At 42.2% G+C, this 70,108-nt stretch overlaps 5 protein-coding genes and 2 long non-coding RNA genes across 18 annotated transcripts in view; 5 read left to right on the top strand and 2 right to left on the bottom strand.

Moving 5' to 3' along the window:
- med24 (mediator complex subunit 24) overlaps nucleotides 1-2,078 on the top strand; it is a 12,027-nt gene extending 9,949 nt beyond the window's left edge. For all 4 annotated transcript variants that reach the window (XM_018664741.2, XM_018664769.2, XM_018664731.2 and 1 more), the window contains exons 25-26: nucleotides 219-367; nucleotides 991-2,078. In XM_018664741.2, the coding sequence (XP_018520257.1) occupies nucleotides 219-367; nucleotides 991-1,107 (266 nt within the window). In that variant the 3' untranslated portion in view covers nucleotides 1,108-2,078. The remainder of the gene's footprint in view (nucleotides 1-218; nucleotides 368-990) is intronic.
- Nucleotides 1,819-4,400, bottom strand: csf3a (colony stimulating factor 3 (granulocyte) a). Of its 4 annotated transcripts, none has more exons than XM_018664793.2 (5): nucleotides 4,290-4,400; nucleotides 3,717-3,889; nucleotides 2,888-2,995; nucleotides 2,650-2,790; nucleotides 1,819-2,561 (listed from the first exon to the last, which is right to left on the bottom strand). In XM_018664793.2, exons 1-5 carry the CDS (start codon nucleotides 4,393-4,395, stop codon nucleotides 2,376-2,378), a joined length of 714 nt encoding a protein of 237 aa, XP_018520309.1. In that variant the 5' UTR covers nucleotides 4,396-4,400; the 3' UTR covers nucleotides 1,819-2,375. The 4 variants fall into 4 exon arrangements, with proteins under 4 accessions (XP_018520309.1, XP_018520325.1, XP_018520318.1 ...); XM_018664809.2 differs by lacking the exon at nucleotides 4,290-4,400 and adding an exon at nucleotides 4,147-4,284; XM_018664802.2 differs by lacking the exon at nucleotides 4,290-4,400 and adding an exon at nucleotides 4,200-4,282.
- Nucleotides 4,401-11,508: 7,108 nt separating this feature from the next.
- lrrc3ca (leucine rich repeat containing 3Ca) lies at nucleotides 11,509-13,316 on the bottom strand. The gene has a single exon (XM_018664480.2). It carries the CDS (start codon nucleotides 12,901-12,903, stop codon nucleotides 12,016-12,018), a length of 888 nt encoding a protein of 295 aa, XP_018519996.1. The 5' UTR covers nucleotides 12,904-13,316; the 3' UTR covers nucleotides 11,509-12,015.
- Nucleotides 13,317-24,154: 10,838 nt separating this feature from the next.
- On the top strand, nucleotides 24,155-36,389 carry top2a (DNA topoisomerase II alpha). Of its 3 annotated transcripts, none has more exons than XM_018664833.2 (35): nucleotides 24,155-24,323; nucleotides 25,055-25,195; nucleotides 25,447-25,537; nucleotides 25,649-25,712; nucleotides 25,841-25,986; nucleotides 26,244-26,341; nucleotides 26,422-26,634; nucleotides 27,005-27,178; nucleotides 27,557-27,658; nucleotides 27,763-27,900; nucleotides 27,999-28,137; nucleotides 28,224-28,381; nucleotides 28,612-28,737; nucleotides 28,940-29,050; nucleotides 29,424-29,529; nucleotides 29,663-29,772; nucleotides 29,998-30,090; nucleotides 30,177-30,291; nucleotides 30,390-30,511; nucleotides 30,775-30,923; nucleotides 31,045-31,276; nucleotides 31,386-31,520; nucleotides 31,666-31,866; nucleotides 32,008-32,203; nucleotides 32,504-32,595; nucleotides 32,688-32,834; nucleotides 32,923-33,006; nucleotides 33,249-33,455; nucleotides 33,549-33,666; nucleotides 34,190-34,345; nucleotides 34,776-34,950; nucleotides 35,039-35,094; nucleotides 35,183-35,302; nucleotides 35,482-35,714; nucleotides 35,830-36,389. In XM_018664833.2, exons 1-35 carry the CDS (start codon nucleotides 24,306-24,308, stop codon nucleotides 35,971-35,973), a joined length of 4,710 nt encoding a protein of 1,569 aa, XP_018520349.1. In that variant the 5' UTR covers nucleotides 24,155-24,305; the 3' UTR covers nucleotides 35,974-36,389. The 3 variants fall into 3 exon arrangements, with proteins under 3 accessions (XP_018520349.1, XP_018520340.1, XP_050922281.1); XM_018664824.2 differs by having other exon boundaries at nucleotides 34,187-34,345; XM_051066324.1 differs by having other exon boundaries at nucleotides 34,166-34,345.
- A 265-nt stretch (nucleotides 36,390-36,654) lies between these two features.
- LOC108875729 (gap junction delta-3 protein) lies at nucleotides 36,655-42,769 on the top strand. Of its 4 annotated transcripts, none has more exons than XR_007809229.1 (2): nucleotides 36,655-39,119; nucleotides 41,833-42,769. XR_007809229.1 is itself a non-coding variant. In XM_018664846.2 (2 exons), the coding sequence occupies exon 2, from the start codon at nucleotides 37,770-37,772 to the stop codon at nucleotides 38,652-38,654; it is 885 nt and encodes a 294-aa protein (XP_018520362.1). In that variant the 5' UTR covers nucleotides 36,655-37,269; nucleotides 37,564-37,769; the 3' UTR covers nucleotides 38,655-40,671. The 4 variants fall into 4 exon arrangements, 3 of the variants coding, with proteins under 3 accessions (XP_018520362.1, XP_050922369.1, XP_050922370.1); XM_018664846.2 differs by lacking the exon at nucleotides 41,833-42,769 and having other exon boundaries at nucleotides 36,655-37,269; nucleotides 37,564-40,671; XM_051066412.1 differs by lacking the exon at nucleotides 41,833-42,769 and having other exon boundaries at nucleotides 36,655-37,477; nucleotides 37,564-40,671.
- A 3,058-nt stretch (nucleotides 42,770-45,827) lies between these two features.
- Nucleotides 45,828-47,188, top strand: LOC127139203 (uncharacterized). Its single transcript, XR_007809207.1, has 2 exons — nucleotides 45,828-46,047; nucleotides 46,832-47,188. It is a non-coding gene; the product is annotated as an uncharacterized LOC127139203 (long non-coding RNA).
- A 20,347-nt stretch (nucleotides 47,189-67,535) lies between these two features.
- Nucleotides 67,536-70,108, top strand: part of LOC108875779 (uncharacterized) — a 5,107-nt gene continuing 2,534 nt past the window's right edge. Inside the window, exon 1 of the long non-coding RNA XR_001959919.2 lies at nucleotides 67,536-68,679. This is a non-coding gene — a long non-coding RNA (uncharacterized LOC108875779). The remainder of the gene's footprint in view (nucleotides 68,680-70,108) is intronic.

The raw sequence follows: 70,108 nt of genomic DNA, 5'->3' as shown, positions 1-70,108 counted from the left end.
TGAAGGTGCTTCTGTTCGAGGTTATCACCTGGTGGAGAGGGTGAGCATTGTTGTCCAGGATACTATGCAGTTTACACAGCATCCTCCTCTCAGACACACCTCTGTACAAACCTCTGTAAGGCCTGCTCATCACATCAGGAAAACAATATGAACACAAATAACACCTACAACTGCCTCAACCATGACAAAGCATTACCACCTGTTCTCTTCTCCCCCAGCCAACCTTTTCCTACTCATTTCCTCCATCCTCGGCTCCAAGATGGCTGGCCCTCACACCCAGTTTGTACAGAGTTTTATGGAGGAGTGCGTCGAGTGCCTGGAACAGGGAAGCCGTGGGAGCATATTACAGTTCATGCCTTTCACAATGGTGAGTTATGAGGAGGTCATATGGGTGGAGATGGGAGGGAGAGATGTGGCGATTCCATTATTGGGAAGGGTTTGGACCTCCTCCTTAAATTTAGTGTTTGTTCTGCTGGTGCAAACATATTTTTCAGGATTGAGCAGTTTGGGGAAGAGTGATAAAGGTTCGTTATCGATGGGTGCTCTGTTTATTCAGGTGTAAAACAAATTGAACATACATAAAGTGAATTGTCAGCATATTTGTATGGTTATTGGATTTGAGGGAGCCTGTAACCATGAAACCCTTTACAGTGCCTTCTGGAAGTAGTCCCCAAGCATAGTCTGAAGCAAATGAAAATACAAACGGCAAATAACAAAAAATAAAACACTGATGATCGAGAACTGGAAAATGGATTGGTTAAGGGTTAATGTCCACTTACCTTCATTATGGTGAAAGATGAATGTTCGAATGTCTTTTTTTCCTCACAAAGGACCACAATGACCAAAAACGAGATCAAGGGTCAAAACATGCCCTCAAATGATGCATGACTTGATTTCCTCATCCCTTGAGCAACATGATCCCTCTCAGACTGTTTCCTCAGACACGCGAAAGCTTAAAAATAATGTGCATCATTTTTTTTGTGCACACAGGTTTCTGAGCTGGTTAAGCTTCCGGCTATGGCCAAACCTAAAGTTGTCCTGGCCATCACTGACCTGACTCTGCCGCTGGGGAGGAGAGTAGCTGCCAAAGCCATATCTGCCTTGTAAACTGTGGTTTTTAATTTACATCAGAACTGAATTAACATCCTGTCAGCCCAGTACCGCGTTACTCTCTGGGTAAAAACACAACTTCGTATGTTGTTGTTCTCTTTCATCCATTTAAAGGGATTCTCTTTGATGGAAAAAAACATGTCTATAGTCATGTATCTTTAAACACTGTTTTGCTACTGTTTTTTTAATAGTCCTTCTCACGCTTGAAAAATGTGTAAATAAGATTCAGACAAAAAAAAAGCCACTGCTGAAAACCCCTCTGTTTCTACTTGCCAGTATTTACTTACTCAAAGTGAGTTTTGGTTATTGTGTGGTTATTTATCGTATCGTACCATAATTACATCACATTTGTGGATTACCGTAACATGACATCCAACCGCTGCGATCACAAACTCAGTCAGTTGATTGGTCACATGCTCTCCAGGCAACCACATGACACTACGCAGGGGGATGTTCCTCTGATCAACAGAAGATCTTAGTCATCACCACTTGCATCACTTCCTCAAGGAAATGTGTCTGGGCATGTGGCAGAAATAATGACCAAAAAAGCAGTTATTTCACTTTTAGTTGCACTTCTCCGTTACAATATTAACTGGAATTTTAGATTTCATTTCATTGATGAGACAGCATAGGTCAGCGTGACCCTGTACCTAATGTGTCAGTATGGAGAGTCATCGACAATAAGGAACAAATCTCTTTTCAGGAAAATGTTTTCTTGTTTGTTTTTTTTATTAAAAGATCACAAAATACAAACAGTTTTTAAATTCAATCCAAAAATAGTTTTAATTTAAAAAAAATTGAACAGGAAATAATATAATAAGATACATAATATCCACAAAACTTTTTTAAATGAGTGTGGCACTTGATATTAATCTTGCTGTTTTCACATGCTATTATTGTCATTAAATTCTTCAACGGAAAGTAATTGTAAGTATAGCTTCTGGGCAATAGAATAACAAAGACATTTACGTTTGTTTTTGAGAGTTGAGAATGATTGCATTTTCAGTTATGTCATGTAAACAGTGAAGCACAAGTCAGCAGACCTGTGTTAAAACAGAGGTTGCTTGGAAACTATGGAAAACTTTATCAAAAACTAAAATTAATTACTAAAATATTTCATATGCCATATTAATAAATAAATACATAAATAGAAACAGATAAATTAATTAAAATAAATAACATAAATATAAATAATGGCCATGAAAAAATGGCCCAATAAGGTACATTTTGGGTATATGCCAAAAGCAGTTAAGAGTATTCATTCATTAGTTTTCTGTCTCCTCACTCTGGTCCAGACTCCTGAGGAGGCGGACTGCATCTTGTCCAAAGGACTGGAGCTGCACCAGAGTCAGGTGTGCTGCCACCTGAACCTCATATTCCCCCGGTAGATTTAAAGCAACAGGTGTTGGACTGGGCTGCACCACAGCTTCTTTTTGGACCATTTTCAGCATCTGCAGATACAGGAAAAGGCATAACTAAGGTGCTAAAAATGCCAAAGTATTTATCAGGACAAGCAGTGGTTTAGAGGCGTGCTCTTACCTTATTGACCTGGATGGTAAGGTCTCTGATGTCAGCCATTAGCTCTGTCACTTTGTCTTTGCTTTGCAGCTTCTGAGAGACAGAGTTCAGTAAGTCCTGGTGCAGATGAAGACCCTCAGACATCTGTGTCAAACTGGTTTTCTAATAGAAAAAAAATACCAGCAAACCGGTCATGTTGTCCTTTTCTTTAAATCCTTGTTACATTCAAAGGATTTCTCGCCCCCTAGAAGATGCTTACCAAAGTGACGCTTTCTGACACAGCTCTGAGTGCAGGAGCAGGGGGGATGTTAATGATTGTTGCCATTGTTGCCAGCTTTGCATTTTCGGAGGAATTCAGTTGTAGACCCTGAAGTGGAGACATAACATAAAGATGTTACAGACTGATTACAGCTTGGCTTGCAACAGCAAACACACATTATGGGCTTATTATTTGAAAAATGCTAAATCCCTCATGAAAAAAAAAAACTGACAGCAGACATAGGTAAATGTACTCTGATTCTTTAGTAACACAAGAAAACAAACTCAATTATGAAAAAAGGTCATGCATTCAAAATTCTGTTTAAGTATTCTATGATTATTCATCATATTTAATCACTGACGTACAGTAACTAGGCTGATGTTAAGGGTAAAGAGTGCACATAGGCAACTGAGTACCTCTAAGCATCAAAGCATGTTAAGATTAGCAGGCTTAATTCTGAAAATAAATCCACAGACTTGAGAGTTTAAAGTTTCATTACATTTTAAACTCGGCGAGTACTGGTCCAACAACGGCTTCAAGTGGCACTGAGACAGTTGCTGACTGATCTTAATCACATTTATTATTACTATTAACCTTTTAAATATCCTTCGTAAAGTAATTGCTGCATGGCTAATGATTTGGTAATAAATGAACAAATGTACTCATTGAACAGCATTTGAGACCAACGACAGAGAGGTAGGTGCTGATGAACAGGCTCGGTCATGCAGAGACATTTAGCGCAGACCGGCAGTTAAATCACGCAGCAGCTTGAAGCGCATTTAATCGACAAGTGACGACGCGCCACCGGGGCACATGTACTGTATCTCACCTCTGTATAAATGCAGGATTTGTGCGTGTCGGGAATGGAGAGGAGGATCTTTTGTACCAAGCTGCGGCTCCTCAGTAATATCTCCTGAAACTGCGGATCCTCAACAAGTGTGCTCCCTTCCGGCAGAGGAGCGCAGCGGACGAGGCTGGCCATGTAGCAGGGAATGGCGAAAACTGCGAAAGGAGAAAAATTAAAAACACGTCAGCGCCCTGGCATTAAGACATGCGGTGGGCATGAGTGAGCGCGTGGACGGGAAGGACAGAACAAATCCTGGCTCTCTCCACTCTGCAGCACTGAGCATGCCCCCCTCCCCGCCCACCTCCCTCAGGCTAATAACTGCACGGGGACAAAAGTAGCTGCAGTACTTAAAAATAGCAAGTGTGACAGAACAGATGTAAACAGCAGCACATTTAACTTGCCGTAAATGTACCATCTATTCCTGCTCCTAATGATTTAAAATAAATTTCACATCCTCAAAGACACCTCAGTGTTTTCTTGTTGCTTCTCCCTCTGAGTCTCTGGGAAGTCTGGGGATGGTAAACAGAGGGAAGAGAGCATGACCTCACTACTCACCAATCACGATGTTCATGGCCTGTGTTGGGGATTGTCTTAAGTATTTGCCCTCAACTGAATACTCTCCATGATTTAACGTACACTTATATATACACAGCAGATCCATTAGGGATTTCCCCATTCTCGTCAGAAGACTTCCTGGAAGATAAATAAAGTTCGACTAACTTTGATCCAAAGTGATAGAGATGAAATCCTGTATTTACCCCAGGCACGAAATTGGATTTTCTGTTCATTAATTTGACAGTTTGTCTCAATATAGTAATTAATAGTAAAGCATATATTACTTAATAAAATTTATTTTGTTAACAAATAGAGCGAAACATCCAACTGAAACAAAAACTATATCAGAGTAACAAAATGACAAATAATTAAAGGGTAAGAGTAGTTTTTGACTTTACATAACTTTATGTTTATTTTCTATTTGGCCAAACAATTTCCTGAGAAAACCTCCAAAGTAACACAACTCAAGAGTTTCATTACTGTTTTTTTTGTTAATATATTGATGTAATGCAGCTAGAAGTTTAAGTATGAGTCTATCCAGTTGCTTAAAACTGCCTCAAAGTCATACATAAAAAGATCTAGAGGAAACAGGCATTTCCTCTGACAGCAGTTATAAAACTGAAATTGAAAGTGTTTAAACACTTTAATGACAATGCTTTTTTGAAATCCAGGTTTTTTAGGGGAGGATTATTTTCATATGATCTCTGTGGACATTCTTAGTGGTTTTGGGCCATCAGGTGATTCTGTGAAGAATGACTTATGTTTTTTGTCTTCGATCCCTTACATACACAATGTAGTCACCCATTTCAGAAATACAAACAGCTCTATTGCCCTGACTGTAAAGTAATTAAAAGATTAAGCCATTTACAGCAATTCTTAAATTGTGGCTCTTTGTGTGGCCACAGTTGTGTGGCTTTTGTTCTTGATCTACAGAGGTGCCCACTGATTGAATGATAGTGAGCTCATTGGATTCCATGTGGACATTCACCCACCTTGCTAGTACTGGGCTGGACACCCTTTGCCTCCAGAACTGCCTTAATTCACCAGAGATTCACCAAGGTGCTGGAGACATTCCTCAAGAGACTTTGGTCCATATTGACAGGATAGCACCTGGAATGGTACAGGAATGGTACCCAGTGCAGTCTTCTGCTACTGAAGCCCATCTGCTTCAACATTCGACATGGTGCTCTTCTGCATACCTTGGTTGTGATGTGGTTATTTGAGTTACTATCAGCTTTGAAGCAGTCTGGCCTTTCTCCTGTGACCTCTGGTTCCAACAAGGCATTTTTTTTTTTCCAGAGAACTGCTGCTCACTGGATATTTTCTCTCTTTCGGACCAGTCTCTGTAAACACTAGAGATGGTTGTCACACTCACATGCCACATTCAAAGTCACTTAAATCACCTTTCTTCCCCATTCTGATGGTGGGTTTGAACTTCAGCAGGTCATCTTGACCATGTCTACATACCCAAATGCATTGAGTTGCTGCCATGTGATTGGCTGATAAGATGTTTGCGTTAACCAGCAGTTAGAACAAGTGTACCTAATGAAGTGTATATTGGGCAGTGTAAAGAGAAGACAACAAGAGTGCCATCTAGTGGAAGTACGTGTTTTACAAAATAAATCTCAGCTGTGCAATCTCACTTGCACAGCTGAGATAGACTCAGAACTTGCTGGAGGGACTATTATCTCCTCTGGCCTGAGAGTGCCTCAGGATCCCTCAGGAGGAGCTGGAAAACGCTGTTAGGGACAGGGATGTCTGGAATACTCTGCGTAGCCTGTTGCAGCCGCAACCCGAGCCCAGATAAGCTTAAGGAAGCGGATGGATGGATGGAAATACATCATCATAGTGAGTTACATAATCACCTCCTTGGTCATTCATGCACTTCCATTGTATTTGATTGGTTTGTTTCATGCTCTGACACGAGGCCCCCTGATCAGCCAGTGTAGCTATGTTACATCTGGCTATGCTTGATTGGCTTGCTTGATAGTGAAGCTGTCAAATCTGATCCCTGAAATCCACACTGGCCTGATCTGCAATCAATCGTGCACATGAAAGGAGGGCATTATTCACTGCTGAGGCCTCGCTCTACAGCCCCGTCAGTGACCCAGTTGGAATTCAACCACGTGGTTTATTTGATGTACTGCATAACACAGGGTCACCTTTGTATCTGCTTGCTACAATGCTGCCATTGCAGTAAGCAAAAAGAAATGTGACGCATGAATACAATTAGATTTAGCATGATATGCTTGTAGCCTGTGAAAGCCTTATAAACAGGAATTTAAGATGATTGGCTCTTCAACACACATTTAAAAGACAGACCCATAGGTCAATCTGAAGAGATTTAAGAGGTCAAGATTAAGTTTAAGATGGCAGCCAAGGAGAGTATACACAATGAAAACTGATAGGGATTTTTATATCTATCCCTCACCTCTTAATGCTCTCATTTTTGTGACATACAGTTCCTTTTTAACGTTAGATTACCCAGGAAGCCATTAAAGGACCTGGATTTAGAGAGCCAAAAGATGGATATAAAATGACCCACAATTGACGCAGTATACTTGTGAAATAGAACACTGCAAAGCAACAATTTCCAGCAAGGGATTAATAAAGAATTCTGATTATGATTCAACATGTTAACTAAGTGAAAGAGGTTTCAAGGTTAATCCTGGGTCTTGGGAACACTTCTAATAGTTGTATAATTTTCACAAAACGTCATGTCGTTATCGATTGCCTTCTGCTTTTAGCATATAAATATTGTGATGAAATATCATGATCCTAACAGATAAGTAAATACCTTCTTATACCACTTACCAAAAAGATTTAACTTAAACTAACTAGTATTAATTCAGCTTAGCATTAGTGTTCATGAGGAGCATCAATCCTGTGACCAGAAACATTTGCCCTCTGAAACACCATGTTCCCAAACACTGAACTCTACTGATTGATTTCCACCAAACTGTTCATCAGAAACTTTCTGTTAGATAGTAATCCCCATTTTTGCAAAATCAGGAAAGTTTGAGATAACATGGATTTGTGTTCTGGGGTCAGATCCAAAAACAAGATGTTACGTTTACATTGTAAGACTAATACCACTTGTTCCTCAGGATGACCACGTTAGATGTCTTTTGAAACCAGCTTTTAATGACCAATGCGTGTCATGCGATTTCCCTTGCAGTGAGGGTGTAATGCTGAGTTGTTCCTTTCTCTCAGGAAAATGATAATACCAAAGAATTGCAAAACATGTTTTAGCCGGAATGTACTGGACCCTGTCAGGGTGAAATAAATTCCTGAGCTTCTGAGACTCTGTTCTTCCTCAGAGGAAGGAGATTTAGACAGGAATGCCCGTTACTTAGGAAATGATTTCTCAACAGATATGATGATGTCTTGACTTTTTATTCACCCCAAATCTGACTCAAATAAAAATATCTTTATCAGCATAATTTCACTTATTGGTACAGCTCCTGTATTTCATCTCCTGAAGGTGATTTATGCCTGTTTAGACATTTATTGTGAAACCATGTATTCCCTATGCTGCCAGTTTACCCTAAGAGTATACACAGAAGGAGTATTCACACATATTAAATTTATGTCATACTACCTGGTAGGTTACATCTCCTTACATTATATCCTTAAGGGTCACAGGTGACACTGGGCAGTAGACAGAGTACACCCTGGACAGATCATTGTCTGTCGTAGGGCTTAGGTTACATCTCTGAACGCAGAAAAATTGTAGTTTAAAAAAAAAAAAAAAACAAAATCTACCCAGCCACAGAATGATTGTATCCACATGGCAATTTTGATCAGACATATACAATTACTGAGTAACAGTAAAAACATATGCCTTCTTGTATATGTTCACTAAGTCTATCACATTTTAGATGTTCAAATAGACTCTTCACCTCCTTTACATTTGTATAATTCTAATAACCTTTTACAGTGAAATAGCTGTGGAAGCAACCACTCATATCGGCATATGTTGTCATTATATACGACACATACTGTAAAGTAATATCAATATAAGGGGATATGTAATCTCATAACAGTATTGTTTGCTGCCACCAGTGTTTACTGTGTGTCGTTGCTGATGTACATTTCTCACATGTGCAAACGTATATCATATACGTATAAACATAAACGTATATCTGGCTAGGAAATGTTAATTATAATGTGAAAACATAAGCACATTTATTTTCCTCACACTTACATGCTTACCACAGCAGGGGGAGCTGTGTATTGACTCTGGGACCTCCAGAGTTTCCTCTTCAGACAGCACTAATCATCTGTCTTTCGTCTCTGGATCACCCCCTGGAGGACACCTAAGAAAAAAAAAGGAGACCGCCTCAGAATACTGATACGCCCAAAGAATGTCCTCGTCACAGCATCTTAGGTGTCACTTAGCTTTTCAACTTAAAAGATGAAATTGACAGGTGCCCACACAGGTCCCTCGCCAGGAGACCCCATGTGATCTCGAAGCTTGGAAACATTTTCACCTGCAACCCAATCCCAAACAGGCCCGCGCTCTGCGGGATTGGATGCGTCACCTTATCCCCCACTTTGTGTCCCATTACCCAGCAGTTGTAATGCTCACACCAGTGTAACGTGTCTAAGGTAGCAGGCGGGGCAAACTGAGCTGGCCTGAAATTTAAATTAACCTGAGCGACATTTATGTGTGCTGGGGAACAGAGGTGTTACATTACCAGTACCCTCACTCCCGGCATGCACACACACCTGTCGAACATACAGGTGAACAAAAGAATGTGCGCACTCACATACATTAGCTGAAACAAAGACACACACACCTCTGCTGCTAGGTTTATGTTTATCTGGTGAGGCTTCCTTAACAGTGGTTGGTTTCAAAGCCACCGTGAGACTCTGTTATCGGGGAGCTGTGTGTGTGTGTGTGTGTGTGTGTGTGTGTGTGTGTGTGTCTGTTGCAGGAAATGTCAGAGAGAGAGGCTTACCATCTATTTTTCAGTACTGTTGAACCTCCTGCTCGTCACAGGAGGCTGTACCAGGGCTTCCTTAAGATTAACTCTGTCAAGATCAATATCATTGTTTTCTGTAAAACAAATTCAGCCTGTTAATAGAAACTATGGAGCATGTAAGACAAAAAGAGCATGGCCAGCACAAACACCCACCTCTGAATTTGCGTTTTTCGTAAGAGGAAGTAAAAAATGTTGTAAAAAAATTTGGTGAGAGTGAAAACTCTTTTCCTCTGATTTTCTTAAATTGTTAAATATTTTAGGAAAAATGTTTATTTCCAGGCAGCACGGTGGTGCAGTGGTTAGCACTGTTGCCTCACAGCAAGAAGGTTCTGGGGTCAAACCTCAGTTCACCTGGGGCTTTCCTGTGTGGAGTTTGCATGTTCTCCCTGTGCCTGTGTGGGTTCTCTCCAGGTACTCCGGCCTCCTCCCACAGTCCAGAGACATGCTGGTCAATTGGTGACTCTAAATTGCCTGTAGGTGTGGGTGTGAATGCTTATTTGTCTATATATGTTGGCCCTGTAATCGGCTGGCTATCTGTCCAGCTCAGTGTCAGATGGGATACGCTCCAGCCCACCCCCAACCCTGAAGGATAAGCGGTATAGATAATGGATGGATGGATGCTTATTTGCAAAATGAGAATCTTGATACCACTCTCATGTCTGTACGCTAAATATGAAGCTACAGCCAGCTATTGGTCCTTTAGCTTTAGAGGTGCTTTAAAAACAGTGTTGCCCTTGGGAGAGAGACTGTGTGAGGATGAGGTGGAACTGACTTTGGCTGCCACTGTGAGTCCTCTGGAACCTCACTGAGCATCCGAAGGACATTCAGAAAGTGCTTTACCCAAGCAAGGGTAGGCCAGGCAGCAGAGAGGAGGGCAGCTGATCCCCTGTGGCATTCTCCCTTATTTTTTTCCTCAAGAAGTGGGTCGCACAAGATGATGGGTGCATTCCCAGACTTTCTACTCAAGTGTTTTTTATGGCCATCATAAATCATTTATTGGTCTTGCTCTGCTCTAGAGTCATTTGTGTGTCTGACAGAGGGGAAACCCTTGTTGACAAACCATTTCCCACATCTTAAACATCGAATTTCATTATTCAAGACTGCACTGGGTTGTTTTTACCTTGTTCTGTGGAGAAGACAATTGCACATCTTAGAGCACAGTCTGGTGTGGATTAAATTACGTCTCCACTCAAATGTATTTCCCTTTTTGTAGTCTCAGTTTGTATTGATGATTTCATCAGAGGAGACACAAATTCATCTACCTCTTTGCCATGAAATAGGAGATTCGCATCTCTGGCAGCTCTTTTAAATGGACCAGCAGGTTACGGCCCCATAAATGTTATTTGGAAAACCCATGGGAGTGACTGCATCAGACAATATGTCTCCCAGAGGCATCCTGGGTGCTTATTAAAGACATAAGAGAGAAAGAAAAACAGCACAGAGGCCGAGGCTCTGTCTAGATAACCAGGTATGACCATGAAGGATTCCTCTGCTTTCACTTAATCACTCCAGGTGAAGAGGTGAGAGTAATGAGTGTTTGCTGAAGGGCTTTTCCTACCAGAATATGAAAACTTGCCCCTGTTTTGATTAGAGGTCTCTTTCTCTCTGTCTTTTTATTCCATGACAGTTGAACTGCAGTAACTGCTAATTCTCTGCTTTTCAAATCACCCTTTTCTGACATTTAGATGATATTGTGTACAGGGTTACTGGCTTGCAACTAAAGAGTGTCATGCCAACGTTAGCAAGTTACGCTAAGAACTAATTCCACCTCTATCAAGTATGTAACAGGACACCTCAAATCTTTTATCACCCTTGGGTGACAATGAGTTTTGCTCTGTTTCCTCTTCACAAACCTCCAGGACTCTGTGCCCTTGCATTTGATATATAGATTTTAACTTTTAATGGGATTACATGAACACATCAGGCAACTGGCAAATTAAATTAATTAATTATGTGCAGCGTAGACTACTGCTGTGGTGTATAAATCATTTAAGGGTGGTTTTGAGGGTGAACTAGTAGGGGTTTCCTGTCAAATACTCTTAACATACAGAGGCAACTTGGAGGTCTGTTGCTCTCATCAGTATGGAGCTCTGGTATAGTAGCCACTATCAAAAACATCACAGAATAAGTGATAACTCCTTCACCCAGTGCTCTGATACATGAACATGGAGCGATTCAAAACTGTGAAACAGTTGAGTGAGTTCAAGTGAGAAAAAATCCCAAAACAACAATTTAAATGGAAAACCTCATTTTACTTGTTATATACTGGTGAATACTGTAATACTGATTTTAATGGAAAACAGTACACAAAGGTCCAACTCGTTCTAGTGTTGCCTTTACCCCACTGTTCATATTGCTGTTTGACGTTGTCTCCTGAATTGTCTGTTTGTGAAAGAGGTTCATCGAGGTGCACGCACCACTGGATAAATCCCATTTGTATCCCATATTTGGAGTTCGCCAAAAACACGCAGCTGCTTTTACTCCGCACAGACTAGACTATCAGCTCAGCCAACAAAAACTCCTAATGGGCCTGCTGAAAGATGAATTATTCATCTGGGCTAGGTTGCATCAGCCTGGTTTTCTTGCGCAGGCATATGTCTTGTAGCCCACCTTGACTCTGTGACATCAGATGGTCAAAACTGTCTGAGACTTAATATGACTGTGTACTTGCAGCTTGCAGCTCCATCCTGTTTTGGTGTAGGTTACAACTTCAGGCCCCATGTCTAGCTCCATTAGTCCTATACCACAGTACTGATGGTGGAAGACTCCTCAGACTTGCCCTGTCTGCTGGGCAATGACTTGAGGTACTCCAGATGTCTGCGGGCGTCCTCCTGGTTAGCCCTGACATAGTAGACCAGGTAGGAGATGACCATAGTGAACCAGCCAAACATGACGACCAGCATGGCCACATCTGTAGTCCTCTTCATCACCACACATAGGTCTATGTCTGGTGCCAACAGGAAGGCAAGTCCTTGAACTCCTATTTCCTCTGGATCTGAAGTCTGGCACACAATGCCTGTTAGTGATGCAGGTTCCAGGTCCACACGAGGCATGGCCATCTGTAAGTTGCAGTCACAGTGCCATGGATTGTTTGTTAGATTGGCGCGAGCCCGAAGGCCCTCAAAGGCCTCAGGGTTAAAGTTTACTAACTTGTTGGAAGAAAGGTCCAAAAACTGTAGTGAGGAGCCCAGGCCTCGGAACGCCCCTGGTTCTAGCTGGCTTAATTCATTGTGTGATAGATCCAGTTCAACCAGATGGGGTAAACCTGCAAAAGCATTTGTTGGGACTGTAGTGAAGAGATTGAAGTCCAGGTAGATGCGTCGTGTGTCATTGGGGATGTCCTGTGGGATCTCTGTGAGCTGCAGGTTGCTGCAGCGCACCGTCTTGCCGTTGCTCTCGCTCTCAGAGCAATAGCAGCTCTTGGAGCAACTGGTGGCAGCATGGTGGAAGCAGAAGGTCATTAGCACCAGGCTGTGCAGCAGCAGACACATGACCACTGAGTGGCGCAGCAGCCAGTCTGTGAGTAGGGACATTGCAGGACACAAGCATGCTCCAGGAAGGACCACCTGGGTGTGCAGGGTGAAGTCCACATCAACCTCCCCAGTAGGTGTTGAGTCCTGTGACATAAAAACAACAAGTAAGTCACATCAGCAATGGTGGGAAGACTCTCTGTAAAAAGAGAATTGCAGGTTGTACTGTGTAACACTTTTGCTATAGAACACATGGGTAATTAACAATGTTCTTCTGAGGCCATATTGTTATTTAAAGTAGAAATGGAGGGGGGTGCAGTAGCTTGTCTAATTGCAGCGAGGAGGCAGCGGGAATGCTGCATGCTCATTTCAGCATGTCAGTGGCCAGAAACAACGGCTCTTCTGTAGTATTTCCGAAGTCTACGGATCAAACATTCCCTTCATACCAGCACAATAAACAAGCTAAGAAAATCCTTTGGTGTCACTGTGCCTCCTTTATAAATGACATCCCTGCAGTGCAGGGCTATTTCAGTACACAGAGACTGGCATTAACATAGTGACGTGACACCATGAACAAAATGTTCCAAAAAAAAAAAAAAAATCAACAACATTTTTAATGGAGGTTTATATATCATATTTCCAGATCTTGTATCTGCCATCAGATGAATTAAACTTTCCTTACCTTGGTGTCAAGCTATTAAGTCGCTAGTCCATAACATCTTTTACTCAAAAGTTTGAGTGACACATGGGTAAAAGCTTGTTTATGTGTCCTGTAAATTACACTTTATATTTTGTATGTAAGCCTTTGAAAATGGCAGGTCTACCCACCCTAACACACTTCATTAATAGCTGATCAGGGCTACATCCTATCCTGTTACTAATCCTCTTAAGGAAAAACTCCTTAAGTCAGTGTAGCATCAGTGTTGGCCACCCAATCCTTTTGTTGGGGTAAATGCTAATGCCATAAACGGCGCCAAAGCCAACAAAACAGACAATGTGATGACCTGTCTTCTTTGAGACAAAAAGGAACACAGGAGTTCAACCAGACTTCTTAATTTCTTCAAAATGGCTGGAGACTGGGCAAGATCCGCTTACCAAGATTAAAAAATGAAATCGATCTCTAAGTACCTCTAAGTATCACATGACGTTCGGGGGTAGAGGACAGGAGTGTGGTGGCAACAGTGGTGTGTATGTGTGTGTGAGGGGGACAGATGATTTGTCTGTGGAGACACGGCTAATAACACTCCTTGTGTTACACCGTTTTAAGAGATGCCTGCCAGACAACCCCAATAATGAGCCAATGGGGGAGATGGAGGCTGATGCACAAGAGCATAGCACAGATGAAGCCTGTGTTATTAAGCACTGACTGCTGCTGTTTGCCTCCTTCAGACACGAGGTGTTTATCCACACATCCTCATCAAGGCCAGCCAAAGCAACTTCCAAAGGATTTCCCTGTGCACACAGTGTCAGCAGGGTGTATGAGAAAGTAAAATAGCATGACAGATGCAGCTTAACACCCTAGGAAATAAATGGCCTTGCTTCAACTGAATGGGTAACGTTATGCTCCTGTAAAGGCTGTACTTTTCCTGTCACATAGCATACAGGCCTGGTATTTTGGTGAGAGATAATGGGGGAGCAGAAGTAGAAGGCTTTTGACGGAGGAGGAGGAGGAGAAAGCATGTGGGCAAGGAAGGAAATTGGACACATGGGCACAGGGCTGTGAGAGAAAGAATGATATCAAGAGGATTTAAGGAGAGGGGTAACATTACAATTACAATACGGGGAACAGTGCGTGACACTAATGAGATATCGAGGAAAGGGGCAAATGTTAGTGAGTCACAGGGACAGCCGATGAAGACAGCTGGCAGTGGAAGAATGAAGGGGAGAGGGAGGAAACAAGTGTTGCCTGTGGATGAGATAAAACACACAAGAGAGGGTGTAAACCTAATGAGTGGCAGGGTGGGGCACCAGTATACTATAAATCCTGATCAGATTTTCCGAGACTGTTTTCCATTCAAAATATGCTTCTCAAAGACGTCACTGGCAAAAAAAAAGTAATTTTACTAATGGCCTACACTCTTATGACAAACATAACTCCAATATAGCAATATAGCAATACAGTGTAAATGCAATAAATCAATGGCTTCTAAATCAGGTGAGGTCTTTGTCAGTGTTCCTAAAGTCATTGCCTAACTCAGTGATAAATAACTCCTGTTTTTAAACCACACAATAAATACAGCCAAAGGTCAGTCTCTCACTTTATAAATTCACTTCTGTCACTGCTACACTGACAAGTCTCTGGCACCACTTATATGAAGAGCAGTAATTTGGCCTCAAACCCAAACCTAATCAGCATTAAAATTCAATGCTGCTATATTATGTTAATTTGTTTTGTGATATAGTGTTTTTCATGTATGAATCTGACCTTTTCATGGCATCACATCACAGCTGAAAGCGATGCGTGAATGGTAAATGAGCTGCTGGTTTCTAATTATCAATGGGAGGTGTGGATGACAGAGAGGGAAACAGGGAAATAAAACATCCTGGACATCTTTAACTTGAAACGCAGACTTTTAATGCAACTGTAATCACATTTTAGTGCTTTTAGCTCCATCCTCCTTTACCCTGAATCCCTGACTCAATGTCAATGTCAATTACTGGAGATGCTCTTTTTGTTCCTTAGAGCAAAACACTGAGCTTGGCAGATTTCCACCCTGAGACCCCCACCACCACCACCACCACCACCAGAATAATCTTTACCTAAAGAGCAATATGCATAAACATACTGTTACAGAGGAGATGTGAGCTCTTCTGGCAGTGTAATTGTTGGTGCAATTCATTCAAACTTTCAAACTCAAAATTATATTAATCGCAGCACAAGTTAACATGCAAAATTACAGCCTGTAACAGTGGGTTAAGTATCAGTTCCTGCTGCAATTTAAATTCCACTCATAAGCAACAAGCATCTGGTGGAAAATGAACTCAAAAGACAGGAGATAAAGATGATGCCTCGTGGGAACTGATACCCTTGTTAAGTTTGTCTTTCATCCTGTTTTAGTCAGCACCATCCACAACTTGTTTTCAGCACCAGCCACATTTTGAAACCCTCATTAATACTGGAAAACAGCAAAACAGTCGCTCTTATGTGGATTCAAAATAAGTAGATGCATGCAATATCACAAAGAAATTATTAGTAACATCACACTCACGTCTTTGTTGCTTTTCCTCTTCTTTTCATGATGTGTTTCTCAGCAAGTGCCCACCATTAAAAAATTAATAAATTAATTTTAAAAATCGGTCCAGGAGATCAGAGCGCTCCCAAAGAGGCGATTCGGTGAATATAGTGGTTCACTTCCATCAGGTCCTCTTGCAGCTCGTTAAACTTGTACGGAGAGCCGCTCTGGCAGCCAACGACGCGCGCACTGGAAATGCTTCTACAGTTCAGGGCTCACTCAGCGCAGCCTTTTAGTTTCCACGCAACCAGAAAAACCAGGCAACATTGGTGGAGCCATCGCGAATTGACGAGGACGCAGCGCGAGAGCGAGACTGTCACTGACGACGGTATCTCACTCACTCTGATCCTAGATCTGCCAAAAAAATAACAATACTAATAATATGAACGCAAAGTTAAATATGGCAGACACGTGGTGCGCAATGCATTTACGCACAGAGGGAAAGCGTTAATCGACTGAGTGTATAGTCGCTGCTGGAAGGATCTGAGTGTTGGAAATTCATCAATACAAATATATAACTGATCACACTGACTGATTGCTGTGAGCGCCAGTAACCCCCTCCACACGTACACATACACACACACCCTTTATCTCTCCCTCCCTCTCTCTCTCTCTCTCTCACACACACACACACACACAGAGAGAGAAGTGATCTCATACACAGTGCAATGCTGATACATGGAACAGTTGGGATGGAGGAGCCCACGTTAATCATGTTTGATCTGAAGCTTGTTGTTTCAAACAACATGCAGCCTGGCTGCCAGGGCGTTGGATCGCTGGCCGTCGCCAGGTCCTTTTCCTGTCTGCCATCAGCCGATAAGGAAGCCACAGTCAAATCCAGTATGAAAACAGACGTGCATGGGTCCTGGCCAGGGAGAGTGTGCCAAGCAGCTAGTCATAAGGTATTAATGGAATTAAAATCAATAAAGTGGGATACTCCTGGGTATGATTAACTGCAGCCATGGGCTTTCTTTCTTTCTTTCTTTCTTTCTTTCTTTCTTTCTTTCTTTCTTTCTTTCACAGACTGTTTATTGTAACCAGTTAGAGTGAAATATCACTGTACTGTAACATCATTTTCATAAAGTTCAGTACTCTCCAACAAATTTTAGATTAAATTCATCTTCAGAAACTAACTAACAGCAAAGCTGGGCCAGGGTAGTATTCCAGTATAAGTATACTGTTTGGTTTCTGGGGCCCCAGGTAAAATGGGCTGAAAGAACAGGTGTGTGTCCACAGTTGGTTTTTGCCCCAGGGCCCACTAGTGGCTCTAATCCGGCCTTGACTGCATGAGCTGTATTCAAGTGTTCAGTGATGGGTGTGGAGTACAGAAAGGAAAATGAAGCATCCTCTGCATATTAAACTTGAAATGCAGGCTTTTAATCCAATTTATAAAGTATTTCATTGCTCTGTGTAACGTGGTTTAACAGTGCAAAAGGCAGTAATTTCTGGATTATTAAACTACTATATTCTACATTCATCTTCCAAACAATTGAATTCATAATTACATTTAGGTTACACTGTTTACAAGTCTACAGAGGCTTGTATTTCTTTGCCTCATTGGAATTGGAATTTGTTGTATAGCTATTTCCTGCAGAGAACTCATGCCTGCTATGGTGAGGAGGGCAAACACGCTGACATCCATATATATATCTGCAAAAACAATCACACAGCTCATAAGAAACAGAATCTGTTCTCATGCTGGTTTTGTCTTGGTATTACTTGCTGGTATCAATGAATTAATAGATAAAATCACCATGATACAATGGCGTATCTCAGTCCCCATGAGAAACACATACAACATGGTGTTCATTGTTGCTGCTCTATATTCACTCCTTTTATAGCCTCGAGGTTGTGGGGCTGCTCTTGTCAATTAGAAGAAGATCAGATAGGTGGAAGAGCATATGACAGTGAAACAGCAGAAAATGGGATTACTTTCCTCATCGACAGAGGAGAGTGCACCAAGCTTTATCAGATTACTTCAAATGCTCCACTGTGGTTGGCAGCTAGACGGGGCGCTCTGTGCATTATCAACCAAGCATTAGTCCTGATAGACTACACTTTCAAGTGGATCAAGGTTTCTTTTTCTCCTCCTTACTGTACTCCTCTCCAGTCTGTATCAATATCACAAAGCAGACTGGCATCCTCTCTGTTACCTTTATACATGTACAGGTGATGCACAGTACCTTATGTTGTTAATCCAATGTGAATCCATGAGGCCTCACTGCAGAGAGGGAATATGGCTGAGGAAAAAGTTTCCACAGTGTCAACTCAACAGGATGGGAATATTTTGCCATTAGCGTCCTTTGTGTGCTCTGAGTTGCACTGGAACAAAAGGCTTCATATTAATGAGATGTCTCCCTTTCATTCCCATTTTCTACCCTGTCTTGTCTTCGCCTGCTCCCGCAAACACACATACGTGCATGCGTATATACTTAAGCACACACCAACACGCACCCTCTGTCTCTGGCTCCCAGCTTACTCCTCGTCCCTGAGCAAGATCAAAGTCCTGCCTTGTCTTTGTGAATACAACATTACCCTGCTTTCTTTATTTATTTTCTTGCCTGTCTCAAACTGTTTAATCAAAAGCTGCGAGAAAGGTGTATTAAAAGGATTTTCCTGCTACTGCCAGTATTGGGGGGGTGGGGGGAGGGGCACCTCATCTCATCTTCCTTGTGAGGAACCTTGTCTTTGAAGTCTGATATAACTGACATTAAGGAAACAATGGACTAGCAATATGAAAGTGTTGTAGATATTCATTGATCCTTGTTGAATTCCCCCCTGGCAGAGCTGTGGCTGACTGAGTGTTGTCAAATGCTTCTAACCACAACCCTTGGAGTCTTGTAGAAACAGATTATGAGTAGCTTCATGCACCACTGGCTCGTTCCAAATGGCTGATGTTGTTTGTAGTTCATGATTCATTAGTACATTTTAATGTGGTTTAGGGAGGTGTTTACTAAATAAGAGGTAGGGAGCCATCAACTGGTCTGATCTTTGCTTTTTTATCTTATAATACAGAATATTTTTACCTTCTCACAACTCTAACTAGACTAAGACTAAGCATCGATTTGACTTAAATGCTAAAATTAGTATGCTAACATGAGCATATTCCTGGGTCCTCAGCCCAAGTCCAAATACGTCCACACATGGGTTATGTTCTATCAGCCAAGACCAGAGGATAACAGCCAGACGATTTTCAGTGTGTGTGCCAGAATTGGCCCAGATGTGGAAATAACATCAGACAGTCATGCTGTATATGGGCTGGACTCGGGCAGTGGAGCCAAGTGTACACCAGTAGAAAATTAAAAAAGCATGTGGCCCAAGTATAGGCCAGATATATTTTGCTATATGGAATGCTAACATGCTAATGTTTTTGCTTGCTACCATGGTTGAAAATTACTATGAGTCTGTGTGAGAAGAGAAAAACACTGGCTTCAATTACAACTAAAAGACATGCGCTCCATGATGAGGGCTCAGAAACAGATACTGCTTCATATTTAAGAAGAGAAGGTTGTTACTGTTCTTAGTAGATGCACTAAGCTGAATTTGGTCAGAGCTGACAAGATAAATAGGTAACCCAGTGATGTCTGAACCTGACTGAAACATGCACAATAACAATTTATGCGAATATCGACCTCTAGCTCAATCAATTCTATTCAGGCCATGGTACTATATCTCACTCTACCAGTCAATGTAGCTGGTTAATCCAGTCTGCTTTTAGTAGAATCTATGCTGGGTGTGACCTTGCTTAAGACAAACTATTCTTAAAAAGTTAAAATAAAGTACTTACTGTGCATACTGTGAAAATAAGGTGTCCCATTTGCTTCAGATTTATAGCTGTTATTTTTATGAAACACCTCGTGGTTACATTCCTTACAACAAGTGTGAACAATCAACAAAGTGACGCCGCTGATTGTGAAGTACAGCATCTTAAATGTTAAGTTGTTATAGTCGCCTGCAGTTCCTGCCAACACAGGATAGAGGTGGTTGAAACTGTTTTCCACTGCCCTTTTAAAGTAATTAATAATTCTTAGTCCTTTATTGTGTCGCTCAGACATATTCACAATGACAACCGGGAGGGGTGTTCACCTTAAAGGTCATGTTATGTTAAGCACACTGTTGGGAATGTGATGGTCAAAACATGGCCCAAAAAGAAAAGTGAGTGGATACAAACAGTCTTGCAATGCTGTAAATGTCAGACGTTTACTGTAGGTGTTTACTTCCCTAAACACTGGTGGGATGTCAACAAAGGTTACGGTATGAAAGGTAGAAATATTTACTGTATGAATCACATCTTTTAGTTGTCTAGGTTACTCTTCTGTGAGCATACACGCACATTCAGCATAGCTTGAGTTATTGAGATTTGTTTTTCAACTTTTAACAGTTTGCCTACATTCATTTCCTCTGTCACACCCCTGAAAATTGCCTTAACTGAATACTGGCAGAGAACATTAAGCTGTAATTTAATTTTCAGAAGTTTCTCTTTTTCATCATTATTTCATTCCAGATGAGTGTTCATATCAGTACGCACATCAGGCTCTACATGCTCTACTTCCTGTCGAGACTTGTTTCTGCCAGGAAATAATTACTCAGAGACACTGAGGTGAACTCAAATGAATTCACTTAAGCAAACTCACGACAGAGCAAACTCCAGAGGGGAACACACAAGTCTAATGCCAACGCCTCTCAAAGAATAACTTTTTAAATGTATTGTTGTTGAAGGCTAAAGCTGAAACATTTCCCCAATCAAAGGGGGGCAGAGGTGGTAGAAAGGTACACTCTAATGTCTGCATGGTATATATGAGGTTAGCTTAGCTTAGCATAAAGACTGCAAACAGGTAGAAACATCTAGCCTGGTTTAGTCAAAAGGTGAAACTCACTAATGCCATTCACTAATAAGCTTTCATTGAATCTGGTTTGCTTAAGGAGGAGAGTGGTATCAATCTTGTCATCTAAATTTCAGCAAAAAAGCAAATAAATGTGTCTAACTATTCCTTTAAGATAGGTTAGTGGCAATTCTATGAGATTATCAAGCTAAGAAGCCCCAGATTTGAGATAATGCAAGTATATCAAAAGCAGCAACCCAATGCAATTTATTTCAAATAGCTCTGTTTTGTTGTCCCATGTCACAGCAGAGTTTTAGCTTATCTGTGGTGTTCTTTAGTGGATATAAAGTCAAAATGAAGAGGAAAAAGATGCATGTTGACAATCATCCTTATCACTGCAGACTGTCAACTGATATATCTTTTACACAAACCAAGCTCTCTCCCAGAACAAGCTCTGACATACCTGTCAAGTGCTCTGTTGGAAGCAGCAGCTGCTAACCTGTCACCCTAATATCTGCAAAGCAACACTATCCTTGTATGACAGGGGGCATCAAGCGGCACCAAACAGCCCCTTAAGACAGCTCAACAGATCTATGACACATCAAGTTACTCTCTCCCCCACTTCCCCAACAGTCAAGCTGCATCAGGCCTCAGAAAACACAGTGCCATCAATAAATAAACAGGAAAGCAGGTGGCACCAAGAGCGCTGGTGTCCATCTACTATGCTAACGTTTCTCAACAACTTTAGATGGGTGACTATTTTTGGATGCTAAGTACTTAGTATTCCCTGTTTCAAACTGCCCACTAGTACTAGATAAGAGGAAGTCTGTGTGTAAGTCTGTGTGTGAGTGTGTTACATGGTTGGAATAGTGATGACACAATTCTAAATAAAACTGTGTTCTGTTAAATTACCTGAAAATTGTGTATTCTGAAGGCAGAAACAGTTTAATTACTAAAAAAGTATTTCCTCAGGAAAAGGTTCTCTAAAATTGTGATGCGAATGCTAACGTAATATAGCTTTGGTAAATGATTTCATGTGCCTTGTTAACATTAAAGGAATAGCTTGACATTTTAGGAAATATGCTTAGAGAGAAGATCAATACCACTTCCATAAGTGTCCGTTAAATATGAAGCTAGAGATATTCCTCTGTACCACAGGAAAAATTACAATGATTTCATTGTTGGGTACATAGTAATGAAAACATATTCTATTTTGAAGATGCCATATTCTGCCCCTTGTGTTGTGTGAATGAAAAAAGGATGAGGGCAGCTGCTTCATTCTTTTATATTTCTTAACCGAGATAAATCATTCTTACCAGCTTCAAAATCAAATTGCAGTGTGTGTTTTCATCTTCATTCATGTGTGCAGTTGTGGGTGTATTTGTGTACATACGCCGCACTACATCCTGGACTACAGCTCAAGCTCTTCAGCCCTATTATTATCATGCCAAGGTCAGATGAGTGGGCAACATAGCAGAGGAAACCAGATAAGAATGACAGAGTGGTTGGATAAATCAGGTTACTGAATTTCCATTGACTGATAACCACCGGAACAGAAATGTTAAAGGCCTGTGTTTGCTTCGTGTTGAACAAAATCCTCTGTCGTTTCTTTGTAGTGCCTTCTTAAACCCTGCACTTCTGAATCACTTTAAATCTGCTGAACACAGCTGTAAGACCTGACGCAAAGCTCTGCATGATGATACATAGCTGCAAAAACACATCAGCTGAGGGCTATCATAAACTGCAACGACACACACACTTCTGGTGAGATAAACCCATTAATCGACTAAATAGCTTTTAGGCAGCTATCTTATACAGGGTGTATACATGTGTGACAGAGAGATTGGAGGAAATGAGGGAGAGAGAGAGAGAGAGAGGTGGGAGGAGGGAATATTGATAAATGAGGCAAAATTGAGATGGAACACTTTGGAAAAAGGGAAACACTGCACTCCCAGAAAACATCACAGAACTCATTTTTGCAATGCAAATATTTGGATATTTGTATATTTAAAAGAACAGTAATGGTTTGGAAACCAAATGACCAACCAGGTACCTATAAACAGCACTATAATCATTAGGAAATTCTGACAAAAAAGACCTGTTCTCCCTTTTCCTCTCTTCAGCTGAGGAGTGTAAAGAGTGAATCAGACAACAACCGGGATACAATTGCTTGTCAGCTTTGTTAGGACTGAGTTAAATGGACCCAAATAACAAAATAGAATTGAAGAAATGAAATGTTACTTACTTGTGAATCAGAAGGTTTGCATTCGGTGCCTACCGTGTCTTGTTATTGCACAAATCTACGTCTCTAGTGCTTAAAGTATTTTCCCCTGTTAAATGACAAGCAGCTGCCGCCTGCTGTGCTTTGGCTGGTTGATACAAATGCCCCAGGTGTTATCTAGATGAACACTTGACTTTTCAGAAATGTGATACATAATTTGCTGACTTCTCAGGTGCAGCTTTATGACAAGATGTAAACAAGATAAAATACACACAGATGTTGAATATTGCAGCTTCTCTTAGCTCTATGAATCCTGAATGGATTATACAGCCTTGAATATCACAGTTTCTCTGATCTCTGTAAATCCTGCAGGATTATACAGCTACCATATTAGGCCTCAAAGAATATGAGAGTGCTATACAGTAGCTTGTATGATATGCCATCAAGAAAGACAGGCCCAAGAGCTGGTAACCAACTAAATTAGACACTTTATTATGGAACAGAGGAAAATTTGGTCTAAGCCTCATACATCAGTACTATCTTTGAGCCACACTGCATGTTACTCCTGACAAAACAGTGAAGGATCACTTTGTGCACTATTAAGAGAATATTAAAAAATATCAATTTAGCTTAATGTATTTTTAATTGTTGTATGAGGCACAATCTAGCGGCTTAGTTTTACCCAGAAAAGCTTGAGAAGCTCTTTAATGAAAGGGAGTGATTAATAAAATACCCAGGTGAAAAGAGACAAAAGCTGTTTTCCCACTGAATTTACCTTTGTAAGCTAAGTGTCTATATATATTTATTTATTTATTTATTTTCAGTGTGTCTTTATTGTTGTGAAATGTGACAGGCCCATATAAACTGGACCTCTATAGACCATGACGAAAATTAATCCGTAAACCAATCAACACTTCACCCCACCTTTAATCACTTTACTCTTACTCTGTAAATATATTTCTTGGAAAGCTGATTGGCCGCGAGACAAACGTGGGCGGGCTCATGCCTCTTCCGCCGTCGGTGATTGGTTGTGTACTTGAGAGAGACCGTTTTTACGTTCCTCATTGGAGAGAGACATCAAGAGGCCCTTCGCTTGATTGGTCGATATAGTTGGCGCGAGGGGTTTCCTCTAGGTTTTGAATTTTCGAACTGGGTTCTCGATTAACTCAGCTCCGTTTCCGTGCAGTTAGGCAGCAGTTTTTGTTGTTTGGTTTTAGTTAGTCTTAAACGTTGTGTTTAAATTATTACAAGCGCTAGGGTTTGGCGGTAAATATAAGAAGAATGGCTGAACCACTGAAGGTAACTTTACGGTGATTTCAATATTTCTGTTGCTATTAACTAGCTAACAGTTATTTCTAGTGCTAGCTACAGAGGAACTTTTTAGTAACGGTTAAAGTCAGCTAGCTAACAACCACAAGGACAACACTGGCGTAGTTCTCGTTAACGATATTCAAAAAGCAAAAATGCCACATACAAAATGCACCAGTCAAGAAAACAACACTTATGATGTGCTCGTTTCAGTGGCGTAGTAACCACCTAGCAGACACATGCAAAACAACACGTGATGTAGGCTAAAATGCTCCATATCATTAATCATCTCGTTAGGTAACGCCACAACTATACACATTTATACTACTATTAGTCAGACAAAAGCAGAACTTCTTTGGTTAGCAGTGTTTCAGTTTTCAAACTGGTGGAAACTGGTGACCTCGCAATAACGAGGTAATGGCATACAGCGTGGATTACGTTTACATTACAGTACATTTAGCAATACAATGAATCAGGTCACAGCAACTTCTTTGCGCTCATTATTGATTTTTTATGTTCAACAAATAGCCTGAGATTTACTTTGTCTTCGTTAAATCTCAAGATTCAAGTAATTGCAACAGTGTGAGGCTGTTTGAGCAAATGTTATTGCAGATGTTGTTGGTCATTGTATGGAAGTTGCATGTAACACAAATGTAAGCCCTATTGATGACTGCAGTGCAAGAAAATTCACATAATAGATAACCCTGTGTCATTGGCAACAGACCTTCTTTGAAAACAACCAAAATACTAAGAAAGATCCGAAGCGGCTGTCAGTGGAGAGGATCTATCAGAAGAAGACGCAGCTGGAGCACATTTTGCTTCGACCGGACTCCTACATAGGCTCTGTAGAGCCTGTCACCCAAGTAAGAAGTCACACAGCAATGCCCCTGTCTTTAATATTGATGGCTTCTCTAACTAACCTTTATTGATTTTTAAGCCCTCTGGTAAATCTCCCAGGAGCTGATGTGAAGGTGGACTACTGTAGATATTTTCTGAAGAATTTTGCTCTCATGGCAAAGTTGCAGGATGTCAGTTGAGAGATTAAAGCACGAATGATACACATAATATGAATGTATGTGTGTTATTGTAATCACTAGTTGACTTCTTTCCTTAGCAAATGTGGGTGTATGATGAGGATGTTGGACTGAACTGCCGTGATGTGACGTTTGTGCCAGGGCTTTACAAGATTTTTGACGAGATCCTTGGTAAGTAAATGGCTCTTATAATTTTAAAAGGTATATAATCTAATAGACTGAATGTTTGCCACCCGATGGCAGGGCCACTGTAATCAGTCTTTTTTTTTATTCTCCATCCAGTAAATGCAGCTGACAATAAGCAGAGGGATAAGAGCATGTCCTGCATCAAAGTCAACATTGATGTGTGAGTAATATAAAGTATAACACTGCACGCCTACTTAAGATCTCCAATTGTCAAATATCAAAATGAACAGCTTTCCTTGGTATCACAGATGAACATAATGAAATGTGTGTGTACATTTTGCCTTTTAGTGAAAACAACACCATCAGTGTATGGAATAATGGCAAGGGTATTCCTGTGGTGGAGCACAAGGTGGAGAAGGTCTTTGTGCCTGCCCTCATCTTTGGACAGCTCCTCACCTCCAGCAACTATGATGATAAGGAGAAGAAAGTCACCGGTGAGGCTAATCGCTGAATTATGAAAACACATTTGCTTTGATTACAGTGCCCATGCAATATTTTGATTGATGTATTTAAATGAAAATGCTTTATTTGAACAACCTGGATAACTGATCAACTAACTGTAGTCAGTAATTTAGAGTACCAAGATAACTACATACAGGGTTTTTGTATAAACTTGATACAGCCAAGCTTGGTATTTCTATCTGTAGATCCTTCTCTAGCACCCTAACCCACATCCTCGCACCTTCTTTAGGTGGACGCAATGGATATGGTGCTAAGCTTTGCAATATCTTCAGCACAAAGTTCACTGTAGAGACTGCCTGTAAAGAGTCAAAGAGGACTTTCAAGCAGGTGAGAAGGAGAATATTTTCTATTCATCTTAACCTGTAAGGGAAAAATGTTATTTTACCATAAGTCCATGTTTTCCACAGACTTGGTATGACAACATGGGCAGGGCAGGGGATGCTAGCATCAAACCCTTTGATGGCGAGGAGTTCACTTGCATCACCTTCAGGCCTGATCTGCCCAAGTTTAAGATGAGCATCTTGGACAAAGACACAGTGGCTCTGATGACCAGGAGAGCCTACGACATTGCTGGATCCACCAAGGGTGTCCGTGTGTTCTTCAACAGCAAGAAGTTGCCAGTAAGTTACCACAGTATTTCCCTTGTCTGTGTCTTTGTCTCTGTCTGTTGCTTTCTGTCATCCACCATCAGCTGTCTCCTACTGAATTAGAAATGCATTGTGTTTGTATTTTCAGATATCATTAATTAGATCTCGTCCATAATTAGATTTAATCCTTTTAAAAATTAGATATTTAGACTACTACATATTACATCAATGTTTACATTGCTTTGAGGGATTTTAGATGAAACAAACAGTAACTACTACATCATTCTTTTTCTGCCAATTTTAACTGCCCTCCGGTTAGTTCAAACTTTAAAAAATTGTACATAACTGCATAAACCTGAATGGTTTAAACCATGTGACTAACACAACCACTCTTGTACTCCAGGTTTCGGGTTTCCGCAGCTATGTGGACATGTATCTGAAGGACAAGGTGGACGAGCAAGGCGAAACCCTCACCGTGATCCATGAGATCGTCAGTGAGCGCTGGGAGGTCTGCCTCACCATGAGTGAGAAAGGTTTCCAGCAAGTCAGCTTTGTCAACAGTATTGCCACTACCAAGGTAATGTCTGTGTATTATGTTCTCTCTAGTGCATTTATTATACATATACGTATATATATTGTGTATGTGTGGTGAAACTGTGATTGATGAATGAGTGTGGGTTGTGACCTCCATGCCAAACCCATAATTTAATTTTTTAGGTAGTCTGTTAGAGTACTGAGCGCCAATTTTAATTTTATCTTATTTTGTCAGCCCTGTTTAAATTTACATCTTAAAGCGGCTATGAAGCATTTTAAGGATGACTGAACTAGTAGACCAGATTCAATTGGCAGCTAAGTACAAGTTTGGCTACATTCCCAGCCACTTTGTGTCACTGTGATTAAGACTTATGACATTTATTCTGTAAATGGGATCTTATGTTTGTCCTCTGGACCCCAGGGAGGGAGGCACATTGACTATGTGGCTGACCAGGTGATTGGGAAGCTTATTGAAGTGGTGAAGAAGAAGAACAAAGCTGGTGTGGTTGTCAAGCCTTTCCAGGTACTGTAATATTATAAACTCAGATCATAAGTTTTATTTAATGAAGCTGGAATTGAGTGATTACATTATTATTGTAAGCTGAGTATGCTTCACTTCCTCTCCAGGTGAAGAACCACATGTGGCTGTTTGTCAATTGCCTGATTGAGAACCCCACCTTTGACTCTCAGACCAAAGAGAACATGACACTGCAGCAAAAGAACTTTGGGTCCACCTGTTCTCTCAGTGACAAGTTCATTAAACAGGTGCTAATTTAAAAAGAAAATTGTCATTACATTCTTAACCTCCGAAGTGTAATGAGATCAGGTTTCACTTATTTCTCTGCATTTTCTGTCCTCCATAGGCCACATCCTGTGGGATTGTGGAAAGTATCATGAACTGGGTGAAGTTCAAGGCTCAGTCTCAACTGAACAAGAAATGCTCAGCTGTCAAACACACAAAAATCAAAGGGGTGCCAAAACTGGATGATGCCAACGATGCAGGTACTATATACCAAGTTCATTCTCTGCTTTTTAACCACAGTCTGGCTGTGTCAGAAGACAAACGTGATAGCCATGTTCTCTGACAGGTGGGAAGAACTCCATGGGCTGCACACTGATCCTTACTGAGGGAGACTCAGCCAAGACACTGGCTGTGTCTGGGCTGGGAGTTGTCGGCAGAGACCGCTATGGCGTCTTCCCTCTTAGAGGAAAAATGCTCAACGTCCGGGAAGCCTCACACAAACAGGTTAAGCCCAACAGACTTTTGCTCAGTTATTAGATAGCAGCTACATACAGACTCACAAATGGTGTCATGAGACACCAACATAAAAAATTCTATCAAAGAAAACTATATTCAATGTTAAAATCTAAATAAGTAAAGCAGAAATAAATGTTAATATTTCACAGGTAAGTGACTATTTAATCATTTATTTCTATAAGTTTAGCAAAGGACTGAAAATTGTTTTTTCCTCTCAGATAATGGAGAACGCTGAGATAAACAACATCATTAAGATCCTTGGTCTTCAGTACAAGAAGAACTACAGTGACCCAGACTCCCTCAAGACTCTGCGTTATGGCAAGATCATGATCATGACAGATCAGGTATGTTTTCAGCATGTAGTGAAATGTGTGACATGTCTGTTTCACTTTGATTTTCACACACACATCATTTAAAACCTGTTATTATTCCTTTTCAGTACTGTGACAGAAAACTGAATAAACAAACTTTTCTAAAGTTACATAGTGTACTTATTACTTTACATTAATATGACTGGACTCCTGTGTATTCCAATGATTGTTTCAGGATCAAGATGGCTCCCACATTAAGGGCTTGCTGATCAACTTCATCCACCATAACTGGCCGTCACTGCTGCGCCATAACTTCCTGGAAGAGTTCATCACCCCCATCATCAAGGTATGTCATTCCCAGGATGTGTTGGTAACATTTTGTTTGGAGTTTCAGCCACTCCCAGGGATTCACTTTTTGCTCATAGCACTTGTTATGCTCTAATTCTTGTAGTTGCTTTAAGAAATAATTGAAAGTTGGAAAATAATATGGAGATCTACCAGATGACTGTGAATGGAAGTTGATTTCCAGCCCTGGTAGCAACCCAAAATGTAGTCTGCTTGCAACAAGACTGCCATCTGGTGACGAAAGCCAGGAATAGTCTGAACTGAATAAATCTTTGGTTTTGGTCTGTGCTGTTATTGTGAACATGTAAAACTTTGAAATGGCAACAAGTGAAGACATTGAGTAATGTAAAATAATATTTATTTCCACTCTTAAGGCCTCATACAAGAAAACTCAGCTGTCTTTCTACAGTATCCCTGAATTCGATGCATGGAAGGAGAGCCAGCCCAACCACAAATCTTGGAAAGTCAAATACTACAAAGGTTTGTTACAAACCCCTGTGTGGTAGTAAACTTACAAGTAAGCAACCTTTCATACCTGACAAATGTCACGGTTGTAGTCTTGTGTGTGATTATAATGCTTTATCCAATAGACTCTCTTCCCATGTGGACACAGGTTTGGGAACCAGCACATCGCAGGAGGCCAAGGAGTACTTCTCTGATATGCAGAGACACCGTATCCCATTCAAGTACTCTGGACCTGAAGACGATGAAGCTATCACCCTTGTAAGATGTTACACAGCTGTTTGGCTCATTCCTCAGCCAATGTGATATACATCCTGAGCAAGATTACATCAAATTAAACTAAAATTTCATTGTTTTAGACCTTTTAGTGTACCATGTACCCCCACAACAGGATACATTATTAGTTGTCTTAAATATTTGACTACGACATGATTAGTAGCTGGAGTGTTGATATTTTGTTCTTACATCTTTTTTTCTTTTTTCCAGGCCTTTAGCAAGAAGAAAGTGGATGAGCGTAAAGAGTGGCTGACCAACTTCATGATCAACAGGCGCCAGCGCAGGGAGCACAACCTGCCTGAGGTAACATCTGAACTATTGATGAACATTTTGTGACTTACTGCCGTTTTCTGTTGAGTTTCACTACCTCTTCTCCTGTCTCTTCACAGGAGTACCTGTATGGTCAGTCCACTAAGTCCCTCTCCTACAATGACTTTGTCAACAAGGAGCTGGTACTTTTCTCCAATTCTGACAATGAGAGGTCAATTCCCTGCCTGGTGGATGGTGTGTAAAATGATTAAGATCACAAAGAACAAAGTTATAATTCATAAGAAACACAGAGACAGTGATCTAATTTGTGTCTGCATTTGTCTTTATGTCAGGCCTGAAGCCTGGCCAGAGGAAGGTGTTGTTCTGTTGCTTCAAGAGAAATGACAAGCGGGAAGTGAAGGTGGCCCAGTTGGCTGGCTCAGTGGCTGAGATGTCCGCCTACCACCATGGAGAGGTGAGATGACCTTACACTTGATTGATTTGATGATCAGTTAATTCAAGTTTTAGCGTTCATATGTTTGGAAAAACTGTTTTGCCCTCCAACCTCCTCATTTATTTGATCTAATCTTGATCTAAATTAATGTATTTAATGTGGGGAAATAAATGCAAACAGCTTCTTGTAGCAAATTTCTATTATACTGACTGTTCCTGGGAAGAAAATATAGGTATTTTTGAGAATACTGATAATTTAATCTCCTCAACTCTTTTCATTTTCAGGTCTCTCTGATGATGACTATTGTTGGTTTGGCCCAGAACTTTGTGGGAAGCAACAACTTGAACCTGCTTCAGCCTCTGGGTCAGTTTGGAACCAGGTTGCATGGTGGCAAGGACTCTGCCAGTCCTCGATACATCTTCACCATGCTCAGGTTAGCAGCCTCCTTGCAACCCACAAAACAGTCTGAAGCTACAGGCCTCCTTCACACATTTAATGGTTTTAGTTAATTTATGGTTTACCCAGTTACTAATTAACTCTGTCCTCCCTTCCAGTCCTCTGGCCCGCCTTCTTTTCCCATCCATGGACGACAATCTGCTCAAGTACAACTACGACGACAACCAGCGTGTAGAGCCAGAGTGGTACATACCCATCATCCCCACTGTGCTGGTGAATGGTGCCGAAGGTATTGGCACAGGCTGGGCCAGCAAGATCCCAAACTATGACATACGAGAGATCATCAGCAACATCTACCGTATGCTGGACGGCGAGGAGCCTCTGCCCATGGTGAGGCCAGGAAATGAGTTTTGTTGCATTCTGAAATTGCGATCTTATGTTTCCTGATGTACAAAACAGGTGATGAGGGCAATTTTTATTACTTTTTTCCCTCCCATAGCTTCCAAGCTATAAAGGTTTCAGAGGCACAATTGAGCAGGTGATGGACAATCAGTACATGAACAATGGAGAGGTCGCCATCATTGATTCCACCACCATTGAGATCTCTGAATTGCCAGTCAAATCTTGGACACAGGTTAGTCACTAAAACTTTATCCTTCCCCATAGGAATGTATTCAGGATGTTCCATCATGTACACAACGTTAACTCATTCATTTTAAGTTTTTTGAGACCATTTTAATTGCCCTCATTTGTCATTGTTGTTATTCTTTGTGCTCTAGTCCTACAAGGAGAATGTGCTGGAGCCAATGCTGAATGGCACAGAGAAGGTCCCTCCTCTGATCACAGACTACAAGGACTACCACACTGACACCACCGTGCGCTTTGTGGTCAAGATGACAGCAGAGAAGCTGGCTGAGGCAGAAGCTGCTGGCCTCCATAAGGTCTTCAAACTGCAGAGTCCCCTCACCTGCAATTCTATGGTAATGGCTGCCACACATATGCATTCATCTAATATTCCCACAGAAAAGAAGAGATCTTATTGTACTTTAAAATGTCATGCATTTATGAAAAGCTTCACCTATTTCCAGAACCTTAGTATTTGTGGTTTTTTCCTTTTTTAGGTTCTGTTTGACCATGTGGGCAGCCTGAAGAAGTATGAGTCTGTGCAGGATATTCTCAAGGACTTCTATGAGCTGAGAATGAAGTACTACGTGCTGAGAAAGGACTGGTTGGCCGGCATGCTGGGGGCAGAGAGCGCTAAGCTCACAAATCAGGCCCGCTTCATTCTGGAGAAAATCCAGGGCACCTTGGTCATTGGTTAGTAGCTTGTTACAGTTTTTGTTTAAAGCTCACACTCCTGCAATTTTATTTGAAAGACATACAAACAGGAAAGATAAATGTGTGTTTTTTTGCATTTCTGCTCACTGAAAGGAAGTTATAGTGCAAGTTTTTGTGTCAAATTGAATGAGAAATTTCGAGCACCTTCTGAAATTGTAACAATTATAATGGCATTCACAATTTAGATGATCATTTTAGCCATAATTGTGCAGACCTATAATGAATTTAGATTTTTTTTTTTCTTGATCAAGAGTATTGATACTGTTCATGTACTTGTAGAGAACAAGCCAAAGAAGGAACTGATCCGCATGCTGCAGCAGATGGGCTACGACTCTGACCCAGTCAAGGCTTGGAAACAGGCTCAGGAGAAGGTCAGACACTTTGGTTCAAATGGCTTTTAGCTACATCAACGAGGAATCAGCTTCCACCTGAGCAAATAACATATTTGTATTTATGCTTTTAGAACGAGGAGGAGATGGAGGATGAAAACGAAGAGGAAAAGACGGAGGAGGACACCAGTGGGCCTGACTACAATTACCTGCTGAGCATGCCCATGTGGTTCTTGACCAAAGAGAAGAAGGAAGAGCTGTGCAAGCAGAGGGATGCGAAGGTGTGATGTTGAGTTATGCTGAGTTCTTTCTGATGTGTGAAATGTAATCTAAACTATGTCAGCTTTTGACCCAGCTGTTCTTCTATAGTTAACAGAGCTGAACACCCTGAAGAAGAAGAGTCCAGCAGACCTGTGGCGGGAAGACCTTGCTGCTTTCTCTGAGGAACTGACGGTATTGGCTGTTTATCTTTCTGTACTTGTTATTTCTATGCAGCCAGTCATTGCTGCATTTCATCAGTCACATACAGTCAGATACATTTTGTCCATCATAGTTTAGAAAGGTATTACCAATGTGCCTCATACTGCCAGTCTCCCAGGAGCATGAATGTATATTGAGCATTGGTTGCATTTAGTGTTGTCACTGTCAAACCTGTCCGTCCTCGGACATCTGATGTTGTCATTTCTTGTGCTCAGCGCGTTGAGGCAAAAGAAAAGGAGAACACCTCCATGCCTGCTGGAAAAGGGGCTGGAAAAGGCAAAGCAGTGAAGGTGAAGCAGGAGACTCTGCCCACGCCCCAGGGTCGCCGCGTTGTCCCACGTGTTACAAGCACCATGAAGGCTGAAGCTAACAGGAAAGCTGACCTTAAGAAAGGAGAAGGCAAGAGGGGCAAGAAAATAAAGGTACAGAAACAAATGTCTACATCTTGACACTTAACATGGCACAGTCTCCAAATGAAAGCAACATTTTGCGTGACCTTATTTCTGTAATTGCAGAGTGAAAATGTAGTGATGAAGATGGAGTTTGGAGAAGCAGAGAGTGCAGAGCCAAGTGAGGAGCTTGGTTTGGTGGCACGATTGAGCAAGAAAACCAAAACCCAAGCAAAGGAGAAAGGTGAGGTAGACTACTCCAATAACAGCTGGAAGTGTGCCATTACTTGTACTGGTACAAAAGGAAACCCAGCGCATGTCCCTTAAAAACTTTCTTTGTGCTAGCTCTGTTAGTGTTTATATCAATAAATATAGCGTTCAGAGATAAAACTTGACCTTCACCTACAATTTCTGACTTTTACAGCAGCAGTTACTCTACACTTTCACCATGATTACAAACTGACTCTGGGATGTTTTGCCACAGTGCTTGAGCTGTCGAAAGAATATAAAGTTTACATGTCTAGTGAGACAGGCACATTGCCAGACTTCTACTGGATGTTTGCTGAACAGTAACAGACTGCAACGGATTATGTGGATATTGCTGGCTACATTATAGTTATAGCCAACAGCTCTGAACCAGTGTTGTGATTTTGTTCAGGGAGATGGTAAAATATTACAGATTGTACCTTTTTTAATATTCTATTTAGACCAACTGCTGAAGCTTCATTGAATTTTTATTAAAGATGAAACATACTTCTCTGCAGCAGCATCAAAGACAGGCAAGCAGACCACTCTTCACTTCAAGCCTGTTACCAAGAACCCCAAGAAAAACCCATGGTCAGATGAAGAGGCAGTGTCTGGCAGTGAAATGGAGACAGAAGAAGTGGTTGCCCCCAGGGAACGTGTTGAACGCAAAACTAAAGGTGAATCTGTTAGATGACCCTGACTGCTACTGATCTGATCACCGCTGTTAGTTAAATAGGTGTATCCATGGTCTATTGAAAAGACACTTTTAGCTTTCTGTTTGCTCATACACACACAGTATCTGGCAGATCAGTTTTCTAAGGGCTTCCCCTACACAGACTGTGAGACAAGATGTTATCACTCCAGAAATGTTTTTGGATTTTGAATTAAAACACTGATAGAACTCATTTCCTGAGGCTAATTAGCTCTCTTATCTCTGTTTACTCCTAACTGATCTTTGCAACAGCTGTTTGATTACTTATCTATTATGGGGGGGGGGGGGCTCTGGTAAAACAAACTTTTTGTTCTAATTTGTGTTGGGTGGAAAAAAACCCTACCATACATGGCAGAATTGCAAAATCATCCCATTCTGTTACTTTTTTTTAAAAGGCACGGTGACGTACAGCGTTTCTGACAGTGAAGATGAATTTGATGACTGGGGCAAGAAGGATGCTCCAAAACGGAAAGCTGTTATCAGTGACGATGATACCAGCTTTGCCCCAGAGCCCAGCGCAGTGGCTGACAGCGACATGGACTCTCCAGCCCCACCTCGCAAAGAACCCGCGTGAGTATGAGACACCAGACTCAATGAAGAAAGCTTCTTTCACTTCAAGGCCTTTTCAGCTTATTTACAACACATCATTTCTTTGCAGGAAGAAAGTGACAAAGAGCAAATCAGCAGTAAAACGAGCTGAATCCAAGTCGAGCTGTAAGTGTTTTCACAGGACACTCTTGTAATGAGCTTGAGAAATGCCCAGTCTGAGGTTTAATTATTTGCTTTTTATGGAACTTGGCAGCTCAGTCAGACGATCAGGTGCCTGCGCCCAAGGCTCCAGTTCAAGGTAAAACCAAAGCGGCTGCCCCCAAGAAAGCTACTGCTGCCAAGAAACCAGCTGCATCCAAGAAGAAGGCTGCAGGTATTTAGACAATTTTGTTTAACCTAATTATCATCAGCTCAGTCTGGCTGTCACACAGACTAAACAGCAGATGCATAGTCAGAATTTGAGAGTTGTAATATGTGCTATTTTATTCATATCAAATGGTAGTAGCAATAAATTCTTAATTGCATTTTGTTTTTCCTGTTAATTTCTTTTAGATGTGAAGCAGCCATCTATCCTGGATGCTCTCTCTAAACCCAAAACTTCATCCAACACAGCTGCAGAGAAGGTCGTTTCATTTAATTCCAGTGACTCGGAAGGTGAAGTTAAACCTCCAGTTAAAATGGCAAAGCCTGCCCTTAAACGGAAACAGGCCGTCAGCGATGACTCCGACAGCAGCTCAGACAACCTCATGTCTCGCCTTAAGGCCAAAACGACTGCCGGCAGCAAGGTCGGTTTTAACACCGAAATCTGATTTCAAGAAGGCCTTTAGTAATTTCTATTTGTTTATTTAGGCATTGCGAGGTATTACTGACTATTAACCTGAATAAATTTCTCTGTCGTAGAAAACAAAGAAGTGGGAAGAGGATGACAGCTTCCGGCTTTCTGACCAGGAAGCAGCAGCTCCTGCAGATGTGACATCACGGGTGAAGCCCTCACGTGCCCGCAAACCTGTAACCTACAACCTGGACTCAGACTCCGACTTTTAAATTTTAGCCCATAGGTCAGTGTCCAGGTGTCATTTTTTAGATTTTTTATCAAAGACCGGTTTTTTAGTAAGTTATACATAGAGCTTTTGCTATGTGAGTTATTTGGCTTCACTTTTATTGCTTGAAGCATGGTTACATTTAGACTGGTGCTTAAATGGACCATTGATCTCCAGTCTGTATGGCCTAAAAAATATTTTAGAGAAAAAAGCATAGAAAAAAGAAATCATCTTATAGTGTTGGATGCCTGGGCCTGGTTATACCTGTGTGCAAGTCAAGTTTTATTCTATGAAGTTATTCTTTGTCATGTTTCTTGAAATTTCCTCTTATGATCTATTTGTGTTTTGTCATGTCCTGTAAATATTTCAATGGCTGTTCATTTTAATATGTTTAACAAATAAAGCTAACATGTTTCTACAGATTGTGGAGTGTGTTTAGAATTATGAGTTTAGGTGAAAACCTCGCTCAAAGGCCAGCCTCTAATGAAATGTGTCAGTGATTTTTGTCCGTACACGTCAGGTTCTCAGGAGTTTTCAAATGGCATGTGTAAGTGAGGGTGGAGCATCAGACGCACATGTGCTGTAGACACTGGGGAGCTGCTCATTTGGAAATCTGAATGGGTAAGTAACCTCTTGCTTACAAACCAGAGAGTACATAGGCAACACATAGGCAGTACATATTTTTTATTCACAAGTTGAGTCTGTGATCATTGAGAGTTGAAGTGATAAGAAAAACATTTCTTTATCTAGTTCTCCTGTGCAGCAGTGATTCACAGGTTCAAAGTCATACAGCTACTGGGAGGCAATAAAACAATTTTATTGCTTTAAAAAAAACCTTAATATAAAACCACGAAGCTCAATATAATGTTTTGATGCTGCTGGTTGCAAAGTGAATGAGATACACTGCATAATTAATCTGAAGGTACTTTAGTCAATACACATGCACTCATGTTTTCCCTTGTGAGCAGGGAAACTGGTGGTACATCTTGGAGCAGACCCTTCCTGCCATTTAGGAAGCTTTGAAATGTCTAGATTGTTGCAGATTAAGACAGGAACTGTTGCCGCCCTCTAAATTACAGGCATGCCATTTGGAGTAGAGAGTGAGAGGAATACAGGCTGGCATGGACGTGAGCATAACTCTTTGATCGGATTTTTATTTGTTCAAGCTTTGCTTTGGTTTTATCCAAGGATGCAACCTGAGTAGCAGTGGACAAACAAGAAGAGCCAGAAACAGGATTTTTAAGGTTTATCTGGTGGCTTTGGTTTTGTGCGTCTCAGTCTTCTCCCGTCTTGTCATAAGGTACATAAAACACCTTAGACTGAACTTGTCTTATCAGTTTCAAGTTCCAGACCGACAAGTAGCTCAACCAGCCCAGTGCTCCTCCACAAGTAGCAGCTTGTAGGTGATTGAGACAGTATTCAGAAATTTTGAGCCCTTCAAATAGGATTCAGCTCTTTTCTTTTACAACCTCTTCAAATGAAACCTCAGGACTACAGGTTCATTATAGGTCAATCTTATCATTTTATTCCTTGAGTGATATACTGGAATTGCTGTTATGCAGGTGGTATAATCATGTTTCATTTTTGGTTCCAGGTCATTGGAATATGCAGCCTACCATCAGTTAACGCACAGGCCACACTTTGACCTGCAGATAAGGCTGTTTAGTTTCATTATAAGTCATGATTTGGGGATAATAAGATACTCTAGTTTCTTTTATTAGCCAGAGGCAGTTTGCTCTGAGAAGGACAGGTGAATTCATCTCCAGTCTTCCAAGAAGCAACGGTGAGACTGTTGCAATCATGGGTGAATGGGGCTTCCTCGGTGGACTCTTCGACAACCTCCAGGCCCACTCGCCGATGCTCGGCCGCTTCTGGCTCTTGCTGATGCTTGTGTTTAGGATTCTGATCCTGGGAACGGTTGCCAGTGACCTGTTTGAGGATGAGCAAGAGGAGTTTGCCTGCAACACCCTGCAGCCGGGGTGCAAACAGGTGTGCTACGACATGGCCTTCCCTATCTCCCAGTACAGATTCTGGGTCTTTCACATCGTCCTCATCGCAACGCCGTCTCTGCTTTTCCTCATGTACGCCATGCACCACCATAACAAGAGGAACAGCCACTCCAAATTCAGCCAAATTAGCAGCCAGGACTATAGAGAAGACCTCCATTTTAGGAGGCTCTACATTGTCAATGTGGCTTTCCGCATACTGGCAGAAGTTGGCTTTCTAGTGGGCCAGTGGTTCATGTATGGGTTCAAGGTGGAGGCCCAGTTCCCCTGTAGCCGCTTCCCTTGCCCCTACACAGTGGATTGCTTCACCTCCCGCCCTGCGGAGAAAACCATCTTCCTCTGCTTCTACTTCGTTGTAGGGGTGATATCGGCGATTTCCAGCTTCGCAGAGCTTCTCTACAGCTCCATGAAGTGGTTCTGCTCGAGCCGGGAGCCCCCCTTCCCTCTGGAGCGCTCCTGCGTCTGCCAGAACCTCCACAACATCAAGCAGGAGGAGGCAGAGGCAGAGGAGAAGCCCAGAGGAAAGATACTCTTAGAGAGTGCGCCCAGCAGCATGAGGCTGAAGGGAGGTTTGTTGAAGGGAGGTTCGCTGAGGAGCAGCGCCAGCAGGAAGGTCTCCAGCATCGGCTACAAGCACAAGGGTGGCAAATACGTGAACAGCAGGACACTCATGGTGTGAGCCCTGATTCAAACATGCTGCTATCACGGTAGTCTTTTTTTATTATTATATTTTAACTATAAATCCTGTAAGCCATTTCATTTCACAATTATTTTCACTGTTAATGAGTCAAGGAGTTGTTTACGACGGGAGACATCATACGGAAATGCTTGGGAGACAGTCATGAGATAAGGGGGAAAAAATCAAAGAAAAGACTGATGATAAGACGGATGCATGCAAGGCAATTGTTGTCTTGTTTGGCTTGGTGACTCATAACAGACATTAGAACAGTTGAGGAAGGAAAAGCCTCTGGATTACCCATGATACACTTGTTTAACACTGATTGCTTTTTGTTTCAAAGAGAATTGACTGTACATCGCTGTACCACACCCTTTGGACCGGAAAAATCCACCCGAAAACACCACTGAGGGAACACTGTGTTATTCTACTGGTTTTGGACAGTGAGGTTAAAATCTTTAAATGAAGGTAACTGTCTCTGTAAACTGGAAACCATGCCTGAACTTTATTTAAGTATACATTTTTCCTTTTAACAACACTTTCGCGACTGTGCGCTCATTATGAAGCTACAGCCAGCAACCGGTTAGGTAAGCTTTGCACAAACACTGGATACGGGCAATGGAATGAAGATGTTGAACTGTTTCCCTCTGTGGGTTTAACTGGTGTGACAGGATAGTAAGTTAGTTTCTGTATTAAGGCATTAAACATTTGCACGTTGTTTTGTAAGACTGATTCTGTTTTATTTTTGGTACCAATTTCAGACAAGACATCAGTCACACAGGATTGTAAGATACTGATGCTCTTAATAGTTCAAGATTTTAAAATCGGTGACATTATGACATAACTAAAAACAACTTGCATCCAGGTGCCTTTGATTTGGCCTCTGATTGGACAGTATGATCACTTACCTTCTGATAAAGGGTTCCAAGGACAAAGACCAAACTCTCATATCTCATTATTACTGAACAGAAAGGGTTTTTTCACAATTTTGCTACCCAAAAGTTGTTCCTATAGATGGCTTGTAACTGGTTTATAGGGCATTAGTAAATGACTTCCTAAACTTGAATACATTCACTGGCAGTGTTTTTTCCACAGGTGTGTGTCAACAGTAGCTTGTAGCTGGACTGGTTGCTCAGGTTTTTTATCATGAAGGATTGAATGAATGCTGCACGTACTTCAGAGCCCTTCATGAGATCAATGATATCTTATCTTGACACTCAGCTCTTACTACGCCTACACATTTTAACGCTTCATTACATTCAACAACTGACACTTCATTGGAACTTCTGTAATGAACATCTCTGCATAAATGTCATATTTATTTTTTATTGTGTATGAATGGACTAGTTGAGGGCAAAGCATTTCATACAGCATGAGATGAGTCTGTTAGTGTGCCAAACAAGCTCAGTGGCATTTTCATTGTTATGTTGAAATGAAACTGTGTGGTGTGCAGCTAAAAAAATATTATGCAGTGGCTACAATAAATCAGTAACATACCAACATCACAAGTCTTTGCAGGAATTATACTCTAATGCAACTCTGCTCTAAACTGCTTTGTCACGTACACAGGTGTCGTAAATGACTAATAAAACCAGTCTCATTAGGGAGATCGTGTCTTTGTGGTGGGAGCTCCAAACCCTCCGTTTTTAATCAAATGTTAAAGAGAGCCAGTGTCCCCAACTGACACTTTTGAGACAAAACTCAAGATGTGCATGTTCTCAATGACCTTTGGCTGCTCTTAGTGAGCAGAGTGAGAGTTTGTATTTCATTTTTTACAGTAATTGCTCGTACAGGTTTTATTGTTTTCAGTTTTAAATTTTTGCACATATTTTGATATTTCCTTGTATTTTATCATTGCCATTCATTGTTTTTTCTGCCTTTTCTATTATTTGTGCCTTTTGACTGCCTCTACTGATGTCATTTCACTCACTACTATTGTGCTTTTAACTAAAATGTGTATGGCACTGAACACTGGTTGTTTTAAACTGTATAAATAAACTTGATTTCGAATTTTTTTCAATTGATCTTAAATTGCTACTTTCTACTAATTCTCCTAATCAGATGTGTGCAGAAACATTTTGGCGTTTCATGTTAAAAGGCAATTGACAGTACTTCAACTCTCCAAAGTCATGGTTGATCCATGATGCAGTCCCAGATATCTCTGTTACTGTTATGAATTCATTTTCTAAAAGCAAATGAAAGGTTTTGATCTATTTGATGTCTTGTCTTGATCCAAACATGAAAATACAGTTCACATCCATGGAAAAATACACATAAAAGGCCACTAATTAATTTATTCTATCAGAACATAAAATGATCTGATAGAGTATTTGGCAAAATGCTTTGATCACAGCAGCATCATGTGCTAGTCAAGCAAATGCTCTTGCGTGACTTGCATTTTGTCAACAGTAGGTGGCAGCAGTGGAGCAGGAAATGATGCTGACTTGAATCATGAGGCTCTGATCTTCAGTGAGATGACTTCATTTGCAGCCACATTATTCCTCTGACAGCACCCTCAATTCCATGTCATTACGAAAGCGGATTTTTTTTCCTTGAGACCCGCTGCATGACACCAGGACTGTTAATTTATGCATACTGAAACAATGTAATGTCTCACTCAGCCATTCCACCTTGAAAAAGCTTACAGCTCCATGTAAACTGAATTAACTGGTTCTTTTCTTTTCAATGATTATTTCTGCCTTTGCAACCTCAGATGAGGAAAATGTGATTGTCTTCTGAAGGCTCCTGCAGTCACAGATCCGAGTGGCTCATCCAAACACGAAGTCATCTAAGTACTCTCCAAAGAAGCTTATTTTTGACTCAAACATTCCTCCCAGAAGCACACACACGCACACACACACACCCCTCCTGCTGTTCCCTGGACGCTTCATATATGCAGATTGCATAGCGGTGCAGGCTCTTTGATGTGCATAGAACAGAATTCTAGATGTGTTTTATATAACCACTCGAGAGGGAGGGAAGGAAAGAAGAGTCGAGGAGGATTACCGTCAAAACTTTCCCTGTTTCCTTTTGTATGCTTGCGTCTCTACCTTTTCATGTTTGCCTTGTCAAACTGGAAGTCTGCCTGTTCCTCTCTTTCTATACTTTCTCCCCAGACTTTCCTCCTTTGTTTTTCCAGCGCTGCCTCTCCGTTCTTCACTCTTTCTTTTCTTGAATCCAGGGAGGCCTCGCTGCTGGAGTCTGTCTCGGAGAAAATGTAGGTCATCTGTTTTCAGCGACTCCCTTCACACCCACACGGAGGAGGAGATGGAAGTGATAACATCTTTCTCTGCACCCGCACAAACCAACCCCCCCTTCCTCCATTCTCCCTTCACCTTGACTGAGACACATCTGGGGCTACCTGTGGTCCATCTGTGTCCCCCCGGTCTGCTCCACAGAGGCTCTGTCAGTGAACACCTAGCTGACTGACAGCTCCACATGGAGTGTCTCTGAGCGTCTCACTCTTTGCTAAGTCACCTAGGGTCAATACTTGACAAGACCCTTTCTTTTTCAAGAAACATCGCCCCTGTAGTTTGCCTTCTTTGCTCCAAACAAATAGCATTAACAGCTCAGTCTGTTGTGTTGCCCTTTCATTTATCCATGGCACAGTGCCCAGTTCTAAACAAATCAAGCCGCTTGTTTACTGGCCGGAGTTTTGGTAACTCATGACCCAATAATGTTGATTCCAGCCTCTGGAGGTTAAGATAAACATGACACTTTAAGCACATGAGAAACATTCACTTTGATATGTGCAATAATTTCTTAATATTTTTTGCGACGAGACTTCCTGGAAATAACTGTTTAATTTGCGTCAACACACATGGAAAGTACAACGGCAACAACAGTAGATGATAAAGTGCAGTTAAAAGTTGTTGTTGATTTCTTTGAAATTAATGCACAATTAATTAATCCATCCTGACCTGCTAATGGTTATATAACTAAATTTCACACTAATTTTGATGAAAGATGGTTATGCTGTCAACAATGTATTAATAATTGTAAGAGTACCAAATGAACACTGTTTCCATTTTACCTATGATTAGAACCATATGACACAGACTTTTATAGAAACCATCTCTATAAATGGCATTATACATATTGTGTTTCTTTCAAGGAAAGTAATAGGAAACTACATGACATGTAAAATAAAGCATTACTGGAAAACTTGTTGAATTTGAGCATTTATCCACGCTGTGTTACCCTTCCTTCTGCTTCACTTTCCAAGTATGAGTACCTGCTGGCTATCAGATGTCAACATGTACTTCCTTGTACCTAAAAAAACCTCTTGTCTCATGCCTTAATGTGATACTTATAGTCAGAGCCCAGGGCAAAATTAGTGGGCCCCAATTAACCCTGGTTACTACCACAGTCTCTCTCTCTCTTTTTTAAATACAATATGAATGCCTTTCAGTATCAATTTTCATGGCAATGAGAAGTCAGGCGATAGCCAGAGTCAGTGGGACTCGTCATTTGGGGAAGTTTGAATAAAATTTTGTGCCAATCCATCTATGTAAAACATCTTGAGATATTTTAGCAGATGACTGAAAACTCTGACCTGGTGGTGGCACTAGAGGAAATGTCAAGGGATTAAAAAAGTCAGTGGGATTCATCCTCTGTGGACCATTAATGTCTGTACAAAATTTGATGGCAATCCACCCAACAGCAGTTGAGATATCTCAGTCCAGACCAAAGTGGTGAATCATCCTGAAAGCCAGGAGCCATTTTATAATTTTAAAACCAGTATTGATGTTTTGTACGAGAACAGAAGTGTGCCACTGCAGAGGATATTCCCTTATGACCATCTGCAGTGTTGACGATGCTCTATGCATCTCTATATGTACCTCCTGACCCCCAGGTCCGCCACTGAGCTGGTGGCCAAGGACAGCTTATATCTCTCTCTTCCCTAGAAGCCGCTGGAGCGTGCCTCCAAGTTTATGGCGTCACTGAAGAGCTCGGGTCACCGCACATCACACCTCGGCACTCCATCTCCTTTTCCCTCCTTATCCATCCATCTGTGCCCCTCTCCTCCTCTCTTTCCCCTGCCACAGGGTGTGCGTGAATGCTGCATTTACAGTTAAATATTCTTGCTGTCTCTAACCCCCACCCCCCACCCCTCCATCTGCTTTCTTCACTTCTTCCTGTCTTCCCCTGCCTGGGGTGTGAATGTGAATAGTGCACCATCATCCAAACTTGCTTCCTCTCCCCTCCCTCCCCTTTTCTCTCATTTTTCTCAAGGAAAATGCGGTGTAAAAGCCTTCAGGCTCGTGGCCACAAAGCCATGTTGCATATAGTGACCCAGAGAGCGGATGGGCTGACTGCTCTGCCTTCGCTGACACAATAACTTTGTTTGATGAAGATGATGCTTCTTGGCTGCTCTCTTCGCCCAGTGCGGCAATGTGTTTGACGGCAGGTAAAGTAAATTGTTATGGTTCATTTGTAGCTTTGTGAAGTCTGCACATCTGGGTTTGAAGAGCTTCTTTCCAAAACAAGACATTGCCTGTGTAACTCAAGCACTGAGCCAAGAACATCAGGTTGCAATATTTTCCCAACATGAATACACAGTGTTTTGGGACAGACAGACTTCATTTGGCTCCGATTTATCCCTCTCCAATCATTTTTTTCCATTTAGTGTGCACATTTTTCTAAGAAACGGAAAAGAAACTGAATATTGTTCTGTGATGATTGTACCCACAAGTGGCTGATGGGATGGGTAGAGTGCAGTAATGATGGATAAATGAACGGATGGATGGAAGTAAAGTTGGGAGGTTTCGAGCGCTCTCCCCTGGTTTCTGTCAAACCTCCATCGGTGTGCACTTGTTTTGGATGTCCTTGTGGTCCTCGTGGGAGATTACAAATTGTGTGTGTGCGCTCAAGTGTAGGTCCTGTGTGTCCTTGTGAATTTAAACCTGTGTGTGTATGTGTGTGTGTTGCTTCACCCTGTGTGTGCAGAGCTGTCCAGAGTGGTGTGCTCAGCAGTCGTGCTCGGCTGCACACTAACACGATGTGACAGGGTAGAAATACCAGTACCGACCACGCTCTCGCCCACCCACCGTCACACACACCAACTCCACCCGCCGCAGCCACCATCACCCCCCCACCTCACTTCTCACTCCGCGCCCCCACCCCATTGGCTGTCTACTTCCGTCACTCCACGTCTTCTGCTCAGAGACAGAACCATAAGCCCTCCATGTTCTCCCTCCCCCTTTTATTTCACCTCACCCAGAAAAACCTTCTCCCTGTTTGCCTGCTTACCAGCAGCATAACGTGGGGCCCTGATGTGCATCAGTGAGTGACGTGGTATCAAATGGGACATATTATGCAATATCCCATTATGCAACGCAACATTTTCATATGTTTATCCGCCCAGCCTCTTGAGACAAGTTCCTTTTCACTATTTTCCTGTCTTGGTCTTTATTGCAATATCTTCCTGCTGGTTGGCTGGCGTCCTCAACGATGAACCAAGGTGACAGTCACAGTAGGGGACGAGTCATTTGACATTTGCGATTGTCACAGTTTGAACCCCGACCTCTGTTCATTCGCAGCTGGCGAGTTCAAGCTGATAGGACGAGGAGAAATTTAAATGCCACACTATCTCCTCATCTCAACATCGTGACGTCAGAAAACGAGGAGACACCTTCCTTTTAACCTTCAGCTACAGTATCTGGCGAAAGTTGACCTGTCATTCAACACCTTGCTTCATATTTATACCATTACACATTTTCACGCCTGAGTGCTGCTGGATAAAAGCGCAATCTCTAGCCACTAAGCAGCTCCACCGAAGCGTTTGAGATTCCAGTGCCTTGCTCAAGGACATTTCTGTTTTAGCTGTTGAGTGAGGAGAGGGCTGCTGCATACGTTCCAACAAATTTCTTTCAATTATCACTGACAAGCAATGTAAGAATAAAAAACAGATATAAGTCAAGATCCCTCCCCATAGCAATGCCAAGAGTAGGCCATATTCATATACAAATACATACACATGCCTGCACCTGCAAAGTTTAATATTATTCTAAACCAGTTATACATTAATTAATCTGATTCTAAACGTGCTCTATGTAAGTTTTTGCTATTGCTACACAGCAATGTTAACATTAACAGCTGTTTACTTCAGCCTTCGTTGCACTTTCAGATCAAGAGGTTATGTCCTCTGTGCAGCACTACTTCTTCATCACCCCCATGATGCACTGAGGGCAGGCTGCTGGAGACACCACCGCGACTCCCTATCTTACGAGACAGCTAGCTGGCTAGCATGCTAACTTCAGTAGCACAAAAGAAGTGATAGAAACGGACGCAACACAAGCGTTAACATTGACGTTGCTTTCCATCGCTGGAGACAGCTATTGGAGAGTAAAGGAATTAAACTTGATGCTGAACTGGCAACGTTTCTTCTAGACTGGTAGGTAAACAGCTGTTAATGCTAACATTAGCTATGTAGCAATAGTAAAAACTTAAATTAGCACCTGCTAGTAATGGTTTCGAAACTGCATTGTGAAAATACTCCATTGCAAGGTCCTGCACCTACAGTGTCACTTAAGGAAAAGTATGAAAGTAAATAAAAAGTAAAGTACTAATAATTCAGAAAAACAGATCCTCTGACTTTTAATATTTATTATGTTATTGAATTATTACTGATACAGTAGTGGTTGGGAACACTCAACTACCTAACAGCGCATAAAGTAACCATAAATAGCTCCAAATTGACCAGCTACAGCAATAAAATGCTACTTACAGTTTACACTGATTCATCAATATTTCATATCATAATATAATCACAGTCTAATCATGGGATATGTAGTAGTTTCAGTCACAGAGGACATTTTTCTGCAGAACAAGCATTTTACTTTTGATATTTACTGCAGAACTTGTAATGAAGTATTTTGACACTGTTGATCTGAGGACCTCGCAGTAAAGAAGGCAAGCTGAGAGAGAAGTAAAGCAGAGGAGATTAAACCCACAGATGGGACAGTATTACTCCCTCCTTTTGCCACTTTGACCTTTTATACAGAAGAATCTATATTAAGACGGAACACCCTGTTTATATTTTCTTTCTGCATCACTCTCCCTCTCACCTCTCCTCCTCTCTGTGGGCTTATGTGCACTTTCTCCCCCTCCTTCTCCTCCTTCCTCTTCCACCATTTCTCCTCCCCTCTTTCCATTCCTGTGTTTTTCTTTATCCTTAGGGAGACAGCTGCATGCAGAAACATTGTGGATCACTGAGCTTCAAGACACCGTCTCTAAAAATTGCTCCATTTTTCCACAAAGCATTTTTCTAAAGCGCTGAGCAGGGCAGGCGGCCTGATATGATGCTGCAATTCTGGTCTTGGAATTTGTTCTGGGAGCTGTTTGTTTCGCAAAATGGATCAGGTCTTGATGTATTATTGATGTAATATGATTTTTTTGTCCTAGTCAGAGATTATTGAGTCATATTTGGGTTGTAAAGTAGTTTAAAGTAGGCAGTTTTGGGTCATAATATCATGTGATGCGAATTTGTTCTAACATCAATCATTTTTAATATATAAAAACTGAGCACTGGTGGATGCAAAGTGTGTTTCTTCCAGATTTCATCTACAATAGTGTAAATTTCACAACAGTACAGCCCTGGAGGCATCCATCTTGGATCTTCTCCAGTCCAGTAGAGGCAAAGGCGGGGGAGCCTGGTAGGGACTACATTTTGGCTCCCTTCCAGTCCAGTGGGCATGAAGCAGGCCTCAGAGGCTCCTGGGATTTCCCTTTACACCAAACCTCTCTGCCCTCCATTAACCAATTAGAGGAGAGAATTGCTTAACTGGACATATAAAAGACTGCGTGCAGGCTGCGGGGGGAACAGGAATAAATCAGGAGTAACGGGAGTCACGAAGAAGCACCATGGGAGAGCAGATGATGGGGGAAAGTGACAGAGAGTGTGTGTGTGGAAACGGTGGATCACTAATATAAAACACAGAAAATATCATAACATAGCCCCCTTCTGCTCCATTGCATCTGATTCATCTGCTGTGCATTCCACACTCAAATGTGTGTTGCTGAAACACACAGGTCCGTGATAGATGTTTATGAGCTAATGTCAATTTTCTTCTGTGAATTTACTGTCAGTGGATGATGAATGCACTCAATATCGCTGGTTATTCATCTCATACATTCTCTGCAACAGCTCCCACTGCAGAACAGTATCTTGCAAGCACCAATAGGTGTCGTCCTTGTCCAGCTTGTCACCACAGTCAATCAGGCTGGCAAAGAGAGCTTCCCTTTCAAAACTACTGGGGCATGATGTGGTGCAAGGCTGCATTGTTGCCATAGCTCTGTGAGCGTAAGTGTGACAAAGACATCTTCCTGTGTGTATTTGTATGATTCTAACAAGTTTATGAACAAACAAATATTTTGCATGCAGAAGTTCAGAGAGTGTATGTCTACACGGTGGATGAAATCAGGTGACAGGTGAAGGACAGTATGTGTACACAGTGTCACTTCACTCTCATGGGTTCACCCTTTATGTGTGTGTGTGTGTGTGTGTGTGTGTGTGTGTGTGTGTTCCTGTGTGTGCTTGTCCTTGTCTTGGCCATGAGACCCACATCAATTCATGAGGCCTCTGCCCTTTTCCTGGGGCTGCCTGGGAAATGTGATGTGACATGTGGGATGAGCAAGACGGAGCAAGGGGTGAGGAGGAGGGAGAGGAGGAGGAGGAGGAGGGATAGGTGAGGTTGTTGTTGTTGGTAGGACACTTCAATACACAAGTCTGAGAGATGCACAAAGTCGGGTTGTCAAGCAGAGACAGACAGGCCACGCTCTGACACACTCCTGTATACTTTAAACAGACAGTGTAAGACAGATTTTCAATAAGAGATATACGTAAGGAGAAATTAGCTTTTATGTTGACAAGACACCGATACACTTGAATCTATGAACACACTGACTGCACAAAAACAGCAAAGCATTAATACTTGTCCAGTAAATTTGCAACGAAATGTACTACAAATGTGACACATCGGTATTTTTCATAAGCTCTAAGACAACATTTTCCCCGTTTGTTAACATTATACTTGCTTAACATTGGCTTGTTAATATTCATCGTGAGCATATTAGCATGTATCTTAAAGTACAGTTGTGACTAAGTAAGTGCAGCTTCACAGAGCTGCTACCTGCATTAATGTCACACTAACTGACCACAAAAGAATGTGCAGTTACTGTTTTTAACATTTTTTTTAATCAGCTTTTAAAAGTCTTTGCATGCACAGTAATACCTGATGACAAGTAGCATGCACTGTACCAGCACCCTTTTTGTACCAGAAGGAGCAGGTTGAGGAAAATGTAATCTTTTAAATTTTTTTTACATTCTACATGGACACATTTGCTGCCTCGCTCCAGATATTTAATTCTCTCAGTACAGTTGGCTGCGGTAGCTTGTGGTGAGCAGACGCTCGTGTCCGTAATGGGCAGCAGATGAGAAAAGAGGGTGAGAGAGGGAATGACAGCGAGAGAGAAAATGAGAGAAGGTGAAATCTATTAGTGTGACAGGCTTCCTATAAAGCTGGAGACCTCGGGGGACACACTCAAAGTGCTTAGTGCAACAACAAGAGAGAGAGAGGATGGGAGACATACAAGATGAGACAAGAGACAAAAATTAAAGGACGTAAAAGAAAAAAAATGACAAAGAAAATAGTTCTTATTTGCATGTACAGAAACCTCTGAAACTGAACCTGGTGAAGGAATTCATGATGTTATGAATGGATGGAAGATGGAAAAGTATATTTACTGTGTGTAGATAGTGTGTGAATGCATGCACATGGAGATTGATAGGCCCATATGTACTGTACATGCTTGTGTGTCTATGTATTTGTGTATGCATGTTCTCCCCTCCCCCTCTCTTTTGAGTGCTACCAGGATGAGTGTGCTCCATATGTATGTCAACTCCAATCACTCAGTGAAACAGGGGTCGGGGATGGGGGGTGGGGGGGACTCATTCATGTCTACATCAGTCTATGGGTGACTGAGCATCTCAGACCCGAGGTGAGAAAAAAAGTTCCTCTGTTTTTTGGAAGGGGTGATAGATGAATGTTGAGAGAGGTGTTCTTTGGGGAGGGAGGGATGGATGGAAATAATATTCTTTTAGTGGTTTCAGCTTCTCAGGAGAATTATTGGTTTACTGCTAACATCCATTCCTCCCACCCTTACTTTTCTTTATCTCTCTTTCTTGTTTTTTTCTTTCCCTCCTCTCCATATTTCTGCTGTCCGCTCCATTATTCTCTCTTTCTGCTGTCAAGTCCCCGTCCTTCTCCCTCTGGGCTGCCCCACCCATGTGTACTTTGACACCAAACTCCTGCTCGGCCCGGCAGAGGGCCGGCCCCAGCCCTCGGTGTCCTAGACCTCAGTCATGTGACGCTGACCTGCTATGTTTTACAAGGCTGCAGTGCAGCGAGGGGGCCTCTGAGGAAAAAGGGGCTGCGTTCACCAGCGGCAGGAAACAAAGCACAGCTCGGGGGTGGGGGGAGGGAGAGGGGGAGTCTATGTGTATGTGTGTGTGAGTGGGGAGATTGTGTGGGTGGGTGGGTGGGGTGGGAGTGGAGGGTCAGGAAGCAGTATTTCAAGGGATGGAACTCTACTATAAAAAGTTTGACATCAAGAAGCACTGAGTTTTTAAGTGAGGCCGTGTTCAAGCGTGCTACGTTGTTGTCTGCCCAAGATGGAAAGTCTTTGATCAAAGCAGGTTGGATTTTTTCCACCTGGCTGATGTTAGATTTTTCAACTCTTATTGACATGCTTCGATGAGCTCTGGCCTTAATCTCCTCTCCTTTTCTCTCCTCATCTCCCTTCCTCTCTCCCCGCATTAAATCTCATGCATCTAAGTCCTCCTCTCCCTCTCTCTCCAACTATACTTTATTCCCAAATGACTTGACCTTCACTATCGCTCAGCTCTGTAGAGCCATAACTCTGCTCTCGCTTGCTCTGTTGCTGTAATCTATGGCTGTAGACGCAGACGGATCCTGTTGCCCTCCCAGCCTCCTACGCACAAGTACACACATACGCCAATAGGCACATACACTGTACGCACAAAAGGGACTTCATACTGAAAAGTAAGTACAAGAAGGTTGACCACAGATACTTAAAGGCAAGCGTGGAGAGACACACACACACACACATACACACAAATACATACACTCTGTCTCTCTCTCTCTCTCTCTCTCTCTGTCTCTCTCACACACACACACACACACATCTGTGTCATTCCTGGGAGATTTTAGCCCATTAAATGAGAGCAGCCCAGTCCAGTCTCTCAGATCGCTGCCGTTCCCCCCTCTTTGTTCCCCAAATCAGGAACAGCTGTGCTCCTCCACAGTTGTAAGTCACTCACTCAGTGGAAATTTAAAAGCCATTAACCGAGCCCCTCATTGCTACCCCACCCCTTTGTGTGCATGCGAGTGTGTGTCTGTGTCTGTCTTGCTTATCTGCTTTTCCACACAGAGACACATTTATACGCACACTTGTGTGTACATGTTGAAAGTCAAAATACCCCCTTGGCCCTGCGTAGTACATTTGAGACCGCGTCTCTCTTAAAGTGGCCTCTCAGTTTGAATCACAAGGTTTTTTGGAGCAAAGCGGGCTCATCTTCGTTTGGTGCGCTGCGTGGTCGAGCAGGGATCTGCCTCCCACACCTTGAACGCTTCGCTGTGTTCCAGCCGTTAGTAGCTGGGAGGGGTCACTTGAGGTCATGTTGTCTTTGAGCGTGGAACAACAAAAACAAGGCCCTGCTGAAATAGCTCGCTGCTTGTCCACTTTCTTGGCTTAGCCAGCGAATTACTGTGCCAGGAAAGAACAACAAGCCCGGAGCCTTTCATAAGGCGAGCCCTTCAAGCTCACTATATAGATGCAGGCACAGCTGCATGCACGAACACACACAAGCAGATGTTTCACGGAGACAGAGACACAAAGACAGAGACGAGAAAAGGAGGAGATAAAGGAAAAGGGAGTGGGACCATGACATGGACAGTGGACATTTGGATGCCAAAAGTCAAATCTATGGTTCTTTCCGCTGTTTTTCTTTTGTCTCCTCCTCCCTCCTCCCTCCCTCCTCTATCTCCTGTGGAGATCTCTCATTTCCTGCAGGCCCAATGTTGATTTCATACTGGAGCTCAGGGCTTAGTGGGAGTCTGTGAGATGGGTAAGGGGGAACATGGGGAGGAGAAATGTGGGGGTATTTGGGTTCAGGCCAAAAACAACCTTCACCTCAACTTCTCTCAACTGCTCTGTGCAGATTTTAAAAATGTAAGCGTGCTAGTCAAGTTTTTTTTCACTCTCTCCGTAATCACACACACCTCAGCACCTGTGAGAGGCCACAGTACAACCACAGTCTTACATCAGCAAAAGACATGCTCCACTGGGGCAGCTGATAATGTGTCTTGCTCAAGAGCACCTCAACAATAGTTTCAGGAGAGGAGACCGTAGTTCATTCTCTCTCCCTGTAGAGATTTTTCCAGTGAGCAGGGTTGCTCTATTCTCCTGCTGAAATCTTCTAATGCCAGATACCATCCCTGTAGTCAGTTTCGTTTAGTAAAATATATATATATATAATATAATATATATATATATATATATATATATAATTTGTTGTAGATTCATGTGTTTTGAAGCAGCAGTGACAAAGATTTGTTAGCTATACTTAACATTAAAGCATGTTTTGACTTTACGAAGGAAGGATAACCCCATTAAAGAAATTTTGGACATTTTATTCACTTTGTTACTGAGAGTTACTTGATGAGATTGATACCACTCTTATGTCTGTTAAATAAATACATTGCTGGAGCCAGTTAGCATAGCTTTGATAGAAACAAACTCTAAAGCTCACTATTTATCATGTTTTATCCATTTATTGGCTGTTAAACTTCCTTGGAGTTTTTTCTACATAAAATTGCTCATTTTAACGCTTCAGTGTAAAAAAGAAGATATTATCTGTTAATTAGTGAGTGTTAGAGGTACTAGTAGGCAGATTTTGTTATCTTTGCACAGAGCTAGGCTAGCTCTCCCCATATCCAGTCAGTTGTTAAGCTAAACAACTGCTGGCTCCAGCTACTACCGCACAACGTACACATGGTAAACTCATATAGTTGGTGGCACGAAAGCAAATAAGCATATTTACCAAGAACTAAACGATTGAGAAATAGAATTTTAAAAGTTCCATTCATCATTTTAATGTGAAAAGCATGATTCAGTCTTACTCCAGAAATTCCTAAATGAACACTAACTAGTCATCGTGACCTTATAAAATTCAAGACATTTGTGGGTATAGATGACACATAGCCTGATGGAGGAAACGGCTAAGGTGAGGGTTTCAGAATGCCAGTTTCTATATGGTGTTACTTTGACCTTTTCTAGTTGAATCAGATGACTTTGTCAGCAAACAACCAGAATGAGTCACTTCAGTCTTAGTAAGCTGCATAAAAAAAGTAACGGCTAGATTTTGAATTTTGATTTCTACTTGTGTTTATGTTTTTCTCACCAGCAGTAACCAAGGAAGAGGAAATACAGAAGTTTGACTGTTGTGTCTTGCCAGGACAGACACCAGTAATGCACACTGTTAGACTCACATGCATGACAGATTGTAACACTCAGATAACTGTGGCACACGGGCAATTTCTGCTCTTCACTTCCTATCTCATATTGTTAGCATAGATGAGGCCTTCTAGACATGAACAGCTGTGGCCCTCAGCTTTCACTTCCTCTTCTGTGAAACCACACATGTATCTGTTACCACAACAAGTTCCCCAAACGTGGCCTCTAATGCCCTCTGTACCTCCCCCATGCCAACACATGCACACATGTGCCTGCAGGCAAGCTCACATGAGTACAAAAACCTGCTGCCACCAAGCTTTGGATGAGGCAGTCCATTGCGTTAGCTTGTTGGTGAGGTTGTCTCTCGAGTCCATTGTTGTAAACTAATATTTCCTGTAAGCAAGAAGGTGCAGAATTGTTTTTGAGCATTTAAGGGCGGCGTCAGGAACTATGACTTCCTGTGTGCACGTCTCTCAAAGTTACATTTTCACCTTTGAGAGCAGAGATGCACTCAGTATAGTAAACCACAACATATATACCCAATTTGGCATACTACTGGTGCCATAGCACCCAAAACACACACACACAAACACACACACACAGTGAGCGCCATTGCGTGACTGAGGCTTCACACCTCTCTTTCTCTCTTTCACTCAACGAAAGCATGAAAAAAATCCCTCACCCACAGTAATGTGAGAAGTGTGTGTGTGTGTGCGTGGGAGTGGCAGCATGTGTGCATGTGTTCACTGTCTGTCTGGGGCACAGACTGACTATGCCCTTGTTTGGCCTCTGTCTTTGTCGCCTACACACCTACTATATATGTGCTCTTGCACATGCAGAGATAGACTGAGCGCATATGCCCTCTCACACACTGTCTGTTAGCATATAGCCAGTCATTCAAATTAACAACAAAGCACACCTCACATGCTAATGGGGTTTCATTGTCTGCGACTTCAGAGCTTTGTTTACACACAGTTCAAATATGCTCCTACACATTCACACTGTAGCCTCAAGACTCTCATAGTAATTTGTGAATGAACTCACTGACACAATAGCTCATCCTTCTCATTGTTTCAATTAAACCAATCAATGTAAACCAATGCAAGTGGGCTCCTAGTGGTGAACAATTGCTTGTGGATCTTGGATGAAAAACAAAAATAAAACAAACAATATCCTACACTAAGGAAGGTGTTCCCTTAAGTCTGTGTGTGCAGCTGGCTGCCAAAAAAACATCCCATTCTCTTGATCCATTGCACCGTGGGCTGAAAAGCTCAGTCTTGTGATGGGGAGACAGTGGCCAGGTGGCTAATTGAGCTGTTCCCAGGGCAGCCTGTGACAGCGTGCCACCCTGTGCCAAGGTGTTGGGGTTTCCCAGGGCTCAGTAATAGATGCTTTTAGTCCCTGTAAAGTGTGTCCAATCGCCCTGCCCCGCTGGCACAGAGCGCGCACACAGTGCAGGACACGCAAAGGACAGAGCGGTCACACTTATCCCAGCGGAAAGATGTTGGGTCGAGTGAGCCTTTTGATAATGTACTGGATGTGGTTTCATACACCTGACCATCACTGTTTGTATCTGTGAATGCTGAGTTTGGTTATATAAAATGAGACAAAGAGGCATAAGAACATGCACACTAGTTAGGGAACATATTGTTTGGTTGTAGGGACACTGAGTTTCAGTGCAACATTGTTTTAATCAGTTCTATGCTGCACCATTGTTTGTGGTTGCTACAGGGTAAGTAAAAGTATGATCTCTTTTCATGGCATGTATAAATGTTGCCAACTCAGCATAGATCAAGGAGATGAAGGTCTGCTGCACATCCTGCAAAAAAGGAAAGTGTCTGGTAGAGTGTCATTGTCGGGCTACATAAACTTTGCTTTGAGCTAGGTGAATACAACAACAACATATTTCTTCCATTGTTGAACAACTGACCATTACCTCACTGCTGTAATGTCCACAATGATTTTACTACATTTGAAAATTCTGTTTACAAGTCAGATGGAGGTGGTATCAGATAATGAGAGTCAGCCATCAACTAACAGGAATGTGGTTAGATGATGTATGTTCATATGATGTATGTTTTTAACCTGTACTATCATGATCTGTTAGTCCGTCCACCAGTTTGATCTAAAGCAGGCTAAATTTTATTTGTTGTTTGTTTCCAATTAGCTACATAACTAATGGCACTGGCCTCAGCTGCACTGTTAGTGCCAATAAGCAAATGTAAATGTATGATGATGGACATTGTACCTGCTGAACATCAACATGTTAGCATTGTCAATGTGAGCATGTTAGCATGCTAAAGTTAGCACTAAGCTCAAAGCACTTCTGTGCCTATGTATAGACTCATGGAGCTGTTTATTTTGCTCTGAACCCTTGGTCTTGGTCTGGACTGTTACCTCTGACAGAAAAATTATTAATTGAAATTTAAGGAAACTTTGTTGTGTGTCTTTTTAATTGACATTTCTGTTGTCCAAAATGTGATTTTGTCTTGAGTTATAAAAAATATTTCACAACCAAGGCTAATGGTTTCACTTCTGGACCTTTATTGAGACCCTCTATCAGATAACCATTTTATTCTCATTAGGCTGTCTGACAGCACGTCAATAACAGCACTAAGATGTGTGATGTGATGTGTGATCAGTAGCACTGAATGATCAAAGCTGACAGAAACTAACTTCTTAGTTGCTCTTTCACAGACGTAGTTGACCAGCTCTCAAAGTGCTGATCGTCTTGCATCTGTGTTTTCTAAAAGCTTGTTTTGCACTTGCATGCTACAGTATTTTCAGATGTATGCACTCCTCTCTGAAATACTTTGTCTGTGGCAATGGAAACTAAACAGTGCTTTTCTTTATTTGTGCACATTTGTGAAGACACGATCTTAATGCTGCCGGAGTTTCCACTGAATTCCACCAGCATTTCACAAAAAAGTATAACCAGCTCAACATCATCACTGGAAGCTGCATCTCAATGCATCTCATGCTACAAGTACAAATAGAAATTTGAAACATTTATATATCAAAACAGTAATTTCCTGCATAGTTTCTGTGTGTACATGAGTTTAACTTTTTTTTTTCTTCTTGAGGAGTGACTGGGTAGGGGGTAAAGCTGGAGGGAGATTCGCCGGCTGTGAGGGATCAGTTTCAGGATTGTAAACATGGCTGAACGCCCCCCCCCCCCAACTCCCACCGCACTCCCCAACTTTAAAAAGTGCCTCTTTTGAAATGGTTGAGCCTATGGGTGTGCCCCCCAAAAAACATCCCCCCTCCAACCTCGCTTTTCCTCTTCGTGTTTCCTGTTGAGCTGGCTAGACTCCTTTGACAGATTTACAACTCCGGGGTCAAAGTTTTCCGACGGCAGCAGATAAATCTTACACCCTCCCACCCCCACCTCTCCCTGCTTCTCCTTCACCTGATAAAAAGACACACACTCTGAACAACCGCTCTGTGCTGACCGCACTCAACACACTAGCCCCCCCCCCCAACATCCTTTCATGTGTAACATGCCTTCTTTTTCTTTTAAGAAAGAAAGCCCATGTCTGTGCACCTATGTGCATGAACATGTGTGTGAGGACGCCTGCACTTATGCGCTCAGGGAGAGGTGTGTGTCCAAATGCCTCAGTGCATGTGTATGTGTGCGTACGAGTGAGTGTACACAGAGGGGTAAGTGCCTTGCAGTTTTGCGGTTAAGAGAAAGAATGCAGGACATTGTTCTTAAACCATAAAGGCAGCTCTTCATGTTCCAAATGTTTTTTTTTTGTGGGGGGTGCGGTGGGGGTGGTGGGGGGCTGAGGGGGCACTGGTGATTTTGCCTCCCTTGGTCTTTCAGTGTTTTTCCCTCCATCTGATTTTTCTGTTTTGGTCACAGTGTGATACTGTGATACAACACAATAGATAGATATGAAGAGCAGGAGTTTGCTCCACTCCACCAGCATGTCATGGTTTGTATTTTCTTCTCCCTCTCACTCCCTCTCTCTCTCTCTCTCTCATCCCACCCACTGTAACATTCGTTTCTCTTTACTCGCCTGTCTTTCATCGCTGTGTCTGTGTCAAACGTCTTCAGCTCTATTGGGGCCCGCCTGTTCAGAAACGGAGACAAGTATTGAGGGAGAGTCTTGAAAAACACACAGGTCTCAGGGCCATGTCTCTCCCACTCATCTTGCTCTCTCCCTCCTCTTTATCTACTCTGATCTCCTTTCCAGGGTGGGAGGCGAGATGATCAGTATTCACAATCTCCATCCACAGCACATGAAACTTTTTTGTCAGTTATTCTAATAAAATCTTCACATTACTTTTCTAGTGCTTGTCATTTGGCATGTTGGGGCGATTAATCTCTCCTCTCTCATTCACCCCCTCCTCTGAGGAGAAGATCTGAAACAATTTGGATTGGTGACAGATCTGTAGAGGAGCCATTGGTTTAGTCTTATCCTATTGTCTTCGATCTGATGATTGAAGGAGAGGAGGACATGCAAGGTAAACTTGCATTCTTAAGACCCTGATCATCATGAAGCTGAAATTAGATGAATGATGATGAATGCAGAGGCTTACTTGATGTTATGGTATGAGGGTGACTGACCTTCAGATGTAGTTTTTTCAGAGTGAGAGTCCTAATTTACAGGGCTCACTGATATTTTGATATTTACATTATTATTGTTAATAATGAATATGTAGAGCACTCCACTCCAACAGAACTTGAACGCAGCATGTACCACATAGTGCACAGAGACCTTGGCTCAGCCCTGGCCTGTTCACGTGTGCTCAAAAAAGTTATCTTTCACACTGAAGGCCTTGTATAGCTCATGCTGTTTTATTGAGTAAGCGGAGAACATGCTCTTGCTCATGCTCCTTGAGCCTCACAACCTTGTAAATCAGCATTGATTTTCCTCTAATTTTAACCTTACAGTAATATCATATTCCATATAGCCCACAACAACAAACAACCCCCAATATACACACACATTCTTCCCATGGCGTTGGATCAATGGACATGATTGATTCGGTGGTGTGCTGGCAGCCGGTCCTGATCAATGTTAGCTTGGCTGATGGCCGCAAACTGTACATCACTGTCATTCACAATGTGTGTCGAAATAAACCTGAGTGAGTCTTCTGTTACTTCCATCACTTGTGATAGATAGTTGTTTGCTTTTTTTATTGCATCATATTATATTTGGCTTCCGTTTTGTTCAGTAAATGTTGTTGCTGAGATACAAGTCTAGCCTTAAGATCAAATTTCATGTTGCTGCAGTCAGGTGAAAACTAACTTTAGAGGTTTTCATGGTTATTTTGGGGGCTTTTTGCCTCTATTTGAGAGCAGGCAGTTTTAGCAGGAGACAGGAAACAAGGGGAGAGAGAGTGGGCTATGTGACATGGAGTGAGGGTCCCTAGCTGGAGTCGACCCATAGATGCTGCAGTTATGTGGTATGTGCCTGCCGTTCAGCTGTCAGGACACCTAACCATCTAACTCCAGTTAAAGGGTCACTATCTCATCTATGGTTGAGAAACCCTCTAATCTTTCAAAAAAAAAAAAAAAAAAAAAAAAATAGTGCAGCTATCGAGCTTAAGACAATTTCCTTCCTGCAAAGTCACCATTTTGGAGATACCAGATTTTCACAAAGCGTCAGATATTCATGACAACATGGCAATTTGAGAAAATAAAGCTAAACCCACATGAGTCAACGCTGTCTTAAGAAAGAGAGATGATGTTGGAACAGAAAATCTAAAAGAGTGTAAACACTTTCATTGCTGGGACACACCCTGTCCACAGGTCATCCTGTTTCGCAAACTGTACGCACACATACACACACACCCACACACACACACACACACAAACACGTGTGAGAACACACTATCAGATTTGCAGGGAAGCACATCAAATATTACAAAACATCACATGCCTTGTGAAACACTCCACGCGCTGCAGCGTACGCTTTGTCAAGCAGTGACCTTGAATATTTAAGAGGCCCCTTGGTGGAGCTTTATCCCCCTGGTGCTCTTCACACACCAGTGCTGTGGGAATGAGTGATATGATGGAAAAAGGGGAAGAGAGGGACTCGCCGAGTGACGGAGAGGAGGGTTGAAACAGATAGAGGAAGGGAAAGGAGGTAAAGAGAGGTGGGGGGCAGAGGGGAGGTGGAGGGTACCATCTGACTCTCTCCAGGGAAATTTTATCACAAGTGTAGTCGGGGGAGGTGACTTTCTGCTAGAGCAAAAAATTGGGATGAACAGAGCTGAGGTAGGGGGGCTTTAGGAGATTAACCTACAACAAACCTGTTGTCCGTCCTCTCCTCCACTCTCTCTCTTTTTCCCATTCCCTGTCCCATCATCCACTTCTGCCAACTGGACATGCTCTATATATCTGGCTGAGTCCCCACATAACCTCTCTGGAGTTTTTATGGTCAGCGTGTCTTTTCACAAGACCTGTTATTGGATTACAGTTCGCTCCAAAGACTCCCTTTCCTTCTCTCATGTCTGTCCTTCCTCTCTCTCTATTACCGGTTGTGCTATTCATTTCTCTTCCCCCCTAAACCAGTCTCCCACACTGCCTCTCTCTCCTTCTTGTTGTAAGCATCTCTGTATTTGTTCTTGTCCTGAGGGATAGACAGAGTAGCAAGAGAGACACAGACAAAGAGAACTAATGTAGCCATCTGGTCTAGTTTGGTTGGAATTTTCTTTCTTTTAAGCTCTGCACACCTTGTGTCACTCCACTGGTGCTATAATGGCCGTAATATCAAGCGACAGGCCGGCTTTCCACTCCGACAAGCCCATGTCCTTAAAACAGAGAACAAGTGAGGAAGTGAGTGGCTGACAGAGAGACAGAGAGGGAGGGATATAAAAGGGTGGGGAAAGAGTGGCATAACAAAAAATAATGAGATGTGTAGATGGTGGGGTGGTAGGTCAGCGGATGAGGGAAAAAGAGATAAAATGTAAAACAAAAAAAGGAATGACATCCAACCTCCAAAACCACCGCCTTCATCGGCTCACCTCCTCTCTCCAGCAGCACAGAGGTTGAGTGTTCTGTGAGAGATCCACTGACCTTACAGAGCAAACTTTGATGTTAACTTCGCATGATTTGTTTGGCTGCCACTGTGGCGGTGAGGAGAGAGACAGCACAGAAAGGGAGAGAGGGAGACAGAGAGAGAGACACAGAGAGCACGGACTGTGTTCCTGAAACTAGGCCAGTCACTGTCTAGAAATGTGGACTCATGTTCCCGTTTCCAACCATTCCCCGGAGGAGCTAGCCCGCCTGCCGTCTGCCTGCCTGCTCGGCCAGTTCTCTGTCCGCTGTGCTGCCTTCACTGTCCTTGTCTGCAGTCTGTTTTTTTTTTTTTTTTTTGGTTTTCCACTGACAATTAACTCAACCTACTAATAATTACTGCATGTGTGGCCAAAGTCAATTATATTGTATCACTTTAGCATGAACACATGCATTTTTGACACACATACACTGTCCTGCTTCTATAGACACGGATGTATATTAATCCACGACTAAATATAGTCCCCTACAAGTGCACAATATACTCCTGTTTGAGTTACATTCTACAATGCTACTACAATGCCCAGTTGTTTTAGAAGCATTTAAAAAAACATATTCATGACCCGGTTTTAAAGAATGAAAGACCAACATATTGGTTTCAGTCTTTTTATGGAATTTGTTGGCAATAAGAAGAATAATGGCATAATTTGACTCTCTTACCACCATTAATTTATCAAACAAGATCCATTTGCTGGTTCAGTGTTGTTTTGTTCACACTGTATAGTATCTGTTCACACTGTAAAGTTGTATAGTTTCATTTTAAAAGTGAAACAAGCGCAAATATCCGGCATTATGCAATAATGTAAAAGTTTAAGTTGGGTGTGGTCCTGCTAAGTAATAAGAGGGAGAGCATTGCATTGCAGTTCTATGGGTTGCACTGCATATTTTACTGTGTTACACATGGGTCTGTGCACTTGTTTTGTTTATATCTCATCTCTGTTTGTCCTGCTCTGGATCAGCTACAACAACAACAAGTTTAGAACCACACAGACACAATAACATGTAACACCTGTACAGTATAATAAAAAGAAATCCAATACAACATCACAAGAAACTGGTCTCACACACTGAACCAGTGCTTCTGATGCAGTTTTAACAATAACTGAGCATAATAAACCTCACAAAGGTAGTGTTTATTGCAGGGCTACTGCACTGGATTGCATTAGGTTATGCAGGTGTTCATGTCCACCCACTGTACCTATATCTTTTTATAGCACCCAGCGGATAAGGTTACTTCAATGTTCTGGCAAAGTCTTTTTTCTTGTTTGAGAATAAAACATTTATTTTGTAAGTCAGATGAGGAGCCATAAAAAGTGGCAGTCACTGTGTCTGTGAGCAAGAGAGCAAAGACAAAAATGAAGCACAGAGTACAATAAAGGCAGGCCACCTCTCTATCTACGGTTAGATCAAAAGGTTGGGACCTTTGGGTGCCCTGGCTTCTTTCGTAACCCCAGCTGCTGCTACCAAACCTCTTATATCATCGCTCATCTGTTTGGGTAGAGTAAAGTTGGCTTGCAGAGAGGACAGGGGAGCTGTGTGAAGGGAGGGCCCGGGCACAGACATAAAAACCTTGTGTCGACATCTGCCAGCCTACCTATGCCTCCACTCTGCCTGGCACTGCCAGCCCATTAGCATCACGTAGCGCCTGGCGCTAATCCAGCCAGGACAGTGCGACCTTAATCTCTGTGCCTGTCACTGAGCTTCTAACACATCTGGCTATCTCCGGATGCAACAGTCACGCCTGCTTCTGCTGTTCCTGTGTGCCCTGTGGTGGGTGTGATAATCCCTGACTATTTTACAGCCTCCTCCCAACATCACTATAGGTTAGCCCTTATTAAACTGTATTCCCCAATCAGCTCTGGTGGAATGAGAGCTTCCAACTTGCTGTGGATTAACATGAACACACAGCACTCTTCCAACCTGTTGCCAAGCCTGTCTTGTGTGAGCGCTTCCATAGTCCAAGTTACCACATGGCTGCTGTCAAAAATCTGTTATACACTGTGCTGAGCTTTTTTAACATTACTGAAGTAGTAATTTATATGCTGTGATTACAACTGTAGCCAAGACTGCTATATAAAACTGAACTGTGCTGGAGAACAGACAATATTGTCTGCATCGTCCAGTCATCTGCAGCTCCATATTATTTGTCGTTTCTCCTTGCTCTCTGTTCATTGTAGAACTGCACAAAGTAATGCTGCCTTTCCCTTTTCTATCAACACTGAAGATGCAGCCATCTTGTTTAAATAAACTTCACTGGAATTGTCACTGAGCTCCTCATTGTGGCCAGTCGCTTGACCTCAACAGTGTGAGCAGAGAAGTTGCAGGTTCTCTCCATGCAGGAAGGCTGATTAAAGTATTTTGTGTGACTTTAACATCGCTGTGCAAGATCAATAAAAATCTTACAGTTACCAAGGTTTAGGAAATTAAATGTCCGCACAGGGGAAGTTTTCATTTAGAAGCTAATTTAGATTATTGCACAGCCAGAACCCAGAGTGGTATCCTGCCAAGCTTCGGGTACTGAGAAAGAGTTGGTTCTGCAAAAAGAAAGCTCATGATACTCTACTGTGTATGTGTGGGATCCTCATTAAAAAATCATCAAAAAATAAAACTGTCTATATAATACTGAAACGATACTAAAAAAGTCAAGGGAATGGCTGCAGACGAGAAACTAGACTTCCTCTTCCCTTCACCTCTTATAGACATACAGACAAACCACAGTGCCACAGTCAGAGACAACAGGAAGGAGCAGTTGGTGTTTTGTGAATTAACCCAAAGGTATAATTAGTAGTTACACCCTTGTGCATGTTTTACACTTGCTTGTTTTATTAATAGGAAAACACAGAGTTCTGGTATTTGGTGCCCACTTCCACCAGTCTTCACTGTCCACACCGGATGGAAAAGGAAATCTATACTGTCATTTATTCTTACTGTGTTTGAATGCCTGTCCATGGAGTTGTACTGAAGTACAGTACAATATAATACCATGCATAGTGCTGTAGTTCTCTTGCTGTCCCTGTGGGGTTTTTTTCCTGCAGAGAGAAAGATCAAGAGAAGGAGTTTTTCTTCTCCGCTTCATTTGGATCAGATCAGCAGCTGGTTCTTCATGGATCATATATTGGGGGGTGGGGGGCATTTGAGGATTATGGTCACTCCCTACTGCCTGTTTCTGTCCTGTCTGTGCGACCACTCTTATATTCGTAGCCCTGGGAAAAGCAGCAGGGGTCACAGATGAGCAACATCTTATCCTGACTGATCATTATATGTGGGTATCATTTCCCATTTGTGTCTGCATGCGATGAGTCACAGTGACAGTGAGTCAGAGTACCAATATAGAGACTGAAAGTAGTGACTGAAGCTTATGCATTGATATAATTATCCCAAAATACAAATATAAAAGTCACTTCGCAGCTGCAACACAGCCAAACTTAGTGTTGTTTTTCTTTAAGTGGAAGCAATTTCTCGAGTGAGGGCGTTGAAAGTACAATGTGATAAGATCAACTCTTAAATTCCTTTGATCTCAAAAACATGAACTTACAATATTCTCATAATAGAGTTAGAGTTACTAGACTTTGCACATTACACCGAGAACCCAGTTTATTTATTATGTTGCATTACTTTAGCAGATTACTTTGGATACTTGTTTACGTTCCCTTAAAAGTACACTGAACTCTGTGTTTTCTTTAAACTGTGCGTGACTGCTTATGCAGCGAGTCATCAAGGGCACATTAGTGTGATGGTGACTTACACAGGAAACCCAACAGAGATAGAGCTGAAGATTTGGGTGGTGATAAATGCCTTAACCTCAAACTTCCGTCACCAAGCTCATGTTGTTTTTCTCTCACAAAGAAAGACGTGCTTGATGCCCAGATTGGCAGCTGAGGACAAGTCGACCTTTCTCAGAAGCTCTCTCCAAATTCTTGGCACTGTAACTTTTATTTTAGCCTATATTAAACAAAAAGTTGCTTGCCTTAAAAGTAGACCCCTTCTGTGAGCAAGTGCAGGGCATGTTTTTTTTTTAAAAATCCACTTTATTTACTCTCCAGCAGAGTTTACTTTACATTTGCCGCCCTCTGAGAGAGTCTCCTGCTCAGCCATGCGTTACACCCCACAACTCTCATCACTTCCAGGTTTCCCTCTGTTGTTTCCCCTGTTTTTGTCACAGCATGACATAGTAATCAATAAGCAATTAAAAAAAGGCAACATTACACTTCTCAGAGATATGGTGCAGTGTGTGGCATTACAGTCACACTGTCTGACACACAGCAACCACAACAAAATAAAAACACAGCTCCAAGATTACTCAAACATAAAAAGCACACCACGCTGCTTTTAGCTTTTGTATCTGCGGTTACAGGTATGATACAGGAGTGTTTTTATTGACATTACTGCAGTATGTGCCATTTTCTTGACATTTCAAGAAGTTGACTGTGCAAGTTCTTCGAATAACATTTCAAGTCAGAGCTCATGATCCGCCTTAAAGCAAGAGGAGAGGACGAGCCAGCTCAAGGTCAGACGATACTCAGCAGTAATCTTAACCAGGAAGAGGTGTTGAAACCACCCATCCTGTGCGAAGGAATAGCTGCTGCTGCTTTACAAGGAATTCACACGCAGCGCCTGCACCAGTCATACTGTTTTTCCACCCTCTGATACTCTGCTGTCACTCGGTAACTGCAGCAACCGAAGGCCTTTACGACGTTATCTAACAGAGTTGCACTGCGTCGCATGACACGACCACTCATTTCCAATTACAGCCTGTATACGCTGTGACATAAACACAGACCTGATGGGTATATTGAGTATGTCACTTGATGGTGCAGGCTGTGTCGTCTGCTGGTTTGGTGGGAGTAAGATGTGTTTGTGAAGTGGGTTCTTTCCCTCCCTGCACCTTGTGTGTCTGTGTGTGTTTTGCTGTTTAATCACAATGTTGACATTGCACTCTATAGTCTTTTGATAGATAGATAACCAGACAGGTAGATGTCTCTTATCAGCTGTGTCCAGTTGACCCCCAACACCCCTGATATGACAGACCTGTCTGTCTACCTTCCTGGATGGCTGTTAGGAAAAGCTTCTTAGGGTATAGGTGTGTATAAAGTGTGTTTGCTACAGAGGGAGGAGGGCAGAGAGAGAAGGGAAAAATACCTTGATGTGACATTTTGTGTTTCCTTGTGATGGCTGGTAATACTTTATGCTGTTGAAATTCATGGCATGTGAGTGTAGATTTCCTGCATGAAAATGAGTAGCTCTGTGTGTCTGTTTTTGTGCGTGTGTGGTACAAGCCAGGAAAAAGTATGAGCATGGTATGTTTTGCATTAATCCAAGGGATGAAAAAAAAAAAAAGAAAAAATCCAGAAACCTCCACTTCTCCCCTTTCCTGCCTCTCTTCCTCCTCTCCTCCTTTCTCTAACACTCTTCGCTTTTTACAGGCTGCCATTTCCACTAAATTAGTGCCCAGGGTTTTAATTGCAGTTTATGAAGCTCATTTATTGGCGCGAGAGTCTGTGTTTGTGTGATCTGGCATCCAGTGAGGCAGGCCAGTCCTCTCCAAGCCTCCCTGCGGTTTTGCATTTCTCTTTTTTTTTCCCCCCTCTGTTGTTTTTTTTCTCCCCCCTTCCTTTCTTTTTAACACCAGAATGTTGCTGGGCTTAACCGTACATGCTGCTGTTTTTATAGAGAATTAGCACTTCTCTACCCAGCACTGGCTGTGTGGCTCCACACTGGAAGTGTTGCCTTTAAATCAGCCCTCCCCTTTAAAACCGCACGGGCACGTGCCAAGAGCCGCATATTTAGCATACAGAGGCTAGCATTTCTTATGACTTTAATGAAAGCATTGAGAGCCTAATGTAATGTTATGATAACAAAGCATGTTATACAATAAATGTAGTATGTAGTTTATGGTTGTTTTACATGCAGTAGGTTATGGAGCTGGTGATCCATACAAAAAGAGCGGACATTGTTGCCATGACCCGTGACAATCTCACTTTCTCCAAATTTCTCTTTCACTTCCCCTCTCTCTTTCTCTTTTCCTCCACATCATCCCCTCCATGGCATTCCAGTGACACCCTGGAGGCTAATTAAGCCTTAATTACATTTGTTGGAATTGATTTGTGATTTAGTCTTTCCTCTGTTGTTCCAGCTCATTGGCCCCCATAGAAATGTCATTAATGCACCATTATTTTCACGGGCGGTCTAATTAAAGGGACATACTCTCTGGGTTTCCTCTGATGAGATGCTGGGAAGGGGAACATGTTGGCGACTGGCACCCCCGATGATCCAAAATGGAAGACACAGCAGGAGGGAGAGAGTGTAACATAACCTTATGTGTGGATATAAAGGCGCTGTGCAGATGGAGGCTGCCAGGTGGTTAGTTTGGGAAGGATGTCTCAGTCATGTTGCGTGACATGACGTTATCATATTACTAATTTATCTGGTTTAGACGCTTAAGAAGTGAAGATATAATATTTTATTTTCATAACAGCTCCGGCAGCTTTAATGGAATAGTTCAACATTTTGATAAGGGCTCAGATTATCTTGCTGAGAGTTAGATAAGAAGAAAAGTATGACTCTCAAATATGAAACTACGGCAAAGATAAATAATAATTTTGATATTAGCTAGGCTATTAGCTTAGTCCCCAAGCTCATCAACTCCCAGCTCTACCTACATACTTAATGCACATCTTTTCATGCTCTTAGCAAAAAAGTGTATAAAAGTATTTCCCAAAATGTCAAACTACGTCTCGAGGATAACTCCTGACCTTAATGTCACAGTAACTGTGATCTTAGTTTTTGACATCCAGCACTTGGTGTTGAATGTTTTCTCCTGCATATTCTGTTTTCTCTACTACTAGATTACGAGAAAAGCGGATATTCGATGGGAAGAGGTGGAAATGAAAGACCCACAAAATATGACCTTATCAGCACATTTAGCCTAATCCCTTCTGGATGTGATCCTGCAGGCCTCAAAAACTTGCTCCATCTTAATGGCTGTCCTGAGTAACAGAGCATTAGAACACTTGCAACACAGTGCGGCAAAGGAAGCAAAAGTACGCTTGATTCCCTTTCAGAAATAAAAAGCAGAATTTGGAGTTGGCAGTTGTTTGTGCTTCTTTTAAAGCGCTGGTCTTTCCTTAGGGAGGCTTGTGGGAGGGAGGCAAAAAAAAAAGGGAGAGGGGGGTTTTGCGGTGCATTCACATGTGGAAGCTCAAAGCAGTAACAATCTTTCCCAGCCTGCTCTGGCCTCATATGGCCTATGGTATCCTGCTAAGAGCCTCATAGCACAAGACTAAGACTATTCCCTATCTATCTGTCTCTCTCTGGCTGCTCCCCTTTCTTTTTCTTTGCATGCTCACCAACTTGCTGCCAGAGTGACTGCCTGCCACTCTCCTCTGCCCTCGATTTTTAGCGCAGTTCTATCAGTTGTCTGCATGTACCCTTTCTGTCTGTTATGATTGTGTATAATGAGACTCAGTCCAAAATGCTGGCTGGCAGGCTGAAGGGCGTGTTGGACAACTGCTTCACAGTTGGCTAGGCTGGCGAGAGAGGGGGAAGCATAGAGGAGAAGGAGAGAGAGAAAAAGAGACTAAAAGGCAGAGGGAGGGAACGACAGAGCTGGAGATAGAGAAGGAGAACAGGGAATGGGGTCACTTGAGTTTGTTGCTCATAGGATATCAAGCGGCTCGCTCTCTCCACCCCGTTTAGTAGCCTGGCTCTTCTGTTACCTCCCTCCCCTATCTCATCAAAACCGCCATCTTTGGGAGGGTTACTACAACAACAATGTCCTTCATAAAATGATCCAGCAACCCCTGTTTTGAATCCTGGCTTAATCATACCACGTAAACAATGATGATGAAGTTCAAGTGAAGCATTAAGTAAGCTCACGTCTTGTATTTCTTTTATATGGCATTGGCTGAGCTAAGGCAGACGATATTAAATGCCCCAAGAGACGTTGCTGATACATGAGAAATGTTCTGCTTTGTTACAGGTTGCTTTGCAGGGGTGAAAAAAAAGCTCAAGAAAACAGTCTGTTGAGCAATGCAGAGAGAAGTTAACCATGTTGAGAATATGAATAGTCCCTCATAAAGGTGTTTTCCTTAACTTTGTCAGGTCCCTGCGATTGCTGAGTCATCTGGAAAAAGCAGTGCTCTCGCATTCTTTATTCTTGGGTAATGCAGCATAAGAGGACTTCCATTTTTAGCTTTATGGCAAATTACATTAAGCCACAGTCCAGTGAGCCCTAATGCTCTGAAAGTAACAAAAATCGACAGAGAGGGATAAAAGTTTTTTGATACTGCTCAGACTTTCTCCCGGCAAGGCCTCCTTTATACCTCCTCCCTGCCACTGAGCGGGAAAAGAATGGGTTAAACCTGTCTGCGGCCCACATCTGGGAATCATTTGAAACATTCCACAAGGCTTACCACATGTTTTCAGATGGACTAAATCCTGCGAAAGGCTCGGCTGTCAGAGGTTTGAAAAATCATCTTTTTTTTTCGCCAGGAGGGGAAAAAATGAGAAAGAGCAAATTAAACAGTATAATGGGTTTTCTCTCTTGCAGGTGAGATTAGGTAGGGATATGGGTGGGTTTGCAGGGCTGTCCCTGTGTGGCGGCCGCAGCAGTGATAGAAGTGGCAGTGCTGCTGTGTGTGTGAAAATGTGTCTGTTGCCCTGCATGTTGGTGGCATGTTATTCGAATGTGTTCTGAGTGAAAGCTGTTTCTTAACAGCCATTTACAGTTCAACGGAAGGAGGAGGCTTTGGAGCTTGGCTAACTGTTTCCATGCGACTGATACAATCTCATTGCCACTCTCTTTCCTTCCCTCACTCATTTCTTCTTTAGTCTTCACAACCTAGCGCCATAAAATGAACCAAAGTGAAAGCTATGTTGCCTTGCAGCGCGCCTGTCCATACACACTTAGGGAACACGGGTAGCACATTCATCTACTGGCAGTGTAGCTACTTTTAAGCACTAAAATTGTGTGATATCTTCATCTTATTGTGATATATCCAGAAAGGCTTTTATTAGTCTTTCCTTGAAGTGCTTTGCTTGATATTTTCACCATTATGCTCTACTATGGATGACAGGCTAGTAAAGGGGAGTCACAGAGTGCATGATGAATAGTTGGTTGCTGGGAGTTCCAAATAAATATGTGGCTTAAGAAGGCAGCAGTAGGCTGGATGGATTAAAAGTTGAGGGACTCTGGAGGGCAATTGACCACCAGGCCCTGGCACCTTCACAGTTCTCTCTCCTACACCAGGTCTCCGAAATGTATACCCAAGAAAGGCTGCTAGACTGCTGGCCTTTCTGATGTCAGGCCCCAGGGCTCTCAAGTTGCCCCTGGTGCTTTAGACGCCCCACTGTAATTGTCCACTGACATTTGGGGAAATGGAAATGTTTCTCTTGGGTGTGAGTGACACCCTATGCAGAGGAGCCCCCCCCCCCAATCTCTGCCACCCTCTTTTTCTCTTCATGGACCAGGACGTGACATGTGGTATGTGGCCCCATGCTGGGGGTGAAAGCATTCATCTGGCTGGCTAATGTTACCACACTTTGGAAATAGCACCAGACTTTCACACTGGACAGTAAATAGGCACCCGATGTTTAGAGGCGGAAACTGAGCACCTGCTCAGGGGGCTTGCCAGGTGCCTCCACTACAGTCCTGTAACAATAACCATCTACAGGGACTATTTTATGTCACGGTTTTCATAGGTGACAATCATGTGATGAAGGCTTCACTGTTAAGCCACTGAGAACGCTGTATGGTGAGGATGTACCTACTGCCAGCAGCCAGGTAGTTTAGCTTATCACCAAGACCAGAGACAGAGAGAAAGGTAACAAACATCATCAATTGAATCTCTGGCGAGTAACTACTCTAAGTCACGAACCAGTCCATTTCCAA

This window comes from Lates calcarifer, linkage group LG23 (assembly GCF_001640805.2).
Source record: "Lates calcarifer isolate ASB-BC8 linkage group LG23, TLL_Latcal_v3, whole genome shotgun sequence".
NCBI classification, from domain to species: domain Eukaryota; kingdom Metazoa; phylum Chordata; class Actinopteri; family Centropomidae; genus Lates; species Lates calcarifer.
Note: the sequence above shows the minus strand (reverse complement) of the source record. Positions and strands in the feature narration are given on the sequence as shown.

Excerpts from the sequence above, each read along its gene's own strand:
- csf3a (XM_018664793.2), bottom strand. The coding sequence starts at position 4,395 with ATGGATCTGCTGTGTATATATAAGTGTACGTTAAATCATGGAGAGTAT. Across the intron at positions 2,996-3,716 it reads AATCCTGCATTTATACAGAG|GGTCTACAACTGAATTCCTC; the intron begins GTGAGATACAGT and ends TCTCCACTTCAG. Across the intron at positions 2,562-2,649 it reads TTACCATCCAGGTCAATAAG|ATGCTGAAAATGGTCCAAAA; the intron begins GTAAGAGCACGC and ends CTGTATCTGCAG.
- lrrc3ca (XM_018664480.2), bottom strand. The coding sequence starts at position 12,903 with ATGTCACAGGACTCAACACCTACTGGGGAGGTTGATGTGGACTTCACC.
- top2a (XM_051066324.1), top strand. Across the intron at positions 28,382-28,611 it reads GGGAAGCCTCACACAAACAG|ATAATGGAGAACGCTGAGAT; the intron begins GTTAAGCCCAAC and ends TTTTCCTCTCAG. Across the intron at positions 32,835-32,922 it reads GCAAGCAGAGGGATGCGAAG|TTAACAGAGCTGAACACCCT; the intron begins GTGTGATGTTGA and ends GTTCTTCTATAG.
- LOC108875729 (XM_018664846.2), top strand. The coding sequence starts at position 37,770 with ATGGGTGAATGGGGCTTCCTCGGTGGACTCTTCGACAACCTCCAGGCC.